At 39.8% G+C, this 72,089-nt stretch overlaps 1 protein-coding gene across 1 annotated transcript; it reads left to right on the top strand.

The window, feature by feature from the left end:
• Positions 1-35,343: 35,343 nt before the first annotated feature.
• Positions 35,344-35,984, top strand: LOC141590155 (uncharacterized). The gene is made up of 2 exons (XM_074410764.1): positions 35,344-35,538; positions 35,625-35,984. The coding sequence occupies exons 1-2, from the start codon at positions 35,344-35,346 to the stop codon at positions 35,982-35,984; spliced, it is 555 nt and encodes a 184-aa protein (XP_074266865.1).
• The last annotated feature ends 36,105 nt before the right edge of the window (positions 35,985-72,089 follow it).

The raw sequence follows: 72,089 nt of genomic DNA, 5'->3' as shown, positions 1-72,089 counted from the left end.
AACATGGGTTTATCGCTCGATGGAGATGAGCGGTGCTTAGGTGGGAACGGTTGCGGTCTCCCACTGGCGGCGAGGAGTACCTGTTGCGATGGGTACTCTGGCAGGGCTACACACTTTAGTGTGTAGTCAGTTATGTGGAGACTGGAGATGGAGACTCGGGATTGTCTGAGCTGTTTGTATGCTTGTTTCATTGTGGCTTCGTTTTATGTAATTAGTACTGAACCCGTTTAAATGTTTTAAAAACTGTGGTGATCCATTCGGAGGTGGTGAGCAGTTATTGAGCCGGTATGATATGACGCACATGGGATAGCTGGGATGAGTCATCACGTGGCTGCTAAAAGAGTCTTCCGCTGTGTCAGACGATGTCTTATAGTTGTGACAGTTTTGGCTAGTAGACATTTTTTGAGTACTTTGTATTTCAGTTTAACAGTTTTGGTTTGGACATGTAATCACTTAAACCGTATTTACTTTTAAAGTATGTTTCTTTAATGTCTTGTGATTATCATTGCCTCGGGTAACCGAGATGGTGACGTTTCCATACCTTAAGTGGTCCTGGTAAGACACTTGGAGTATGGGGGTGTCACAAAGTTGTATCAGAGCGACGATCTTGAAACCTGTAACCAATGAACCTAATGAATATAGGGAGTCAAATTAAAATGAACCCGGGTAGGAGTTGTAGGAGCTAATGCAAAGACTTGGGAGACGTCCTAAAGTCGCGAACTCGTCCTACAATTTTGAACCGGTCACCATGGGATATGAGTCGGGATCTCTATGTGTTTATTTTGTGAATTGTGTACCAATATAGTGATGTGTGGCATGAATCGGTGTGATTTTGTATGTTGTTGGTTGAAAGCATGTTGAATGATAATTGGTTTACCATGTTGGTTGGAATAGTTGGAAAAGTATGTGAGAATGATGAATGATGTGGTGGAAAAAGGAAGTAGTTCATATGTGATAATATGTGATGAATAATGATGTTGCATGTAGGATGAATGATTTATAATGTGTCTATACTAGTAACTTGTGATTAGGGGATGTGATATGATTTTACACAGTTTTGTTTGTGTAGACTTAAATAATAAGTTCATATGCTTGTTTACTGTTGTGTTATATGCACTTGTTAGATGAAGAATGTGGTTGAAATGGTAAGAATAGATTGGAAAAGATGGGATGTCAATTGCATGAGAATATGAATTTTGTGATTATGAATATGTTTCGGTGACGAAGTGGATTTGTAATATTGTTGCATTAGTAACATGGAAATAGGATTTGTAATGTATGAGTATGTTTTGTTGTACGTAAAGTTATAGAATAAAAGCATGTGGGTAAATCATGATTGACAGGTTAAATAATCTATGTGCATGATGAATGTTGTTGCTTGGTTTTTAAAGATAGTAACATGTGATTAAAAATACTGGTTTTATGAGTATTGAGTTGTTTTTGTTTACCTTGTTGTTGTTTAAGTTGTTTGGAAGTAAAAATCAAGTAGTTGTGTTTTTCGATTATGAAGAGGTTGTCTTTAAACTGTTATAACTTGAGATGTATAAATGATTTTAATGTGATTTCAATTGGAGGTGATATTTTATTCTTTTACGATTCTAACGATAGGTCACACGCCCAAAACGAACAAGAAATGAGTGAGATATGACCGTTTTACGAAAATTGGACAGTGTTGAGAAATGCGTAGGGTACTCGATCGAGTGGCCCTCACTCGATCGAGTGCACCTCTTGTTACTCGATCGAGTAGCCCTTACTCGATCGAGTAGTCCTGGTAATTTGTTTTACGTACTTCTGCCCTTCACCTACTCGATCGAGTAAGTCACTTACTCGATCGAGCGACCTGTACTCGATCTAGTGACTCATGTTTTGGGTCATATGCTTATCTTTTGACTTTGTTGCCTATTATGTTTAATTCAAAGGTGTCCTTTTGCTTCTTTATGCATTGTTTTACGTATGTGTCGGTCCTGATGCGTAAGTTACCCAATCTTATAATGTAAAGAGTGGCACCTATGGTGATTATGAGTTCGATGGGGAGGACATGAGTTGTATGTGGTTGTGATAGATAGTGGAAAAAGAAAAGGAAGATCAGTATGGCTTATTGAGGCATGGAGCATGTTTTGTGAGATAAGGTGAGTGATATGATTGTGTGTTGAGTAACGTAAAAGTAAGTGAATGTGGGCAAGGGATGATGTGAGTCTAAGGAACGTGAGAATGAAAAGCTTGGAAGGAAGGATGTGGATAGTAGCAACTTGAGATGTTAAGGATTATGAAGGGAGAGAGTTATAACCGGGTTGGTTAAGAATATATGTAATGGAAAGATCGTTGTAGATAGATGAAAAAGAATGATGTATTAAGAGCTTAGATTGAGTTATGCAGCGATGTGGATTTGTAGATTGAGATTCAGTTTGGGGAATTTGGTTTATCAAGAGGTGGAACTAATGTGTGATTTCCTTGGGCATTTAACAGTATGAAATGAGTTTTGGGATTCAAAAAAAAAAAAAAAAACGAGGTGGAGTGGACTGACCGTGTAGATTGATTGGTGATAAGTGTGAGTGATATCATGATAAGAGAAGATCCATAGTAAGAAAGAGTGAGATAATATCGATAAGAAATAATGGGATTTGAGTTTTGGAGCAATGAGAAAGTAACCGGAGCACTAAAGAGTTAGATAGAAGTAATAAGGATTCGAATTATTAATTGGTATTGTTGAGTTTAAAGAGAAAAGAAGGATAAAAGTAAGCTGAGAAAATGTTGACCGGAGTTATGTGATATAGAGGTAAGGAGTCGTCGAGATGCGTGTTGCTATCATGAATATGTTAGTTAATGGTTATATAGGAGTTTCAGGACAACATGATTAGTCATGAGTTTTGAGGAATTAAGGGAGTAAGAGGTTGATAGAGTATCTGCACGATGTGAGATTTTGGTGGAGAGTTAGATGACGATACAGTTAAGGATAGTATTGGGAAGAATGTTGAGGTAAATTTTTGTTGATAGGTTAATGTTCGTTATTTGGGAAATTAACCGAAGATAGGAAAGAAACCGTGATGTTTAAAGATGAGTGTAAGAGGCTTGATGTCCGAACGATGGTAGTGTTGAGGGGTTGTCACTAGTGGTTAAGAGTGATGATAGATAAGAAAGATAGAAATTCTAAAGAGGTTGATTTTGTAGAGGCCGGATTGAAATGTATGGTTGTAAGGAAGTATAAGATGTGGTTAGATGAGGCGGGTGCTAATAGTTGAATAGTAATGGTATGGTTATATTTGGCATGAGGTGATGGTTATGCGAATGGGGGAATATGTTATGAGGGGCATATGAGTTAAGCTCGGGCGACAGGTAACCTTTATCGAGTGGTAACTTACGTGATCAGGATTGACTAGTTGGATGTGATTATGGGTCTATGATGTGTATAAACGTTTGTGTGAGGTTTTGACCTCACGATAAGCGGTATGGTGTGATAGACATAAAGTTGTTATCTAAATGTTCTGTAATATATGTTGGATACGGTAACCTAATGGAATGATGTTTAAAAAGGTAATAATTTGAGTGATTTGGCATGGCTAGTTATGCTTGTATGTATTCATGATATATTTTATTCCGTAATATGGTAGGGGGGATGATATTCATGAGGTTCTTATCTGTTTAATTCATATAATATGTTGCGTTGTGATTTAGTAAAGTGGATTTGAGCAAGTTTTCTTGTCCGAGAAGTTATTTATGAGTCAGTGTTTATGGTATTGTGTAAGTTGCGATGTCTATCGATGTGGTTGTTGTGCCTCGAGTGGTAATCCGGGCACGGTACTTCGTGTTGTGATGCGGGTGTTTTCGCACTGCGGTGCGGCTGTTGGTAGCGGCGTTGCGATGCCGTCACCGGTTGTGGTGGAGTAGGCGGGATGATTACGATTCGAGTTTCGAAAGTGCATACCAGTTATACATAGTTGTTGTTTTGTCTATTGTTGTTTCCTGTGAGTTTCAGTTTGGACAGATAGATGGTTATTTTGTTTATTAATGTTTCTTACCAGTTTCAGCTTGGGTGTGAGGGTAGAGTATGATATGGAAGGGAGTTGTGTATGTTTTTGTTGCCGGCATGGTATATCGATATTTTGTTGATGGGACACAGTTGTGAGAGGTTGTTACAGTAATTTTGATCTTGTTTTAAGATGAGGCATTGGTAGACACAGTAATGGCAAGTGAATCGTGGAACATGTGTTGTACTGATCTGAGAGCTACAAGTGGTTTATTATCTTTTGTTGAGACAGTGAGCGTAGGGTGTTGGGAATTAGTGTCATGTTAAGTTATGTATGAGTTTTGTGGTAATAAAAGAAAAAGGAATTGAGGATCTAGTGTGAGTGTGCGTAGCAAGTGTGGACCATGAGTTATGTTTTTGGCGATAGGTGTTTCATCTAGAGAGGTATGTCATGTTGTGGTAATGTGGAAGAGTTGGAGTGTTAGTTATGCTAAGGATTTTGTGGTATTGGTTGGATGAAGTGCAGAATGCGTTAAGGTATGAGAACTGTTTAAGTAAGAGAGCCTTGGAAATAGGAATGGTTATAGGTATGAGGTTATAGGCGGTTATCTTTGACATGTGGTGGTGATGAGGATAATGAGAAGATATAGCTAAGGATTTAGTATTAGTGAGTTACGAGGATGTAACATTTGTCTTAAGAGGAGTAGGATGCGATAAAAGAGAGTTTCATGGTTGTGCATGTTGTAGTATAATTGGAAGTAGAGTGTTGGTGTAGCATAAAGGATGGATATTTGTTGTGATTGATTTTATTAAAGGGCATGGCCGTGCTTGTAGTAGTGTGATGTTTAAGAGTGTGGGAATACTTCGATAGCGTTGACAGTTGGATGATGATGTTTATGAGTTCGATAGTGTTGATAGTTAGATGTTGATGTTATGAGTGTGAGTAAACTTCGAGGACGAAGTTCTTTTTAAGGGTGGTAGAATGTAACATTCCGTTTGATGCTTATGAGTGTCTTGATATTGGATTTTCTAGTGGAAAATATGTTAGTGAAACGGAGCTAGCGGCGTTTGTGGATGGTAGTTGGTAGTGTGCGGAGTTAGTGTCGAGAGACGCTATAATGTGGTGGATACGATATCGTGAGTCATGTTGTGGAGGTATACATAGTTGGTGGAATTAGTGTTAAGAGTTAGTGTTTTATAGGTTGGGGTTTCGTTTTGAGTTCTTAGTTGCGTTGTTGTGTCTTGGTCGAGTTTGTATGTTTGTTTTGAGTATGGGTTGAACTTCGGGGACGAAGTTCTTTTTAAGGAGGGAAGACTGTAATACTACGGTTTTAAGAGTCTTTGGGTACTTTATCAAGTGGGGCTTACTCTGTCGAGTAAGTATAGTTTTATGCGAAGCAGTAGTCTGCCTGTAGGCTACACGATCGAGTAAGATTGGCACTCGATTGAGTAAGTGGCACTCGATCGAGTAAGTGCCTTACTCGATCGAGTAAGTGGATTTACGGGTGATATTTGACGGGTTTTGTTAATAATGCGGGAATGATATAAAAGGCTTTCGTCACTTTTCTCAAAACACTTTTACAATCTAAAAACCTTCAAGAGAAGATTTGGAGTTACGTTGAATCATCCTCGCCGCATTATTAGCAAATCCCGGAGCTAGAAGTGTCGGATTTCGTCATTCTTTTTACCTTTGTGATCCTTGCGTCGAGGGTAAGCTTTACATATAACTTTTATATTGTTTTGTTAATATTAGTTAAACCCTAATTGGGTGATTTGGGGGTTTTGGGTGATTTATGTGAATATGGTTGTGATGATATGTATGTATCTGATAGGAGGAGGTTTCGTAAAGGAAAGATTCTGATTAGCTGCTAAGACCGTCTGTGGTGTTGCATTTCAGGTAGGGTTTCCCTACTCGGTATTAATTACATAATGTGTGGTGATTGTGCTGTAGTTAGTGATTGTTGGTTGATTCAGACAGTTGTGATTTCGTAATATTGATTGATTCAGACGGTTGTTGATTTTGTGTTGTGATTACTGTTTATCTATATGTGATCTTCGGGGTGCGTCCCTGACTGAGTGGAGTCACTTGCGGGAGTGGCTTCACGCCCTTGAATCGCCTTCTGTGGAACCCGCCACAGGAGGGATGTGCACATTAATGAACATGGGTTTATCGCTCGATAGAGATGAGCGGGGCTTAGGTGGGAACGGCTGCGGTCCTCCACTGGCGGCGAGGAGTACCTGTTGCGATGGGTACTCTGGCAGGGCTACACACTTTAGTGTGTAGTCAGTTATGTGGAGACTGGAGATGGAGACTCGGGATTGTCTGAGCTATTTGTATGCTTGTTTCATTGTGGCTTCGTTTTATGTAATTAGTACTGACCCCGTTTAAACGTTTTAAAAACTGTGGTGATCCATTCGAGGATGGTGAGCAGTTATTGAGCAGGTATGATATGACGCACATGGGGTAGCTGGGATGAGTCATCACGTGGCTATTAGAAGAGTCTTCCGTTGTGTCAGACGATGTCTTATAGTTGTGACAGTTTTGGCTAGTAGACATTTTTTGAGTATTTTGTATTTCAGTTTAACAGTTTTGGTTTGGACATGTAATCACTTAAACCGTATTTACTTTTAAAGTTTGTTTCTTTATTGTCTTATGATTATCATTGCCTCGGGTAACCGAGATGGTGATGTTTCCATGCCTTAAGTGGTCCTGGTAAGGCACTTGGAGTATGGGTGTGTCACAGGCTGTGACCATCTCGGTTGCCCGAGGTTAGTATATCAAAAGCAACAACTCAAACACATTTATTAAATTACGGAAGGTTTAAAGTTACATGGTCTCAAATCCGACATAAAGAACTATCTAAAAACTAACAACTATAAGATGACAACTAGAACTCTTGACAGTGGAAGTTAAGCTTGCGTGGTGACTCCCCATGACTGCCCCAATGCTAAACGACTGCATCACCTGTCACAATCTGCTCACCATCCCCGGATGGATCACCACAGATTTTATAAAACAACAACAGGGTCAGTTCTGCATAATTAAAATAAGACACGTGCATAAAGTAACCAGCTGATCATCCTCCGTCCCCGGTCTCCCGATCTCATACAGTAACCGACTACACACCGAGGTGTGTAGCCCTGCCAGACTACCCATCAAAACAGGTAGCCCACGCCGCCAGTGGCGGATCGCAGCCAATCCCCACCAAAATCCCACTCATCAACGAGCGATAACCCTGTCCCTTAATGTGCACATCCCCTCCCGTGGCAGGTTCCACGGAGAGCGAACTAGGGCATGAAGCCACTCCCGCAAGTGACTCCACCACAACCTCACAACACCATCACAACCATCACAACACCACCACACCACACTCCAGCGATGATCAGCGAACCACAATCACACATTCAAACAAAGCATCTCAAATCAATTAAGTATAACTGAGTAGGGAAACCCTACCTTAGAACAATCAGCAAGGAAAGCGAGCAAGCAAACTAGAACGGCTCCTCTACGAAGTATCCGCCTATGCAACAATCACATAACACAATCACTAAAATATGAACCATTGAATATGAAGATAAGGACTTATCGACGATGAACAAAGGAATGAATGCAATTGCTATGATCACCCACACACAAAGGATAGATTTAGAGATGATTAGAGCGTCGTAGAAGTGTTTAGGTTTTGTAAATTGTAATTAGAAACTGTTTAGCGTATTATATATCGCCCTAATCATTTCCACATCAAACCGCGGAAATAACACTCGACGGACCGGATACTCGGTCGAGTATAAAGTATACTCGGCCGAGTATCCTCTACTCGGTCGAGTATTCTGCATACTCAGCCGAGTGTTCCTGGGCAAAAGCCAAACAGGATACACGACACACTTTACTCGACCGAGTAGGCCATACTCGGTCGAGTACCAGCCTATGAAAACCATAGTATTACAATATTCCCCCCTTAAAAAGAACTTCATCCCCGAAGTTCCAACCCAACCTATAGCACATGGACACCTAACACTACCTCCACCAACCACGCTTCCTTCCACAACATGACTCGCGATATCGTCTCAACTACAGCATAGACTCCAAATACTAACTTCATAATACTATCAGATACCCACATATAAGTGTTGCCGACTCTGTCTTACTTCCATAACGCTCACTAGAACCCCCAATTACCAAGACAATCCACCGGACAAGATCAACCATCAAGACGGAATGTTACATTCTACCACCCTTAAAACGAACTTCGTCCTCGAAGTTTACTCACATACATAAACATCCTCACACAATCTGTTAACACTATCGAAGTTTACTCACACTCCTAAACATCATACTACTACGAGCACTGCCATTACCTGTAATAAAATCGAGAACGATCCATCTTTATTCTACACCAACACTCAAACTTCCAATTGCAACTGTATGACCATCAACTCTCTTGTACTGTTACGTCCTCGTAACTCACTAATACTAGGTCCTTTGCTATACCTCCCATAAACCTCATTACCATCGCATGTCAAAGATAACCCACTATAACCTCAACACCTACAACCATTTCTATATCCAAGGCTCTTTTTATCTAACAGTTCTCGTGCCTCCAATTATTCTGTACTCCCATAACATATATTATAAAATCCTCAGTATAACCACCACTCCATCTCTTCCACAGTACCGCAAAACAACATACTTCTATATACTTATACACTCATCTCCATGATCTTAGCTCACAATCCACAAAATATTACACATACTCACATTAGCTTCTCAAGTTCATCTCTTTTATTACCACAAAACTCACCCTTAACCTGACATGATACTAAGTCTCAAACTCCGTACTCACTGTCCCAAGAAAAGGTGCTAAACCACATGTAGTTTAAAATTCATACCACACATGTTCCACAATTCTCTTGCCACAACTATGTCCACCAACGCCTTATCTAAAACAAGATTAAAAGTAGGCTAACAGCCTCTCACAACTATGTCCCATTAACAGAATATTACTATACTATGACAACAACAGAACCATACCCAACTCTCTTTCATATCATACTCTATTCTCACTCCCAAGCCGACACTGGTAAGAAACATCAGGAAACAAAACAACGGTCTATATGCCCCGACCGAAACTGACAGGAAATAGCCGTAAACAAACAACAATCTATGACAACACGAAAATACTCGTATCACAACACGAATTACCGTGCCCAGATCGCCACTCGAGGCATAACAACCATATCGATAGCCATCACAAATTTTACAATCTCATAACACTGACTGAGTACAACTTCCTTGACCAGAAGACTTTCTTAAAACCGCTCTACTAGATCACGACGCAGCATATTACACGTAATCACAGATACCAACCTTATGAATATTATCCATACCATGACTCGTGAGGTCAGAACCTCACACAACATTTACACATATCAAGGACCCATAATCAAATGTAACTAGCCAATCCTGATTACGTAAGTTACCACTTGATAATGAATATCTCTCATTCGGACTTAACTCAGGTGTCCTTCATAACATGTCCTCTCATACACACAATTATCACCACCCGGCGAACGTAGCCATATCATCAGTACCCAACTACCAGCGAATAACTCATATATCCACATCTTATACTCCCTCACAACCATACATACTAATCAGTCTCCACAAAATCAACCCCATTAGAACAACTAACTTCCCTAAAGTAACATCATCCTTAACCACTAGTGTCAACAATACAACACCACTATCCTTCATGTGACCGCTCTCTTAATATCACGTCTTTATATAACGAACATCAATTCCACCAACAAAGTTTACCTATACATTATTTCCAATTCAATCCTTTACTGTATCGTCACCTAACTCTCCATCAAAATCTCATATCGTGCAAACACTCTGCCAGCTTCTTACTCCCTTAATACCTCGAAGCTCACGGCTACCCTGTCTTCCGGAACTCCTATATAACTATTAACTCCCAGCCTCCCATGATGCTATCGTGCCTTTCCACGATTCCTTATTTTCGTGTCTCCATAACTTTGATCAACGTTCTCCCAACTTACTTTCCATCCAATAACACCAATTAATAATTCATCTCCTTCCTTCTTCTATCTAACTCGTTAGTACCCCGTTTATCTTCTTGTTGCTCTACAACTCAATTCCCATTAATTCATATAAGTATCTTCCTATTCTTCTTTATCACTAATCCCCTCTCATCATAGTACTCACTCACACTTGTCACCATCAAGTCCCCACAACTACCGGTTACTTTTCAATTAGTCGTATCTCTAGAAAACCAAAAATTCACCTCATATCGTTAATTGCTCAAAGAATTACACACTAGGTGTGGGATTTATCTGTATGCACCCCTTTAATTTCAAGGATTATAACGAATAATAATGATGAATGCTAGTCATAAAATGAATTACATAAACAAAAGTAAAGAATGAAGAAACAACCTTCGGTCCTAGCAAAATTGGCCTAAGAACAATATCGCAATGATATTCACCTATCAGTTGCACCCAAGATGATATGAGATATGCCCTTAACTTGTTTCTAGAATCGATCCCTCAATTTCTGTAAAATTGCTTAGGTTTTTTCTCGTTTTTGTGTTTTTAGATGAGAGGTAAGAATGAGTTAGAAAATAGGTTAGAAAATTCTTCCCTTCACTCCCTTTAAACCGTGTACCAGGAGGGATGAGGGTCGATTTTTCTTTTTATTTTTCCGGCCCATATTACCGAAATTAAGAGTGATTAAATTCTCTTTTTTTTTTTTCGGTTTTACTACTTACCCAAAATAAGGAGATTAAATCTTCTTATTTTGGTAGTATGCAAAATGTATAAAATGTATTAAATATAAATTGTCATTTATATTATACCGCATTAATTAATACGGATCAATAATAATTTATTATGACAATATCGTATAATTTATCATTTGCTGATTAAATATAACCGATTACATTTAATTACGAATTAACATATTAATTCGTCCAAGCTAACATTATATACATTAATTAAATATAACTTATTATATTCAATTTACGAATTGACAGTTAATTCGTCTCAGCTTATATTATTTAATCAACATTAAATAATCGTCTCATCAACACAGTGACTAACTGTTTAGTCATATAAGGCATCAATGTGATTACATTTCCATAACCACATCTCTCAAACACATCCTTTAGGTGTGACCTTTAGGGACCAGTTGATCACCGTCATCAGTATGATAATAACGTCAAACTTTCTAGCAAGCCAACCGTTATTAGGTAATCGTTAATCAACTGATAAAATACAAAGTATACCCTTGTGAACCTGTAAGAGATTTACAAATGTTATCACACTAATTTGTGGAGGACACAAGCTCCAACAAACTCCCACTTGTCCTCACAAGTGTATGTGCGATAACCGATTCTCATATCCTAAAATTTCTCCCACTCAATGTAAAACAATTTGCAAAATCCGTATTCACAAAGGTCGTATTTTACAAGTGATCTGTATCAAGAGTGGTTTCCCCGACTAGAGAGTAACTTAACTGATAAACGAATCATCATTCGAGCATGGCCATGCATTTTAGTTACTACTCCTCGAGTGGCCCTGAGAAATAAATATACCTGATAAGGGTTGGATATTTTCCTCAAGTCGAATCCTGCAGATGTAATCACAGTATGAAATGATCCATAAAAAATCTACTTAGCCTCCAGTTACGGCAGACCGTGAGAAAGAAACCAAAGTCACCCAAAAACTGCCTTAATCTCAAGAGACAGTCGATAGTCAAAAGAATCGACTTTAGGAACACAATAGATGTCCTATCCACGACCTGGCACCGAATGTTTTTAAACATTTAGGACTCCATTATGTTGTCACCAAAAATTTGTCCTACGAGATATCGTTATAATCTCGCATCTGTGATCGATCAGTCAACCGTTTGACTTATGGCTCGTTGAACCCACCATCAATCGACTGCACAATATAATAGCCAGAGTTATCAGCTCATTAAGGCGATTACAGACCAAAACAAATATAATGTAATTCAGTTCACTTTGTGGCGTTCAATGTTGTCAGTACAATCCACATGAAAAACAAAATATAATAAAAACGATGAAGTTATAAATAGTATATGAAAAAAGATAATGTATCAAATCCATAATCAACTACTACAACTCAGGAACACGTTTAACTCCCATGGAAATAACGTGCCCTACATGCTTATCATAATTCAACGGTTTAGTGAGAGGATCCGCGATGTTATCATCCGTCGCAATCTTGTCAATCACTATCTCCTCTTGCTCCACGTAATCACGGATCAGATGAGCTTTCCGATGTACATGTCTAGATTTGTTGCTAGACTTTGGCTCCTTAGCCTGGAAGATGGCACCTCTATTGTCACAATAGATGGTGATCGGGTCATTCGAACTAGGAACTATCGTAAGTCCTTGTAAGAATTGACGCATCCATATCGCTTCCTTTGCTGCCTCCGAAGCGGCATAGTACTCAGATTCAGTAGTAGAATCTGCTACAACACTCTGTTTGGAACTCTTCCAGCTGACCGCAGAACCATTGAGAGTAAAGACGAACCCGGACTGAGATTTTGAGTCATCTCGATCCGTTTGGAAGCTAGCATCTGGGTAACCGATTGCGCATAGCTTAGTATCTCCTCCATAAGTCAATACCCAATCCTTAGTCCTCCGTAGGTTCTTGAGGATGTTTTTAACAGCTATCCAGTGTGTTTCACCTGGAGTCTTTCGGTACCGACTCGTCATACTCAATGCATATGCCACGTCTGGACGTGTGCATATCATGGCATACATGATCGATCCTATTGCAGATGCATAAGGAACACGACTCATGCGCTCAATCCCTTCAGGCGTCGTGGGTGACTAAGACTTGTGATGAGTCATAATTATATACATATTTATGCCTCCCCTTAATTACTTTTGATACGGTTTTCGTGCTAGTTTATATCAGTTACATGCCTTTTATGTTAGAATGTCGATACTTCCGCCTTTTGATGTTTAATGCAGGAATGATGCATTTGAGGAGCAAAGGAATGAAATGGGCATCACGGAGTGAGCATGAAGGGATACACGAAGCATGACACGGGAATCCATAAGAATGAAGGAAGAGAAGTTAAGAAGAAAACACGAAGAAAAGAGCTTCTTATTACAAGTGCCTACTTTGAAGAGCCATATCTCGAGTTCTACAACAGATTTTCAAATAATTCCAAGTGTGGGTGAAAGCCTATCTTCTTAGCTTTCCAACGCCGCGAAAATCGCTTGTTTCTGACAAGTAACGAAGAAATGGCATCCGTTTGAAGTTCAGTGCGCGAAGCAGGAAATTGGTGCCTCGATCGAGTCAACCTTGGCTCGATCGAGGCGACTCGATCGAGGAACCAACCTAATCAATAAACTTTGCAATGTCGAGAGTTGGGGTATCTAGGAATTGGTGCCTCGATCGAGTCAACCTTGGCTCGATCGAGGAACCACTAGTTTCCGCAATATTCCGCAACTTTCCTTAAGTCGGTTATGTATTGCTATAAATACCAAACCTCGTACCATAGGTTAGAGATGCCTTATTTTTCAGTAGGTTTAATATAGCTACCTTATAAAACTCTCTCAAATACTTAGCTTAGTTTAATTATTGTTCGGATCTATTAACTTTAATTACGGTATTGTTCTTAATCTTTCTTTTATTATTAATCATTTATTTCATTGTTCATCTTTTATGCTTGCAATCATGTTTCTTATTATTGTTATTGTTGTTTGTACCTTTAATATGAGTAGCTAAATTCTTAATCTAGGGTGAAGGGGATCTAGGTTAATTAAAAGGGAAAATTAATTAATTGCTAGTGATATCGCATAAGTTGTTGTTTGATTATTGTTTTTCTTCTAGTTAATTAACTTAAGGCCTGAGTTATTAATTAGTGTAGCGAATTAATCCTTTCGCCGACCGGGTTAGAATTAATATAGGCTACGATAATCAAATAGATTGTATCTAATTATAGCGACCGCATGTTAGAATCGATCTAAAGGGCATAATTGAGTCGACCGATCTTATGACCTTAAACAGCTTGGTAGATCTAGCAATTGATTAATAGTCCCCAAATAATTGACCTAGTGAACCGAAAATCCTAGACCTTTAATATTATTGTTATTTGCCCTTTAAATTACTTGCAATTAGTTGGTTAGCATACAAACAAAACAAACCCCCACAATTGGTTACTTTAAGACAGATTTAAATATAAACAAACTAGATAATCACCGCCTCCCTGTGGATTCGACCCTGACTTACCGCTAGCTATTTTGTTAGTAGTAGTTTAGGTTTACTTTGATTAAGGTGATACGACTTTAGCCTTATCAACTTGCTCAACTGCATACCAGACGTCATTGGAAGGTTCCCCTTCTTCGAGTTGGTCATGCTGAACCTCTCAAGAATCTTATCCAAATAAGACTCCTGACTAAGTGATAACATCCGTCGTGATCTATCTCGGTAGATACGGATTCCTAAAATGCGTTGTGCCTCACCCAGATCTTTCATCTGGAAATGGTTCTTCAACCATTCTTTAACCGAAGATAGGAGAGGAATGTCATTCCCAATCAAGAGTATGTCATCGACATACAATATTAAGAATACAATCTTGCTCCCACTCGACTTGATATATAAGCATGGTTCCTCGACCGATCGAGTGAAACCATACTCTTTTATCACCTGGTCGAAATGATGATTCCAACTCCGAGAAGCTTGCTTAAGTCCATAAATGGAACGCTTAAGCTTGCATACTTTATTAGGATGTTCAGGATCTATGAAACCTTCGGGTTGCACCATGTACAACTCTTCCTCCAAATAACCGTTTAAGAAGGCGGTTTTCACATCCATTTGCCAAATTTCATAGTCATGAAATGCGGCAATCGCTAAGATTATCCGAATGGAACGTAGCATGACTACAGGTGCAAAAATCTCATCATAATGCAATCCGTGCACTTGAGTGAAACCTTTTGCCACTAGTCGTGCCTTATAGGTATATCGTTGTTGGGTCTCTGTAACGCTTTATTTTGTAAAGCCATTTGCACTGTAGAGGTTTTACCTTATTAGGTAAATCAACAAGATCCCATACGTCATTCTCATACATGGAGTCCATCTCGGATTGTATGGCTTCGAGCCATAGCTTTGAGTCGGAACATGCCATAGCACCTTTATAGGTAGCGGGTTCATTACTCTCTAGGAGTAAAACGTCATTCTCCTCGACCATACCAATGTATCTGTCCGGAGGATGAGAGACTCTACCCGACCTCCTAGGTTCCTCAGGAATATTAACCGTATCATCAGTTGGAGGAACAACTTCCTCCATCCGTTCCTCGGTTGTTGGTTCTGGAATCTCCGACAGCTCGAAGGTTCTATTACTTGTCTTGTTCTCGAGAAATTCTTTCTCTAAGAACGTCGCACTAGCCGCAACAAAAACTCGATGTTCGGTAGGCGAATAGAAGTAATGACCAAATGTTCCTTTTGGATAACCTATAAAGTATGTCTTGACCGATCGCGGGCCGAGCTTATCCTCGTGTCTCCACTTGACGTAAGCCTCGCAGCCCCAAACCCGAATAAAGGACAAGTTAGGGACCGTTCCCTTCCATATTTCATATGGAGTCTTGTCGACTTGACTTTAGTCGGACTTGGTTAAGTATAAGAGCGGTGACAAAAGAGCAAAACCTCATAATGAATCAGGCACTACCGTGTGACTCATCATGGATCGAACCATATCAAGTAAGGTTCGATTTCTCCGTTCGGACACACCATTTAATTGAGGTGTTCCAGGTGGAGTTAACTGCAAAACGATTCCACAGTCTTTAAGGTGTTGATCAAACTCATTTGAAAGATATTCGCCACCCCGATCTGAACGGTGTGCTTTAACCTTTCTACCCAGTTGGTTTTCAACCCTGTTCTGGTATTCCTTGAATTTCTTAAGGGACTCACTTTTATGCTTCATTAAGTAGACATATCCGTATCTACTCAAATCATCCGTGAAAGTGATAAAATATCTATAGCCATCTCTAGCGGTAATTGACATAGGTCCACAAACATCTTTATGTATGAGTCCTAATAGGTCACTAGCGCGCATTCCAACAACTTTGAAGGAAATTCGAGTCATTTTGCCAATGAGACATGATTCACACGTGCCATATGTAGAAAATTCGAATGTGGGAATAGTCCCATTATCGACGAGTTTCTTTACGCGTTTCTCATTTATGTGTCCCATTCGACAATGCCATAGATAGGTTTGATCTTTGTCACCAACCTTTAATTTCTTATTGTTCACGTGTAATACTTCCGTGGTTTGATCTAAGATGTAAATTCAATTCATGGAAACCGCTTTGCCATAAATCATTTCATTGAAAGAGAAAATACAGCTATTATCCTTTATTAAAAATGAAAATCCGTCTTTATCAAGCACGAAAACTGAAATAATGTTCTTAGATAAACTGGGTACATAGTAACAGTTATTTAAAAATAACTCAAAACCACTAGGGAGTTAGATTACATATGTTCCCTTCGAGACAATGAGCAACTCGGCTCCATTCCCGACTCGCAGGTCCACATCACCCTTTCCGAGAGGTGTGATGTTTCTTAGGCCCTGCAAATGATTACACAGATGAGAACCACAACCAATATCTAGTACCCAAGTTCCGAAACTTGCATGGTTAATCTCAATCATATGAATATAAGATGACATACCAACATGAACGACGCGGCCTGCTTTGATGTCCTCACGGTACACGGGACAGTTCCTCCTCCAATATCCAGTCTTGTGACAATGGTGGCACTCAATGTCACCGCCCTTGCTCTTTGCCTTGCCCTGTGAGCCACTAGTCTCACCAGGCCCACTCTTACCGTTTCCTGGCTTCTTAAACTTTGGCTTACCTACAGTTAGGTCGCCTAGAGCTTTGCCCTTACCTTTACCCTTGTTGGAAATCGTGAAAACATCCTGCTTCATGCTCCCACTCAATTTCATATCTTTCTCGGTCTGTACGAGAAGGGAGTGTAGATCATGAGGACTCTTTTTCAAGTCATTCATGTAGTAGTTCGCCCTGAAAAGGGTAAAACCATCGTGAAGAGAATGAAGCATTCAGTCAATGACAATGCTCTCACTGATTTTGCAATCAAGTGCCTCCAATTTCTCGACATTCTCAATCATGTTGAGAATGTGTGGGCTAACCGGTTGGCCCTTCTGGAGTTTCGCATCAAAGAAGCGACAGGTATGCTCATAAGTAACGATCCTCGGTGCTTTTGAGAACTCGTTAGTGAGCGTGGTGAAAATCTTTTTCGCACCTTGAGCAATGAAGCGTCTCTGCAAATTGGTTTCCATTGCAAAGATGAGTACGTTCTTTTTCGCACCCGCTTCCATAACGAAGTCACTATAAGAAACTGTCTCGTTAGCTCTCGCATTTGCGCCTGGGTTTACCGGTATTGGCTCAGTTAGGTACCTGAGCTTACCGTCAGCAACGGCAGCATTCCGTAGTGCTGCCTCCCAGTCCGCAAAGTTGGACTCATCATTTTTCAGTCGCGTGTACTGATTCATGTTGTCCATAAAGATTTTAAGCCAGGACTCGCGTCCAAGTTTGGCACTCGGCATTGGGATTTCGTTATTTCCAGCCATTTGTTGTAACAGTAATATGAACGTGTTCTACACTGCGAAAAGAAGAATAAATAATAAGCACGTGCATCGATTTTAATTTAAGTCTAATGATCTAATGTCATAACGCGAAGACTCAAGCATTTATACAATTGACCTTCCTCAAGAATTATATAAATGATCCCAAGACTCAATTATCTGTAAATTGATAAGCCAACCTTTTGGCTAATTCTACTGTTAGAATTCTTGGTCGATAAATTTCTGTAAATTCTATCTTTAGTCCATCATAATCACGAGAAACTCTTCGGACTATAATGTTGAGATAAACTAAGTCAACACAAACTACTTACCCAACGTAGAAGGGGTCATATTATGCCTACCGACGAAGAAGGGATTCATAGTTGTTTGCCCTTATAAAGACTAATCTCAATTTCTGTTTTAGAGGAAGATCCCATCAACTTTATTTTAATTCATTTTAAGTGAACTAATATCTAGCATGCGTGAATGAATAAACTAAGGTGATGGCTTAATAAACATGTGACATCTGTATGTCTATGAAAACTAACATACAACCTATATGTGTCAATTTTCATGCATTTTAGTAGGTGGTTTGGTTTTAGGCGGAATATGATGCATTAACTAGCATGTGAATGAAAAGCAATAAGAACGGTAAAACGTAAAACAAAATAAAGTCCTAGTGTGGCCTATCCTATCAAAATGAACATAAGTACAAATTTGGAATCCGTCCTTGGACCCGAGAAGCTTGTCTTGATGTTCCATCTTGATCCATGTAGCGGGAGTGAGCTCCAATCTCCATCTTTAGTCTTCTCAAAAATTACAATTTAAAATTACATAATAAACCTATTTACATTCTAATTTCAAAACCGTAATAAATAAAGAAAACCAAAACGGAGATACGAGATCTCAAATTACATTAAAAATTATGTTCCCATCATTACGAAAACATAATTTGACTAAGGCCACACTAGGTATTACAAATTACAACCGATTGCAAAAATACGTAAATAAAACCATTCAACGATTCATTCAACAAAAATAAAATGCATCAACTAAAATAAATTAAACATACAAGACATAATTCTTGAATTATGTAGATTAGTTTTATCCAAACCACCTATTTAATTGATCAAATTAAGTGACAATTCCTCAATTAATCACATTAATTTTAATCTTAATTCACATTAAACTTGTAATATGAATTTAATCCAATCATTATTTTAAACCTCTTTAAAATAATTAGGTATCTATGAATTATGAACCGCTTCACAATAATCAATTGACCAAAACCAAAAAAAAAAAACAGAAATCTTTTTTGTTTTCTTGGTCACGACAAACCCAAAAAAATACAGAAAATCCCCCCTTTTTTTTTTTTCTCTTTTCGGCTGAAAACCCTAAAAACACAAAAAAAACTCAATTTTTTTTCTTTTGGAAAAACAGCCGCAGCCTTCAATCGAAAAAACGAACAATTGTTTAAAGTTGCTATTAACAAGATTGACATATTCAACTTTTAATTTAAATACATATTCAAACTAGAATATTCAAATTTAACCTGTTAAAAGAATATCTGAATTATGATAGAACCGATTATCATAATTGATTTGAACTTTTGTTAAATTAAGTTATATGCCAAAAACAGCAAAAACAATTCATTAATCCGACAAAACCAATTTCCATTTACATCTCGATTTATTAAATCCAAACATCTACAAATTATCATATTATTATCTTAACTGATTAAAACAACAATATGAAAGAATCAAATGGAAATAAAACAACAAAAAAAACGCAACAATTCGGCTAAATTTTTTTTTTCTCTCGGCATTAAAAAACATTTCAGCCGAATAATTTTTTTTTTTCGAAACCCTAATTATAGTTTACATCCAATTTTATGAAAATCATCAAAATAAAATTCGTGGCCTTAGCTCTGATACCACTTGTGGGATTTATCTGTATGCACCCCTTTAATTTCAAGGATTATAACGAATAATAATGATGAATGCTAGTCATAAAATGAATTACATAAACAAAAGTAGAGAATGAAGAAACAACCTTCGATCCTAGCAAAATTGGCCTAAGAACAATATCGCAATGATATTCACCTATCAGTTGCACCCAAAATGATATGAGATATGCCCTTAATTTGTTGCTAGAATCGATCCCTCAATTTCTGTAAAATTGCTTAGGTTTTTTCTCGTTTTTGTGTTTTTAGATGAGAGGCAAGAATGAGTTAGAAAATTAGGTTAGAAAATTCTCCCCTTCACTCCCTTTAAACCGTGTACCAGGAGGGATGAGGGTCGATTTTTCTTTTTATTTTTCCGGCCCATATTACCGAAATTAAGAGTGATTAAATTCTCTTTTTTTTCGGTTTTACTACTTACCCTAAATAAGGAGATTAAATCTTCTTATTTTGGTAGTATGCAAAATGTATAGAATGTATTAAATATAAATTGTCATTTATATTATACCGCATTAATTAATACGGGTCAAAAATAATTTATTATGACAATATCGTATAATTTATCATTTGCTGATTAAATATAACCAATTACATTTAATTATGAATTAACTATTAATTCGTCCAAGCTAACATTATATACATTAATTAAATATAACTTATTATATTCAATTTACAAATTGACAGTTAATTCGTCTCAGCTTATATTATTTAATCAGCATTAAATAATCGTCTCATCAACACAGTGACTAACTGTTTAGTCATATAAGGCATCAATGTGATTTCATTTCCATAACCACATCTCTCAAACACATCCTTTAGGTGTGACCTTTACGGACCAGTTGATCACCGCCATCAGTATGATAATAACGTCAAGCTTTCTAGCAAGCCAACCTTTATTAGGTAATCGTTAATCAACTGATAAAATACGAAGTATACCCTTGTGAACCTGTAAGAGATTTACAAATGTTATCACACTAATTTGTGGAGGACACAAGCTCCAACACTAGGCTCACCTCTTGATATTCCAAATTCCCAAACTTGACCACTACCTATCCATCACGACATAACTCGACTCACTATACACCATTCGTTTCCATCCCTCTTTAACGACCTTTCATCACATATATCCTTAACCAGTATAATACTAACCGTTTCTCTCCATAAACCCTTACACATCCCAATTTAACATTATCCGCATCCCTCATCTCAACCTTTGCATTCTCACATTTCATTACACTTATATCACTCTTGCCCATAAACACTTACTTTTATATTACTCAACACACGACTATATCACTCATCATATCTCACAAAACATGCTCCTTATCTCGATTAGCTCATCAATCTACCCTTTTCTTTTTCCACTATCCCTCACAACCACATATAACTCATGTCCTTCTTATCCAACACCTATCCCTCATAAGCCGGCATTCTCCCTATCATAGCATTTGGTAACTTACATATCAAGACCGTCACATATATAAAATAATGCTTTAAGACCCATAATAAACATGTGCACATTGTTGGAGCTTGTGTCCTCCACAAATTAGTGTGATAACATTTGTAAATCTCTTACAGGTTCACAAGGGTATACTTCGTATATTTAATCAGTTGATTAACGTTTACCTAATAACGGTTGACTTGCTAGAAAGTTTGACGTTATTATCATACAGATGGCGGTGATCAACTGGTCCCTAAAGGTCACACCTATAGGATGTGTTTGAGAAATGTGGTTATAGAAATATAATCACATTGATGCCCAAAATGACTAAAAAGTTAGTCAATGTGTTGATGAGATAATTATTTAATAAAATTAAATAATATTAAGTTGAGACGAATTAACTGTCAATTCGTAAATTAAATATAATAAGTTATATTTAATTAAATATATATATAATGTTAGCTTGGACGAATTAATCTGTTAATTCGTAATTAAATATAATCAGTTGTATTTAATATCAACAAGCTGAATGTGTCATAGTGGTAATAGTGAGGGTACACATACCAAGAGGTCATGGGTTCAATCCTCACTAGATGACAATTCAACACATATTATATATTTTTGGAAAGACCAAAAATAAGGAAGAAATACTCCTTGTCACGGTTTGATGGCCGAAATTAGGAAAGGTTTTTCTTTCCTAATTGACTCCAAATTTCGGTCTGTATAAAAAGAAAGGGAGAGAATTATTTCTACCCTAATGCTTTTTCTTGACCTTGCCTCCTCTCTCTCATCACAAGAACACAAAAACAACTAAATTTTACAGAAAATTTGAGATCGATTCTAGCATAATCAAAGGGCATATCTCATATCGTCTTGGGTGCAACTAATAGGTGAATATCAATTTTGATATTGTTCTTAGGCCATATTTGCTATGACCGAAGGTTAATTCTAAATCCTTATACTTTGTTTATGTATTTCGTTTATGACCTTTAATCATCATTGTTAAATTCGTTATAATCCTTCTAGTTTAAGGGAAGTATACAGATTATTTCCCACAAGTGGTATCAGAGCCTTAGGCCACGATTTTATTTTTGATGATTTTCATAAAATATGTATGTAAACAATGGGGATTTCGAAAAAAAAAAAAATTTAGGGTTTTTGGCTGAAATTTTTTTTGTGCCGAGAGAATTTTTTTTTTGGCCTGTTTTTCCTTTGTTGATGATTTATTTCCATTTGATTCATATGAATTATTGTTTTAATATGTTAAGATGATAATAAAATGAATTTGTAGATACCTTGATTTAATTCGGATTAAATTAAATTGTTAATGGGATAATCATGTCGATGAGACAAGAACTTGTTTTTGCTATATAGTTTTAGCATATAAGATTAATCATGTTCACAAGGGTATATTTCGTATATTTAATCAGTTGATTAACGTTTACCTAATAACGGTTGGCTTGCTAGAAAGTTTGACGTTATTATCATACAGATGGCGGTGATCAACTGGTCCCTAAAGGTCACACCTATAGGATGTGTTTGAGAGATGTGATTATAGAAATATGATCACATTGATGCCTAATATGACTAAACAGTTAGTCAATGTGTTGATGAGACAATTATTTAATGAAGATTAAATAATATTAGTTGAGACGAATTAACTGTCAATTCGTAAATTGAATATAATAAGTTATATTTAATTAAATGTATGTAATGTTAGCTTGGACGAATTAATCTGTTAATTCGTAATTAAATGTAATCGGTTATATTTAATATCAACAAGATGAATGTGTCATAGTGGTAATAGTGAGGGTACACAAACCAAGAGGTCATGGGTTCGATCCTCACTAGATGACAATTTAACACATTTTATAAATTTTTGGAATAACCAAAATAAGGAAATAATACTCCTTATTTCGGTTATATGGGTCGAAAATAAGGAAGAAAAGATCTACCCTATTACTAACCTAATTCACGGTTTAAGTAGGTTAGAGGGAGATTATTTTTAGACCTAATTTTTCTACTCATTCTCTTGCCTCCCTCTCATCAGAAAAAACACAAAAAAACCTAAATTTTACAGAAAATTTTGGATCGATTCTAGCATAATCAAAAGGGTATATTTCATATCGTCTTGGGTGCAACCGATAGGCGAATATCTATTTTGATATTGTTCTTAGGCCGTATTTTCTAGGACCGAAGGTTATTTCTTAATCCTTTACGATCTTGTTTATGCATTTAGTTTTATGACTCGTATCATCTCATAAATTCGTTATAGTCCTTATTTTTAAAGGGATGTATACAGACAAATCCCACAAGTGGTATCAGAGCCAAGGCCACGATTTTTATTTTGATGATTTTCATAAAATTGAATTTAAACAATAAAATTTGAAGGATCGAAAAATTTTTCCAGCCGTGAAAATTTTTTTTTGCCGTCTGAATTTTTTTGCCGAGATGAAAATTTTGGCAGCCGTGTTTTTGTTCTTCTTTTGATGCGATATTTCCATTTTGATTTTTCATATTGTTGTTTTAATCAGTTAGAATGATTATATGAAGAATTGGTAGATGCTTTGATTTAATTCGAATTAAATTAAACTGTAAATGGAATCGTCTTGTTGATGATATAAAAAATTTGTTTTTGCTATATAGTTTTGGCATATACAGTTAATCATGTTTCATTAATCCATATGCTAATCTCGTTCTAATAGCATCTATAAACGATTTTTGTTCATCTTAATGTTTTTGTTTAGGGCATGTTTGCCGCAAAAAGAAAAAAAAAGGGCATTAGGGTTCCTGTTTTTTTTAAACCGTGAATTTTTTTTTCGTTTTGTCTTTGTTCACGTATAAAGAGATATAAAAAAAAAAAATTGTTTTTTTTTTGTTTTTTTTTCATTCGGTTTTAGCTGTAAAACCGAGAAAAGTTTTTTTTTATTGGGTTTTTTGGTTTTTGGCCGAGAAAAAATTTTAAAGGAAAAATTTTAGTTGTTGTTTTTGGCCAATAATTATAATTATACATTTTAATGTATGATTATTTGTAGTAAAAAGGTTCACATATAAAGATACCTAATTATTTTAAAGCGGTTTAAAATAATGATTGGATTAAATTCATATTACAAGTTTAATATGAATTAAGATTGAAATTAATGTGATTAATTGAGGAATTGTCACTTAATTTGATAATTTAAATAAGTGGTTTGGAAAATTTATCTACATAATTAATGAATTATGTCATGTATGTTTGATTTATTTTAGTTGATGCATTTATTTTATTTTGTTGAATGAATCGATTGAATGAATTTTATTTACTATTTTTGTAATAAGTTGTAATTTGTAATACTTAGTGTGGCCTTAGTCAAATTATGTTTTCGTAATGAAGTAAACATGATTTTTTTATGTAATTATGAGATCTCGAATCTCCTTTTTTTCTTTAGTTTTGGGTTTTGAAATTAGAATGTAATAAATAGGTTTATTGTGTAAATTTATTTATTGTATTTTTCAAAAGAAGACTAAAGATGGAGATTAGAGCTCACTCCCGCTACATGGATCAAGATGGAACATCAAGACAAGCTTCTCGGGTCCAAGGATGGACTCCAAACTTGTATTTATTGTTCATTTTGATAGGATAGGCCACACTAGGACTTTTACTGTTTTTACGTTTTCATTCTTATTGCTTTTCATTCACATGTTAGTTTATGCATCATATTCCGCCTCAAACCAAACCACCTACTACTAAAATGCATGAAAATTGACTCATATAAATTGTATGTTAGTTTTCATGGACATACATATGTCACAGTATTTAAGCCATCACCTTAGTTATTCATTCTCGCATGCTAGATATTAGTTCACTTAAAATGAATTAAAATAAAGTTGATGGGATCTTCCTCTAAAACGGAAATTGAGATTAGTTTTTATAAGGGCAAACAACTATGAATCCCTTCTTCGTCGGTAGGCATAATATGACCCCTTCTACGTTGGGTAAGTAGTTGTGTTGACTTAGTTTACCTCAACATCATAGTCCGAAGAGTTTCTCGTGATTATGATGGACTAAAGATAGAATTTACAGAAATTTATCGACCAAGAATTCTAACGGTAGAATTAGCTAAAAGGTTAGCTTATCAATTTACAGAGAATTGAGTCTTGGGATCATTTATATAATTCTTGAGGGAGGTCAATTGTATAAATGTTTTGAGTCTTCGCGTTATGACAGTAGTTCATTAGACTTAAAAATATAAACGATGCATAGGCTTATTATTCAATTTTCTTTTCGCAGTGTAGAACACGTTAATTTTACTGTTACAACAAATGGCTGGAAATAACGAAATCCCAATGCCAAGTGCCACACTTGATCGCGCGTCCTGGCTGAAAGTTTTTATGGACAACATGAATCAGTTCACACGTCTGAAAAATGACGAGTCCAACTTTGCGGTCGGGAGGCAAAGACTACGGAATCTTGCCATTGCGACGGTAAGCTCAAGTACTTAACTGAGCCTTTACCGGTCAACCCATGCCCCAATGCAGGAGTCAACGAGTCACTCGCTTATAGTGACTTCGTTATGGAAGCGGGTGCGATAAAGAACGTACTCATCTTTGCAATGGAAACCAATTTGCAGAGACGTTTCATTGCCCAAGGTGCAAACAAGATTTTCACCACGCTCACTAACGAGTTCTCAAAAGCACCGAGAATCGTTAAATATGAGCATACCTGTCGCTTCTTTGATACGTAACTCCAGAAGGGCCAACCAGTTAGCTCACACATTCTTCACATGATTGAGAATGTCGAGAAGCTGGAGGCACTGAATTGTAAAATCAGTGAGAGCATTGTCATTGACCGAATGCTTCATTCTCTTCATGATGGTTTTGCCCTTTTCGGGGCGAACTACTACATGAATGACTTGAAAAAGAGTCCTCATGAGCTACACTCCCTTCTCGTACAGACCGAGAAGGATATGAAATTGAGTGGGAGCATAAAGCAGGATGTTCTCACGATTTCCAACAGGGGTAAAGGTAAGGGCAAGGCTCATGGCGACCTAGCTGTAGGTAAGCCAAAGTTCAAGAAGCCAGGAAACGGTAAGAGTTGGCCTGGTGAGACTAGTGGCTCACAGGGCAAGATAAAGAGCAAGGGCGGTGACATTGAGTGCCACCATTGTCACAAGACTGGACATTGGAGGAGGAACTGTCCCGTGTACCGTGAGGACATAAAAGCAGGCCGCGTCGTTCCTGTTGGTATGTCATCTTATATTCATATGATTGAGATAAACCATGCAAGTTTCGGAACTTGGGTACTAGATACTGGTTGTGGTTCTCATATGTGTAATCATTTGTAGGGCCTAAAGAACATCACACCTCTCGCAAAGGGTGATGTGGACCTGCGAGTCGGGAAAGGAGCATGAGTTGCTGCAGTCTCGAAGGGAACATACGTAATCCAACTCCCTAGTGGTTTTGAGTTATTTTTAAATAACTGTTACTATGTACCCAGTTTGTCTAAGAACATTATTTCAGTTTCCGTGCTTGATAAAGACGGATTTTCATTTTTAATAAAGGATAATAGCTGTATTTTCTCTTTCAATGAAATGATTTATGGCAAAGCGGTTTCCATGAATTGAATTTACATCTTAGATCAAACCACGGAAGTATTACACGTGAATAATAGGAAATTAAAGGTTGGTGACAAAGATCAAACCTATCTATGGCATTGTCGAATGGGACACATAAATGAGAAACGTGTGAAGAAACTCGTCGATAATGAGACTATTCCCGCATTCGAATTTTCTACATATGGCACGTGTGAATCATGTCTCATTGGCAAGATGACTCGAATTTCCTTCAAAGGTGTAAGAATGCACACTAGTGACCTATTAGGACTCATACATACTGATGTTTGTGGACCTATGTCAATTACCGCTAGAGATGGCTATAGATATTTTATCACTTTCACGGACGATTTGAGTAGATACGGATATGTCTACTTAATGAAGCATAAAAGTGAGTCCTTTGAGAAATTCAAAGAATACCAGAACAGGGCACAAAACCAACTGGGTAGAAATGTTAAAGCACTCCGCTCAGATCGGGGTGGCGAATATCTTTCAAATGAGTTTGATCAACACCTGAAAGACTGTGGAATCGTTTTGCAGTTAACTCCACCTGGAACACCTCAATTGAATGGTGTGTCCAAACAGAGAAATCGAACCTTACTTGATATGGTTCGATCCATGATGAGTCACACGGTAGTGCCTGATTCATTATGGGGTTTTGCTTGTTTGTCAGCTGCTCTTATACTTAACCGAAGTCCGTCTAAAGCTGTCGACAAGACTCCATATGAAATGTGGAAGGGAACGGTCCCTAACTTGTCCTTTATTCGGGTTTGGGGCTGCGAGGCTTACGTCAAGTGGAGACACGAGGATAAGCTCGGCCCGCGATCGGCCAAGACATACTTTATAGGTTATCCAAAAGGAACATTTGGTCATTACTTCTATTCGCCTACCGAACATCGATTTTTTGTTGCGGCTAGTGCGACGTTCTTAGAGAAAGAATTTCTCGAGAACAAGACGAGTAATAGAACCTTCGAGTTGCCGGAGATTCCAGAACCAACAACCGAGGAACAGATGGAGGAAGTTGTTCCTCCAACTGATGATACGGTTAATATTCCTGAGGAACCTAGGAGGTCGGGTAGATTCTCTCATCCTCCGGATAGATACATTGGTACGGTCGAGGAGAATGACGTTTTACTCTTAGAGAGTAATGAACCCGTTACCTATAAAGGTGCTATGACCTGTTCTGACTCAAAGCTATGGCTTAAAGCCATGCAATCCGAGATGGACTCCATGTATGAGAATGATGTATGGGATCTAGTTGATTTACCTAAGAAGGTAAAACCTCTACAGTGCAAATGGCTTTACAAAATAAAGCGTTCTGTAGACGCGCAACCAGATACCTATAAGGCACGACTTGTGGCAAAAGGTTTCACTCAATTGCACGGATTGCATTATGATGAGATTTTTGCACCTGTAGTCATGCTACGTTCCATTCGGATAATCTTAGCGATAACTGCATTTCATGATTATGAAATTTGGTAAATGGATGTGAAAATCGCCTTCTTAAACGGTTATTTGGAGGAAGAGTTGTACATGGTGCAACCCGAAGGTTTCATAGATCCTGAACATCCTAAGAAATTATGCAAGCTTAAGTGTTCCATTTATGGACTTAAGCAAGCTTCTCGGAGTTGGAATCATCGTTTCGACCAGGTGATAAAAGAGTATGGTTTCACTCGATCGGTAGAGGAACCATGCTTATATATCAAGTCGAGTGGGTGCAAGATTGTATTCTTGATATTGTATGTCGATGACATACTCTTGATTGGGAATGACATTGCTCTCCTATCTTCGGTTAAAGAATGGTTGAAGAACCATTTCCGGATGAAAGATCTGGGTGAGGCACAGCGCATTTTGGGAATCCATATCTACCGAGATAGATCACGACGGACGTTATCACTTAGTCCGGAGTCTTATTTGGATAAGATTCTTGAGAAGTTCAGCATGACCAACTCCAAGAAGGGGAACCTTCCAATGACGTCTGGGATGCAGTTGAGCAAGTCTCAGTCACCCACGACGCCTGAAGGGATTGAGCGCATGAGTCGTGTTCCTTATGCATCTGCAATAGGATCAATCATGTATGCCATGATATGCACACGTCCAGACGTGGCATATGCATTGAGTATGACGAGTCGGTACCAAAAGAATCCAGGTGAAACACATTAGATAGATGTTAAAAATATCCTCAAGTACCTACGGAGGACTAAGGATAGGGTATTGACTTATGGAGGAGATACTAAGCTATGCGCAATCGGTTACGCAGATGCTAGTTTCCAAACGGATCGAGATGATTAGAAATCTCAGTCTAGATTCGTTGTTACTCTTAATGGTGCTGTGATTGTCATTTGGAATAGTTCCAAACAGGAAGTTGTAGCAGATTCTACTACTGAGCCATTGAAATATGATAAGCATGGAGGGCACGTTATTTCCATGAGAATTAAACGTGTATCTGAGTTATAGTAGTTGATTATGAATTCGATACGCTATCTTTTTCATAAACTATTTATAACTTCATCGTTTTTATAATATTTTGTTTTTCATGTGGATTGTACTGACAATATTGAACGCCACAATGTGAACTGAATTACATTATATTTGTTTTGGTCCGTAATCGCCAATGTGAGCTGATAACTCCGGCTATTATATTGTGCAGTCGATTGATGGTGGGTTCAACGAGCCATAAGTCAAACGGTTGACTGATCGATCACAGATGCGAGATTATTATATTGTGCAGTCGATTGATGGTGGCTAAGTAGATTTTTTCTGGGTCATTTCATACTGTGCTTACATCTGCAGGATTCGAGTTGAGGAAAATATCCAACCCTTATCAGGTATAGCTATTTCTCAGGGCCACTCGAGGAGTTGTAACTGAAATGCATGGCCATGCTCGAATGTTGATTCGTTTATCAGTTAAGTTACTCTCTAGTCGGGAAAACCACTCTTGATACAGATCGCTTGTAAAATACGACCTTTGTGAATCCATATTTGCAAATTGTTTTACATTGAGTGGGAGAAATTTTAGGATATGAGAATCGGTTATCGCACATACACTTGTGAGGACAAGTGGGAGTTTGTTGGAGCTTGTGTCCTCCACAAATTAGTGTGATAACATTTGTAAATCACTTACAGGTTCACAAGGGTATACTTCGTATATTTAATCAGTTGATTAACGTTTACCTAATAACGGTTAGATTGCTAGAAAGTTTGACGTTATTATCATACAGATGGCGGTGATCAACTGGTCCCTAAAGGTCACACCTATAGGATGTGTTTGAGAGATGTGATTATAGAAATATGATCACATTGATGCCTAATATGACTAAACAGTTAGTCAATGTGTTGATGAGACAATTATTTAATGAAAATTAAATAATATTAGTTGAGACGAATTAACTGTCAATTCGTAAATCGAATATAATAAGTTATATTTAATTAAATGTATTTAATGTTAGCTTGGACGAATTAATCTGTTAATTCGTAATTAAATGTAATCGGTTATATTTAATATGAACAAGATGAATGTGTCATAGTGGTAATAGTGAGGGTACACAAACCAAGAGGTCATGGGTTCGATCCTCACTAGATGACAATTTAACACATTTTATACATTTTTGGAATAACCAAAATAAGGAAATAATACTCCTTATTTCGGTTATATGGGCCGAAAATAAGGAAGAAAAGATCTACCCTATTACTAACCTAATTCACGGTTTAAGTAGGTTAGAGGGAGATTATTTTTAGATCTAATTTTTCTACTCATTCTCTTGCCTCCCTCTCATCAGAAAAAACACAAAAAAAACCTAAATTTTACAGAAAATTTTGGATCGATTCTAGCATAATCAAAAGGGCATATCTCATATCGTCTTGGGTGCAACCGATAGGCGAATATCTATTTTGATATTGTTCTTAGGCCGTATTTGCTAGGACCGAAGGTTATTTCTTAATCCTTTACGATCTTGTTTATGCATTTAGTTTTATGACTCGTATCATCTCATAAATTCGTTATAGTCCTTATTTTTAAAGGGATGTATACAGACAAATCCCACACACGTACCCTACAACTCACAACAAATATAAAAACATAGCCACCGACTCAAAACGACCGTCCCAAGAGGTATTCGGTCGAGTACTTAGCATACTAGGTCGATTACAGGATACTCGGTCGAGTAACGAGACTACTCGGTCGAGTTCACGACTCCTGAAGCTGAATAGAATTATCACAGAAAGATTACTCGGCCGAATATGGAATACTCGGTCGAGTATGAAAGATACTCGGCCGAGTAGGGCCTACTCGGTCGAGTATCGGCACAGTTCTCAGCACCGTCCAGTTTTCGTAAAACAGTCATATCTCACACGTTACTTGGTTATTCTGGGCGTGTGACCTAACGTTAGAATCGTAAGAAGACAAGATATCACCTCAACTTGGAATCACATCAATATCATTTCTAGAACTCAACTTATGACAGTTTTAAGACAACCCTTCCGTAATCGATCTTCATACAAATCAATTTTTCTAAATAAAACAACTTGAACATGAATAAAGCAAACAATAACAATTCAATACATCTAAAAACCATTACATAGGTGAACTTTCATTATATCCACACGTACATTAAACACAACATAAACTTACGATAACATACTTAAACATGCAATTCTATATACTATGCCTCGCTACCCTTTTCGAAAACCACGTATTAAACAGGTAACATGCTCAACACATTCCATGCTCAAGATCTATCATATACGAATGCATAATTCACCTTTTATATACTACCATGTTCCATCACTTTCACTATTTCATCCAACCATTTCACAAAATTCAAGTTACAAGTACTACACATACATGATTCGACATACAACAGTTATCAAGACTCCCACCATGTGACTGGTTAGAGATCGTAAGGGCCTCAATGCGACTTCAGGACGTCTCCCAAGTCTTTGCGGTAGCTCCAGACAACTCCCCCCGAGTTCATTTTATTTAGACTCCCTAAGTTCATTGGGTTCATTAGTTTTAGGTGTCGGAATCGTCGGCTCTGATACCACTTTGTAACACCTCCTCATACCAAGGTACCTTACCAAAGACTACCCTAGCATGAAAGGCTGTTACCATCTCGGTTGCCCGAGGTTATTATATCAAAAGCAAAAACTCAAACACATTAATTAAATTACGAAAGGTTTAAAGTTACATGGTCTCAAATCCGACATAAAGAACTATCTAAAAACTAACAAGTATAAGATGACAACTAGAACTCTTGACAGTGGAAGCTAAGCTTGCATGGTGACTCCCCATGACTGCCCCAAAGCTAAACGACTGCATCACCTGTCACAATCTTCTCACCATCCCCGAATGGATCACCACATATTTTATAAAACAACAACGGGGTCAGTTCTGCATAATTAAAATAAGACACGTGCATAAAGTAACCAAGTGATCATCCTCCGTCCCCGGTCTCCCGATCTCACACAATAACCGACTACACACCGAGGTGTGTAGCCCTACCAGACTACCCATCGCAACAGGTAGCCCACACTGTCAGTGGGGGACCAAAGCCAATCCCCACCAAAAGCCCGCTCATCAACGAGCGATAACCCTGTCCCTTAATGTGCACATCCCCTCCCGTGGCGGGTTCCACGGAGGGCGAACTAGGGCGTGAAGCCACTCCCGCTAGTGACTCCACCACAACACCATCACAACCATCACAACACCACCACACCACACTCCAGTGATGATCAGCGAACCACAATCACACATTAAAATAAAGCATCTCAAATCAATTAAGCACAACTGAGTAGGAAAACCCTACCTTAGAACAATCAGCAAGGAATACGAGCAAGCAAACTAGAACGGCTCCTCTATAAAGTCTCCGCCTAAACAACAATCACATAACACAATCACTATATGAAAAACCCCAATTCATAATCAAAGACAAACCCTAAAATATGAACCATTGAATATGAAGATAAGGACTTACCGACGATGAACAAAGGAATGAATGCAATTGCAATGATCACCCACACACAAAGGATAGATTTAGAGATGATTAGAGCGTCGTAGAAGTGTGTAGGTTTTGTAAATTGTAATTAGAAACTGTTTAGCGTATTATATATCGCCCTAATCATTTCCACATCAAACCGCGGAAATAACACTCGACGGACTGGATACTTGGTCGAGTATAGAGTATACTCGGCCGAGTACCCTCTACTCGGTCGAGTATTCTGCATACTCGGCCGAGTGTTCCTGGGCAGAAGCCAAACAGGATAGACGACACACTTTACTCGATCGAGTAGGCCATGCTCGGTCTAATACCAGCCTATGAAAACCGTAGTATTACAGTTGTGACCCATTGAAGTAATTGGGTTGACATGACACGACACGACACGACACGAAACTTAAATGGGTCGGCTTATAGCGGTCTTTTAAACCCACGCCCGGCGGCATAAAAATGGTTTCAACCAGATCGTTTTAGATCGGTCGGTTTCATCTCGGCAAGGGTCTCGAAATGATGCAAGATATATTCGGAGTCGCCACTAAGAATTTGTGGGATGTTTGGAACCAGTTCGAATCCACTTTATACCTAGGTCAACCAAGGCAAAAAGCAGTGTTTGACATAGGTACTAAAGATAAGGAATTGTCCCTCTTTAGCATCCTATTTCTAGAATGACTCTCGTACGCCCTGGATAAGGTCGTCCACTATCCAAAGTTTCTGAGAAAGAGGTGAAGGTACGTATTAGGAAGCCCTTTAATCGGACACCCAATCTCGCCCGCGGTAGCGGCCTCTACTGATCGATCTTGGTTGGTTAAATGCAAAAGTTGGTAAAACGGGTAAATGCATGAATGCGCATCCACAAGTTTAAACCTAACATGTGAGCTTTCTATGTCGGTTTTTTAATCCAAGTATCAAGTATTTGATGTCGAGTTGGATTTAATGTTGATTTGCATGCAAGACGGAAATTAAACATCAATTTACCGAGTTAGGTTTATGGTGCATAATCCATTTGTCTTAGTAAGGCATTTTGCAAATACAATGTGAAATGGGCATATTTGTTGTCTGATCCGTCCTGTATTCGGGTTAACCGAAGTTGGGATCGTCCTAGACAAGTGCGAGAAGGAAAAAGACCCTGCATCAGGTAGCCAATATAGGCGCGAGCCATCAGGCGATGCAAACAGGCATGTTCCGGTTTGAAAATGGAAGAATGAGTGGCCTGTTTAGGCGCGGGTCAATAGACGATTGAAGAACGTCTTCTGACCATTGAAAAAGGTTTGTAATACGGATTGAAAAGAGGGTGTTTGAACCCGTCTTGGTTTGAAAAGGTTGTTTAGAGTGATTTTTTGTTGATGTGCAGAACGAGACTTGAATAATCATCATTATTTTGACGATATTCGTTGCCGGGTTCGGTTTTGCAAGCTTGACATGAATAATTTTGAAAATGATTATGAACTAATTGTTTCAAGTTCATTTATTTGTAATTAGTCAATATTTATCATCGTACTCGGGTTAAAATCCGACATGGTATGTAGAACCAAGGATGATTTTGTATTTATGATGAGTGCATTTGTCTTGAAAATGTAAAGAAAAGAGTAAAAGGTTTTAAAATACCTTTTAAAATGTAAAAAAATGAAATAAAAGGTTTTAAAATACATTTTGAAATGTAATTAACCAAATATTATCACCGAAACACGGATTAAACCGTCATGGTATTAGGAACCAAGGGTGAAAAATGTCTTATGGTTAAAAGTTCATCATAAAAATGATTTGAAATGTTTAAAATGGTAAAAACCGATTACAAATATGAAATGAAAAAAATAAAGGGAAGAAGAGACCAAACACGGGTTGATTAAGGCCTGAGAGGGGCTTTAGGCGTGAGCCTGTCTGCTATATAAGCAGCCCCTGTCTCGGCCAAAAATCCGGTTTTGGCTCATTTATCCCATAATTTGCCTTGATGGTAGCACTTCTATGCATGTTATAGATTTCAGAAGGTCCATGTTACTCCTCCTGTGACTGGACCTCAGACTAATCTCTTTACACCTGAAGTGTTCCCTCCTTTAGCTAGAACTGTCAAATCTACACCTGCAAGGCAAATTATGAGAATGAATAAGCAGGGTCGTCCTATTAGTGCTAGGGTTTCTGGCAGTGCAGGGCCATATACTTTCATTGAGGCATTAAATAGACTGGCTACACCTAAGGGGAGTGTAGTTCAGAGTGGTAAGGATCCCCCCAACCATTATAAATGCATAGCATTGGTTTTTGGAATGTTAGGGGCCTTAGTGATATTAATAAACAAAATCTAGTTAAGTGGTTTATGCAGAATAATGTTGTGGGTTTATTTGGATTACTTTAAACTAAAATAAAACCTATTAATTTATTAAAGAGGAATATTACTTTGTGTGATGGATGGAGTATATATACTAATTGTAGTTGGCATAAAGAGGGGAGAATTTGGGTTTTTTGGAAACCTGAATGTTTCTCTATTCAGTTTCTTTCTTATGGTGCTCAGTATATCCATATGAAAGTTAATTCCTGCAATGATGATAGGATGTTTCTTTTGTCCATGATTTATGGTCATAATGGAGTTCGGGACAGACAAGAATTATGGGATTTTCTTAAAGCCGAAGCTGCACATTGTACTGACCCTTGGCTTTGGCTAGAGGATTTCAACACTGTGTTATCCCCTGTTGAAAGATTGGGAGGGAATTCTACTGAAATGGAGATGGAACAATTCTAAGATTGTGTTTCCATTTGCTGTATGGAGGATATTCAGGCTACTGGGGCTCTTTTTACATGGTCAAACAAACAGGAACCAGTGGATAGGGTCTATAGTAGGCTTGATAGAGCAATGGGGAATATTGAGTGGATGGAAAGTTTTGGTGACTATCTGGCTCATTTCCACCCCCTAGACTGTTTGATCACTCTCCTTGTACAATATCTGACAGGAAGAGTGGTATGAGTGGTAAGAAATGCTTGAAGTACTTTAACATGTGGGGGCATTCTGCTCTGTTCAGAGAATGTGTGGGTAATGTGTGGCAGAGAAAGTATAGGGGTACAAAGATGTTTCATATTATTAAAAAATTGAAGGATCTCAAGCCAGTACTCAAAAGCTTGAACAAAACTTGTTTCTCAGACATTGAGACTAGTTATAATTTAACTGTTCTTCTGCTGGAGAAAATTCAAAAAGACTTGATTATTACTCCTGGTAATATAGATCTTATGCAGCAAGAATATGATGTGGCACAGGAATTGAAGGAATTACTTGCTGCCAGGGATAGTTTTCTTATTCAAAAGGCAAAGCTTCAATGGTCTTTGGAGGGGGACATCAATACTGCCTATTTTCATAACTCTATCAGAAAGAGAATGATGCAAAACAAAGTGCTGACTAATGAATATTAAAGACCATAATGGAATTGTGTGCATTGATGGAGATCATATTCAAAATGCATTCCGGGAGTACTACATGGATCTATTGGGTTCCCAAGCTGCAACTGAACTAGTTAATTTCCATGTGGTTAGAAGGGGTAAATGTTTTACTGAGGAGCATTGGGAGGTATTGAACAGAATTGTGACAGCAAAAGAGGTGAAACATGCTCTTTTTAGTATTCTTAAGGATAAGTCTCCTAGATCTGATGGCTATACAAGCCAATTCTTTAGAGATGCCTGCTGGGATGTCATTGGAGGTGAAGTGACTGCTGCAATCCTGAATATTTTTTAGACTGGGAAGATGTTGAACCAGATTAATGCTACACTCATCACTTTGATACCAAAAGTTGATAGGCCTGCTAGTGTGAAACATTTTAGGCCCATAGCATGTTGTAATGTGCTCTACAAAACTATCTCAAAAATTATTTTTTTAAGGTTGGCTGTGATCTTACCTGATATCATCAGCAGAAACCAAGGTGCTTTTGTTCAAGGCAGGAGCATTTTGGAGAATATTCTGGTTTGCCAAGATTTAATTAGACTTTATAATAGGGGTAATGTGTCCCCAAGATGTATGTTCAAGCTTGATCTTCAGAAAGCTTATGATACAATTGAGTGGGGGTTTCTTGATCAGATGTTGACTGCTCTGAAGTTTCCTGAGAAAACAAGGCAACTTATAATGACTTGTGTGTCCTCAACAAGTTTCTCTCTCGATCTTAATGGTGTTATGTTTGGGTATTTTAGAGGAAAAAAGGGGTTAAGGCAAGGAGATCCTATCTCACCCTTGTTTTTCACAATCTGTATGGAATACCTAACTAGAGCTTTGGATTATGCTACTCATAGATGGTTTTTTAGATACCACCCCTTGTGTGGGGCTTTGAAACTAAACCATCTCCTATTTGCAGATGATTTATTGTTGTTTTTCAAAGGAGATGTTAAGTCTATAATGCTGCTACTTAGAGCATTTCTTACCTTCTCTGCCACTTCTGGTTTGAAGGTGAATGCTTCTAAGCCTGTGGTTGTTTTTAGGGGTGTGAATGAGAGTTTGAAAGATGAGATTCTCCAAATATCAAGATTCAAGGAGGGGGGTACCTACCTTTTAGATATCTGGGAATACCAATCCAAGCTGGGAGATTAACAAGGATGGATTGTAATATTTTGGTGGAGAGAACTGTGTCCAGAATTAGAAGCATTGGGGCTAAGAAATTGAGTAATGCAGGCAGACTAATCCTAGTCAATTCTGTTTTGAATACCTTACACAACTATTGGGGATCAATATTTCTGATTCCAAAAGCCGTAGTAAGGAAAATTGAAGCTATCTGCAGGTGTTATTTTTGGGTAGGTGGGACTCAATATCAAAGGGCACCTCTGGTGGCTTGGGATAGGATTTGTTGCAGCAAAAAAGAAGGTGGATTGGGTGTCAAGAAGGCAGAGCTGTGGAACATTGCAAGTGTAGGGAAACTGGTTAACTGGTTATACACTAAAGCAGACAGATTGTGGGTACAATGGATTCATCCTATCTATTTAAAAGGTCAGGACTGTTATTCTTATGTTCCTTCTTCCGATTACAACTGGAACTGGAGAAACATTTGCAAGGTTAGGGGTCTGATGTCCACTGGGTATGTGAATAACCATTGGGTTCATGATCCTAAGGGTTACAGTATTAAGTCAGGGTATGGACTGTTGCAGGGAGGACACCCCTCTATTATTTGGTATAAAGATGTTTAAGATGCATGGTGTGTACCTAAACACTCTATCATCAGCTGGTTGATTCATCATGAGGCTTTGAATACGCCTGAAAAGTTGTTCAGATTGAAGATTTGTGACAAGAATGAATGTGTGGTTTATGAAAATGGGGTTGAAACTCATCAGCATCTATTTGATGGATACAGCTATAGAGCGCGAATTTAAGGCACAACTGGAGATTTGGCTACAAATTCAACTCAACACTAACTGTGTGGGGCATTCTGAGTTACAGCTGAAGGTATGCAGGATGGTCATTACAGCATTCTGGTATACTTTATGGCTAAAGAGGAACTCCTGCAGGATTGAGCATCAACTTACTAGGCCTGGGAGGATTGTGCAGGAGCTTAAGAGAATGATACATGCTCGCATTAAGCTGAAGGTTGCTAGGGCAATATCAACAAAAGATAAAATCTGGTTGCATAAGTTAGACATTTTAATGTATGGATGTTGGTAGTCTTGTTAAGTTGATCAAGAGGAATGTAATGAATCTATGTAAAAAGTGATCATTTCAAGTATAACAAAAGCTCACACTTTACCAAAAAAAAAAAAGCATGTTATAGTCATGAAACAAATGAAAAACATGATAGAAGAGGATTTTTAGACCCTCATACTTACATGCTAGGCTTGAGACGAGAAATCGACCAAAGTGTATCAACTTGTTTGGTCGGAAAACTCGGTTTGAAACCGTTTTAGCAATGTAAAAGGGTGTTTTAAGTTTAGTGATGGTGTAGTTGGTCGAGATAGTCGGTCAAGTGATTTAATGCACGACGACGGTACCAAAAAATGTGTAAGGCTTGTGTTTTCGATCGGTAGGTCAGAAACACGTGTCGGTTTGTGACTTGAGAAGTTGAGTCTAGAATTTTAAGGGAGAAATGAGGGGGCGGACACTCGCGTAACTCTCAAATGGTGGCATTTGAGGGGTATTTATAGAAAAATGGGTGGTTGTGTGCGTTTTGAGCGACGTGGCCGCATGGGCTGCTCGAAGAGGAGCGAGTCATTTCGCGGGTCTTCGAGGTGTCTTGTCACTATCATGCAATTGTAATCATGATTTGTTCTATCTTATGTTTTGGATGAACTTGATTTGTAATTGACCATGAAGCATTCCGGGAATTCTTAACATGGAAGTCTTGAAAAGTTTGTTTTTTTGTGTTTGACTCGGTTTGACTCGTTGTCAGAGTCGGGATTTGAATTTTGAGTCGGTTTTTGGTCCGTTGTCGATTTTGACTCTAATTAGTGTCATTGTGACCCCGTCGTCATGTATTAAACACTCCAGGTACTTTTGAAAAGTTTTGAAATATTTTGTTTTCGAAATCGTTTTATGTTTTCCGACGTATAGTTGCACAAAACTGTCGATCAAACGTTGTGATTCCTAAGCATGTTTTAGTCCGATAATCGTAGGGTGTTTGTTGGAGACTTGGCAGATACTGGATATCTATAGAGCCCTCACTTTGACTGAGGCTTGGACAGGGCAAAAGTTAAAGTATATCCCCCAGGTCAATCGAAGATTACAACCCGGAGACCGAAGCGACGTCGAGGCGACACGAAAGGATTCGGGCCAAGGACCTGCCGTCGGGAAGAGCGACGCCAAGGCGATTCGAGGATACGAGTTAAGGACTTGTCGTCGGGAATAGTTTAGAGTCTATCGACTGTCCGTGCGGGTCGTTTAAAGTCCGTTAGACTACGTACAAAGGCTCGCCAGCTATAGAAGAAGTCATACCTGAGGCATCTCCAGGATATGTCCTTGAGTTGTTTCTTGTTTGCGGACAAAGGCTCGCTAGCCATGTCGCGGATATGAAGGGGCTCGCCAACCGCGTTGCGGATATGAAGGGGCTCGCCAGCCGCGTTGCGGATATGAAGGGGCTCGCTAGCCACGTTGCGTAATGAAGGGGCTCGCCAGCCGCGGTTGAATGTGGTGCGTTTTGAGGCTCGCCAGCCATATCGAATGTGCATTGTGAGGCTCGCCAGCCATATCCATATCGAATGTGCGTTGTGAGGCTCGCCAGCCATATCGAATGTGGGAAATAGCCGCATTGGATGGGTCTATTTCGAGAAGTTGTTTGAATTAGTGGGCTCCTGTGAGGAAGCCTCCGATATCCTGTTGGGGAATTTCGGTGTTTATATTGAATGTTTGTGGTGCCGGAAACGGATAGGCTTGTGAGATCGACTCCCGTGGATGGCGGTGATCTTTTACCTCGAAGAGAGGTGACTGTTTTTATTGCCGTTTGTTTTGAATTTTGAAATTTGTGGAAATGGCAAATTTGAATTTTCACTATTTCGTTTTTTGTGATTTGAGAATGACGTTTTTTAATTCCGTCGTTGAAAATTTGTGAAAATAGAGAACTTGAGCTTTGTTATTTCATATTTTTGTTTGAAAATGATGGTTTTTAATGCCGTCGTTGAAATTTTCTGAAAATAGCGGATTTAAATTTCACTATTTCGTGTTTGTGACGGTTTTTAATTCCGTCGTTGAAATTTTGTGAAAATAGTGTATTTGAATTTCACTATTTTGTTTTTTTGGTTTGAAAATGACGGTTTTTTTATTCCGTCGTTGAACTTTTGTGAAAATAGTGTATTTGAATTTCACTATTTTGTTTTTTTGGTTTGAAAATGACGGTTTTTAATGCCGTCGCTGAAATTTTGTGAAAATAGCGAATTTGAATTTCACTATTTTGTTTGTGTTTGGAAAATGACGGTTTTAAATTCCGTCGTTGAAATTTTGTGAAAATAGTGAATTTGAATTTCACTATTTTGTTTTTTTTTATTTAAAAAATGACGGTTTTTATTGCCGTCGTTGAAATAATTGAAGTTTGTGTGAGAAATTGGGCCAAAGCCCAAAATTTCGCTGAAAAAAGTAGGGAGTGCCTCGTTGAGGCGCGAGCCGTTTTGCGAGGGAAGGAGGCTTCCCTGTTTTTTGTAAAAAGATGCGAGAATCAGAACGACCCCATTCTCACTTCGTCTTCTTCGACAAACATCTCAAAAACCCGATAAATCGCCCTTTTTGGTCTCGTTCCTTGCTTGTCTTTGTGCCATTGTTATGATGTCATTTCAAGGTATGTAAATCCTCTTGAATCCATTTGAATTTATTTGTCTTTTTGTTGATTGAATTAGGGCGAAACCCTAACCTTTCGAAAATTAATTAGGGCGTTTATGATTAGCCCATTTTCGAGTGAAATTGATGATTGCATTAGGTTAGAAACCTGTTTAGGAGTATATGGGCGCTTTTAGTTTGCATTTTGGTCCCCGTTCTCGCTCTCTATGCTCGAAAAACGTGAATGAGACGAGAAAACCGTCTTATTTCACAATGCCAAGTTTGTTTGCTTGAGTAGTGTGCCCCACTAGGTTGCATTGTAGTCGGGGAAGACCGTGTTTGTCATATTGAACCTTCATTGGGTGTTGTGGGCAAAGTTTTGAGTTTTTGCCTTTTGCAACGGTCTTATGTCTGACGAAATAAGCGTCTGTTTGAGCTCAAATTGAGTCAGTTTATCTTGAAATGGACCTTAATGGTAGTTTAGGTCGCTTTGAGACGTAATTAAATCATGTCGTTTTGTTGTGGTCGAATTTTGAAATTTTGACCTGTTTGTGTCCGAATTGGCGTAAAATTGCCTTTTTGAGCTGTGAAAAGTACCCAATTGCGCCGGGAATTTTCGCTGTTGTTTTGCGGGGCTTGTGTGGGACTTGAGGTATTGGGTGGTCTTTGAAAATTTTGTTGTTGTTTTGACTCGTCTTTTGCTTGAAAAGAAGGGCGAGTTGTTTTTTGTGTGTTTTTTTTTAAGTGTTTTTTGTTGTGTTGTTTTTTTGGTTGGGCTTGGCGAGTTTTCCCTTGTTTTGCAGGTGTGTATTTTTTGGATTTCTCCATTTCGTGCCGTCGTAATGCCGAAATTTCGATTGACGTTTTTGTTTTGTCTTGATTGCAGGGGAGTGTTCTGGGCCCACTGGGTCCGTTGCTGAGACCTTAGAGGAGGAGAATGATCCAGGAGGAGGAGAGACGGTTGTTGCCTTGTCCCTGTCGAGTTGTGTTTCTCCTTTGTAGTCTTAGTCCAGCCTTTGATCGAGTATCGATCACTGGCTGTTGTCTGCAGAGGTTCGGACGTCTGATGATTGGGGGTCAAGACGGGTGCATTGTTCTACGTTGCCGTCTTCGATCTTTGTTGAGTTCTGATGATTGGGGTTCAACATCGGGGTAGCGCCCTGTGTCATGGCTCCTTTTCATCGCCGAATTCCAATAATTGGGGGTCAACGTCGGGATGATGCACTGAGTCGCAATTCCTGATTGCCGTGTCGCCATAAGTCTGCCAGGCATTGTTTTCCTTTTTGTCATGGAGTAGGAATGAGGTATTACCGCCATGGTAACCACCTCTGCTTCCGCGGTTACTCCTTTGTTTTCATGTTGCTCCTTTTCTTTTCCGATCGAAAGCATAGGGAGTGTTTAGTTCGGTAGGTGGCGGATAGCCCCCAGTTCGTTATTTTAGGCCTGTGTAAATGTGTGATAAATACTTGTACCAGATCCTGTTTGTATGGCCAATCGTTTGTATCGAACATTTGTCGATGTATTTTGCGTGAGGCAGTTTGTATATATGTGTTTTTGGATTGTGGTTTATTTGTGTTTTTGGCCTTTTTGTGTTGTGTTTCGGAGAAGCATTGTCAGCTGCTAGTTCTCCTTTGCTTTGCATTTGTTTCTGCATTGTTAGCGTAGAACATAGGCAACAGGTAGCACGTACGCATAAACATAAACAAGCAAAAGCATTTGATTGAAAACAAAAATAACCACGATGACTCAAAGTTAAAATTTGAAAATTTTGAAAATTCCGCGACAAGTCGTCACGTTTGGATTCTTCAAATGAAATTCATTTGAAATTTGAGCAATTAACTCGTGCTTGAATTAAATTGCATCGAATTTTGCTGAAATTGAATTGTAACTCGAAAAAACTAAAACTCAAACCGTCACGGGTGAATTTTAAAACACATTTTTGCGAGTATATTTGATTTTTGTGAGATCAAGGCTCGGATTTGCGAGAGCTTGAATTTTGAAGAAAACTGACGTCGTGTTATCAATTTTCGAATTTTGTGGAAAATGCAAAAAAGCGAATTTTTTTTGGAATTTTCAACTGACATGGAAACGATCAGTCGCGGATTGGGGCAACTAGCCCTTCCCCCCTTAAAAAAATAGAGAAAAAACCCGTATGTTTAAAGCTGCGTCATGGAAATCGTGTCGAGTTTTGTAAAACGCAAAAACAAGGAAATGTGAGTGTGAGAAAACACAAAAGAATCTGGATAGGCACGAGTCCTATGGCGGGAGGTTTTAGGTGTCAGGAAGAAACACAACATGAAAGGGACAAATCAAGTGCGGATCCTGAGAACCAACCCAAAGAGGCGCGAAACCACGGGCGATGGAAGGGAGCCTCCACTTTTTTTCGGAAAAAGGCGCTGATTGTTTTGTATAAATAGGGACGTTTGTGCTTCATTGTTTCATCATCCGAAACACGAAAAAACATCTCCACAAAAACCTTTCTTCTTCTTCCACAAAATAATTCATGTATGCTTCCGAAAATAGGTTGCGACATTGGTGTCGGGATTTGTCACCTCCCGAAAAGTATCAACTCGTTGTAATGGGAGTTGGTCAATTGTTGGTGCTTCGTCAAGTCAAGGTGCAATCCTCGTTTCATGAAGCATGCTCTCAGTTTTGGGATTCGAAACATCATGTTTTCGTTTTCCCGAAAGGTGAAATTTTTCCTCTTGCCGAAGAAGTGGGCGCCATTGTGGATGGACGGGTTGTACTCTGGTGCTTCCCCCGACCCGTTGCGTTACAAAGAGAAGTTTTGTTCAATGTTGGGCTTGTCAACGAGCCAAGTGAACTTTCTCCTCGCTCCCCATGGTGTGGATATGTTGGCTCTTATCAACATGTTCTCAAACCGGTTGGATGTCAATGTTTTGAAGGTGGCTAGGAGAAGGGCTCGTGCCTTTTGCCTAGTGCATGCATACCTCCTTGCCGATGCCTTGAAGAAGGAGGGGTCCAAATGCTATAGTAGTATGACCCTTGTGCATGTGGTTGAACAAATGGAGCATGGTAGGGATCCATCATGGTTGGTGCTTTGCGAGAAGCTCCCTCGTTCGGATCTCCAAGGATCCTCCAAGTGTGGCTATTGGAGAGGCTAAGGTATATAGAGCCTTCGGCTGATTCATCCCCTTACTCCTTCCGTCATCTTACCATGTGGAAGAAATTGTACTCGGATAGTTTTGCATCCACCGAGGCCTATTGGACCTCGAGATTGGTGGAGGAGGGTGGTCCTCATATCCGTTGGGTGGTGCCATGGTGGCACTTGAGGTCCTTCACAAGGTTGCCCAATTCGGTTGCAAGTTCTTGTTCTTTGATAGTGGTGGGTTTGAAGGTTGCTTCCTTCATTTATCCCGAAAGGCTCATGAGGCAAATGGGGCGTCAATAGAAGGTACCCGCTCAAGATACTCTCGTCCAAGAGAGTGTTTTCCGGAACTCTGAGTTTGTGGAGGTCTTTGAAAGGTGGTGGGTCACTCGGCCGATTTGGGAGGTACTAAACCCCGTTGCCACGACATGGTTGACCCCCGCTTATGTCAAGTGGTCAAGAGCTCAAACCTTGGAGGAAAAGTCCAAATCTTGTAAGGACGAGGTCGTTGACTTGAAGTATGGAGAGGCCATCAAAGCCAACCGTTCCTTCTTTGATGACTTTGTTGATGGAGCTAGCCCAGATGTAATGAGGCCACCAAAGAGGAGCAGCTCGGGTCCCAAAGAGGTAGTGGGCCATGCATGGGCTCGTCTTGGGCCGAGTATGGGGTCATGCAAGAGACCGGAGGCCGTCGCCGTTGTAGATCCGTTGAGGATCCGCTCCAAAGAGGAAGTTCATGCTAGGCGGGCCAACAAGAAGAACAAGGGGAAGATGTACCCCGAGGGAAAAGGCAAGGGTAGAATGGAAGAATGAAGATCTCCATTACCCGTTTATTATTATGTTGTATTAGTGTTGTGAGTTTTTATTATGTTGTACTAGCTATGTATTGTGTGTTTTGTGCTAGTTTTACTATGTGAGGTGTCTTAGTCGACATCCTAGCTTTGACAAGTTGCAGACTTGCTTAGCTTTATTTATTGTCAAATTTGTAATCCCTCTCATTATTAATTAAATAAGAGGATTGCTTGTGTTAAAAGAGACTGTGAACGCTGGTTTCTTCCATCCATTTTGTAAAGGCAATTCGGTTTGAATTATCCTGAACACCGCACTTGGGAATTGGGATTTTTGTGGGAAGAGAGAAAGGCTTCTTTTTGTATTTTTGTGGAACGGGGAATGTTGGTCCCTTTCTTATTTTTGATGTTGACATGGGGTTATTTTTTTTATTTGTGTGGATAGTTGTATCCTTCTTGCATAAGAGAGGACTGCCTACGTATCCACCTGAAAAGGCGAAATCAAACCATGATCATAGTTCGAAAAGTTTTGTTAATTTGTTTTGGGTTTTGTGGTTGTATCCTTCTTGTGTAAGAAAGGACTGCCTACGTATCCACCTGAAAAGGTGAAATCAAACCATGCTCGTAGTTCAGGTGTTTGGTTTAATTTGTTTGGGTGCGAATGGATGTTGTCTTTGACAGATCAAAGGACGTTTGAAACGGGGCAAGGTACCGCAACTTAGACTCGATAAAACATGCAATTTCAAATTTGAACGCATTGAGGAACTTGACTTGAAAGGGGTATGGTGGTCGCTAGTTGTAAAACTAGGGTGAGGTTTGTTGGCTGCTAGGGTTCAAGGGTAGTATTTCTTGAGTTGGTCTAGGTTGGTCGGGTTTGTGAAATCCTCCCCATCTAGGTCACTCAGTCTCACTGCCCCCTCCGAAAGTATTTTCTTGACCAGGTATGGCCCGGCCCAATTGGGTTTGAATTTCCCCCTCGGATCGACGGGTAGTGGTGCTCGAACCGACTTGAGGACCAAGTGGCCTTCTTTGATGTTCCTGGGTTTGACCTTTTTGTTGAATGCCCGTTGTATACGTCGTTGGTGTAGTTGGACGTTGTGCAAAGCGTTGAGTCGCCGTTCGTCTAGAAACGTGAGCTGTTCAAACCTTCGATGGGTCCATTCCGCCTCAGGAACTTGACTCTCCAGTAGGATGCGTAGAGATGGGACCTCCAACTCTACTGGTTGAACCGCCTCCATACCGTATGTTAGGTAGAAGGGAGTGGCTCTCGTTGGTGTTCGAATGGAGGTTCGGTATCCCCAGAGTGCGAATGGGAGTTTGCTTGGCCAATCGCGGTAATTATCTTGTATCTTCTTAATGATGGTGACAAGTGTTTTTTTTCCGCCTCTACCGCTCCGTTGGTTTGGGGACGATAGGGGGATGATCGATGTCGCTTGATTTTGTATTTGTCCAGCAAGGCTTGCATTTCCGCCCGGAAATGAGAGCCTTGGTCGCTGATGATTTCATAGGGTACCCCATATCTGCAGATGATGTTGTCCTAGATGAACTTGGCCACTTGTTTGGCGGTCAAGACTGAATAGGACTGTGCCTCTACCCATTTGGTGAAGTATTCGATGGCGACGAGGCCGAAGCAATGCCCTTTGGTGCCTATCGGGTTGACTTTCCCGATGATGTCGATGCCCCAGTTCGAGAAAGGCCAGGGTGATGTCATGGTGTATAAAAGGGATGGTGGTACGTGCTGTATGTTGGCGAAGATTTGGCAATTGTGACAATGTTTGACGTAGTTTCTGCAATCGGCTTCCATGGTGGTCTGGTAGTAGCCTAACCGCATGATTTTTCGGATCAACATCAATGCGTTCATATGAGGGCCGCATTCTCCATCGTGGACCTCTCCAATGACTTTTTTGGCTTTGTGATGGTCAATGCAAAGGAGAAGAATCCCTTGGGGTGTTCTTTTGTATAGTTGTTCTTGGTTTATCACAAATTGCGATGCAAGTAAACGGATGGCTCTTTGTCCTCTTGTATCAGAGTTGGGAAAGAATTCGTTTTTGGTTTTGTAGTTGAGGATGGCTTGGTACCAAGGTTCGACATGGTTTTCCTTGTCGTTGTGGATGGCGCAGATGTGAGCTGGCTCGCTCCTTCTCTCGACACATAGGGGCATCGATGTCATTGTCGTCAGGTATGTTGACGAGCGCGACAAGTTTTGCCAGGGTATCAACAAATTGATTTTCCTCTCGGGGCAAGTGGAAGTAGTCGACTTGGTCGAAGAATTCGGCCTCTTGATTGATTTTTGCTCGGTAGGGTTCTAAGCTGTCGCTACGGATTTTCCATGATCCAGACACCTGATTGATGATGAGTGAAGAATCGTCGTGGACCCTCAGTCTCTTTATGCCAAGTGTTATAGCTGCTTGTAGGCCGATAACGCATGCTTCGTATTCGGCGGCATTGTTGGTGACGGCGAAATCCAGTTTGACTGATATCGAAACATGTTCTCCCTCTGGCTGAGAAGGATTCCTATCCCGAAACCTCTTCGGTTTGAAGCACCATCGAAGTATAGGTCCCATGTTTCGGTGCCAGCATAAAGGATGTCATCGTCAGGAAGTGACCATGTGTCGATCGTTGGATCGTTGTTGACGGGATTTTCAGCTAGGAAATCGGCGACTGCTCTTCCCTTGATAACCTTGATGGGTACGAACTTGAGATGAAATTCAGATAGCATGAGTGTCCATCTAGACAGCCTTTCGTTTAGTACGGGTTTTTCGAAAATGTACTTGACAAGGTCCATCTTGGAGTAGATGTGAACCGTGTAGCTGAGCATGCAGTGCTGCAGCTTCTTTGTTGACCATACTAGGGCAAGGCATGTCTTTTCCAGTTAGGTGTACCTTGTCTCATACTCGATGAACGTTTTGCTGATTTAGTAGATGGCTCGTTCTTCGCCGTCGACTGTTTGCACTAGCATTGCTCCCATGGCTGTGTCGGTGACAGTCAGGTATAGGGATAAGGGAATTCCTTGTTGAGGTGGCATGAGGACAAGAGGTTTGGATAGGATTTACTTTATTATATCGAAGGCCTTTTGATAGTCGTCGTCCCAATCGGTGTGATCGGAGGCGCGAAGCTTCTTGAAGATTGGCTCATAAATCATACTGAGTTTGGCTATGAAGCGACTGATGTATAGAACTTGTCCGAGGAATCCCCGAATATCCTTCTCGTTCTTAGGCCGAGGCATTTGTTGAAGAGCTTTGATTTTGGTAGGATCAATTTCGATGCCTCTTTTGCTGACGACGTGTCCCAGGAGATTTCCCGAGGTGACTCCGAATGTGCATTTCTGAGTATTCAGTCTCATGTTGTATTTCCGCAGACGAGCTAAGAATTTCCGGAAGGCGTTGATGTGGCCGTTCCGCTCTTTGGATTTGACGATCATGTCATTGACATATACCTCCACCTCTTTGTCCATCCTATCATGTAGGAGAGTGGTAGCGGTTCTTTGATAAGTTGCTCCGGCATTGATTAGACCGAAAGGCATCACCGTGTAGCAGTATGTACCCCACTGTGTAGTGAATGCGGTTTTTTGCATGTCTTTCTCAGCCATTTTGATCTGATTGTACCCAGCATACTCGTCCATGAATGATAGTAGGGCATGTTTGGCAGTATTATCCACCAGGATGTCAACATGTGGCAGAGGGAAGTCGTCTTTTGGGCTTTCTTTGTTTAAATCCCTGAAGTCGACGCAAACCCGAATTCTCCCATCTTTCTTAGGTACAGGAACTATGTTGGCCACCCAGTCAGAGTATTCCGACACTTTGATGAACTCGGCTCTGAATTGCTTGTCTACTTCTTCTTCAATTTTTAGGGCGTATTCGGCGCGATTTTTGTTTTACCGGTTTAGCTTCGGGTTTAATGGGTATCCTGTGTTCTACAATCTCCATGTCGATCCCATGCATGTCCTTGTAGGGCAAGGCGAATACGTCCTTGTATTCGTGTAGGAGGTTGATGAACTGCTATCTTTCCGAGGGGTTAAGGGTGGTCCCTATCCTAAGTTCTTGAGGTGTGTTGTCGGTTCCTACGTTAATAGGTTCGGTCTCCTCAATGACTGGGGTCCTATTTTCTCGTTTGTCAAGTTATTTGGCTAGGTGAGGTGGGTAGTCACTCAAATCAAATTCCTCATATTCGTTCAGAATTGCATTGCAGTTAAATTGAGACGAGTCATAAGCAAACTTAGCGTTCATTAAGTCGACTTGAGCGAAAAGCTCGGATAGGACAGACATCTCATGGGCAGTCAGAGGCGACACAGCAGAGGAGACGGCCCCTGGAACAAGCTCCAGGTTGCTACCTTCCATTGGAGTAGGGATAACCTTGGTTGACTCGGCCTCTAAAGCAGCCACAAGTTTGTGATAAAATAGTGGAAAAGGGACCTTGACCAGGACATCGAGAGCATTAGGAGCTAGGACAGACTCTTCTTCACTTCCCTCTTTGAACATAGGGCCTTCCTCAGTCGTAATCTTGAGAATGCGGCCTTGATGATCGGTCCACTTGATAGTTTTCTTCCAGCCTTTGGTAGCTTTCTCTGAGTCAGTATCAGAGATTAAGGTGGTGGGATCAAAATGGTTGTCCTTCAGAGAAATGTTGATGATGTCCTCATAGCCGAGGTGCTTGATGTTGTTCTCTCCGAAGAGGAGGCTGACGGCTTATCCGTCAAGGCATGGGGTTGACTCAGATTTGTTGATGTAGCTTTGGTGTTGCCGGGGATGAAGTAGCAGTCTTGAAAGACTTCTACACCCGGGCGTTTGATCTTGGCTAAGGAATCATAAATCAGCTCAGGAAAGTCGTGGTAGGGCTCGGATTCTCCCTCGGGGACGAAGTATCCACTGAGAGTCAAATGATAGGGACGGAGGATGACTTTGTGCTTCTTGCTCTTCCGTATTAGGAGGTTCATCTCCTGGATGTCTTCATTGGTAGGGTCATAGCCTAGCCCGAAGGGGATGTTGGGGACCTTAGCCTGTTTCAAGGGAGGCAAGGTGCTCTTCAGCGGATTGAGGGGTAGGCTCGGGAAATAACCCTGGCTCATCAAAATGCGATTGATCGTGAGGTTGGAGAACGGGTTGCAATCAAAGGATGCTGATTCATCGGTTAGGGCATTCACAGCTTGGAATCCCCATATTTCGTTGTCATCCTCCTCAATGGCTTGGGATGTTATTCCCTTTTTCATGACAGCCTTGATCGGGGAAGCGGGAATCGTGATGGTCTTCCCGTTGAAAGGGACCCTGATTTTCTGATGAAGGGTTGAGATAAATACCTTAATGGCGTGAATTGTAATACTACGGTTTTCTATGTTTATGGGTACTCTATCAAGTGGGGCTTACTCTGTCAAGTAAATATGTTTTTACGCAAAACAATAGCTGACCTGATGGGTAATCGATCGAGTACGTGTGACACTCGATCGAGTAAGGGGCACTCGATTGAGTAAGTTACTTACTCGATCGAGTAAATGAGTCTTACGGTTTATTTTAGCCGGGTTTTGTTAATAATGCATGATTAGAATAAAAGGCTTCCGTCATTATTTTTAATTACTTTTGCTTTCTAAAACCTTTCAAGAGAAAATAAAACAAGTTACGTAGTTCGTATTCATCGCGTTATTAGCAAATCCTAAGGCTAGGATCGTCGGATTGTCTTGTTCTTTACGCCGTTGTGATCGTCGTGTCGAGGGTAGGCTTCTTGTATAATTTTTATAGTATTTCGTTGAGTTTGGTTAAAACCCTAACTGGGTAGTTTTGGGGGTTTTGGGTGTATTATGGGGATTGGGTGGTAATTGTATGTGTATGTGTTATAGGAGGAGGATTCGTAGAGGAACGTTATTGATTAGCTGCTGTGACGGTCTTGTGGTTGCTATTCCAGGTAGGGTTTCCATACTCAGTATTGTTTACATGGCATTGTGATAATTGATTGTTGTTGTTAATTTATATCTTATCAAAATTGGATTAGGTGATTGTTGATTGTATAATTGGGATGTATAACTATATGTGGTTTGCGAGGTGCGTCCTCGGCTGAGTGGAGTCACTTGCGGGAGTGGCTTCACGCCCTTGATTTGCCTTCATTGGAACCCGCCACAGATGGGATGTGCACATTTAGGAACTTGGGTTTATCGCTTGGATGAGATGAGCGGGGCTTAGGTGGGAACGGCTGCGGTCCCCCACTGGCGGTGTGGAATACTTGTTGCGATGAGTATTCTGGCAGGACTACACACTTTAGTGTGTAGTCAGGTGTGTGGTGATATGATAGAGATTGGTTTGGTTTGGTTGGATTGGATTGTTGTGTGGCTGTTGTTGTATCGTTTGTGTGATCAGTACTGACCCCGTTTAATTATTTTAAAAACTGTGGTGATCTATTTGGGGATGGTGAGCAGTTGTTGAGCAGGTATGAGTTGATTCACATAGGATAGCTGGGTTGAGTCGCCACGAGCTGTTTAGAGTCTTCCGCTGCGTCATAGATATTCTTTTATACTATTTCAGCTTGTTTGACAATTTTGAGAAACATTTGTATCTACTTTATCAGTTTTTGGTTTTGGACGTATATCGCTTTCAACATATTTAATAAAGTATGTTTATTTATTGTTTATTTGATATACATTGAATCAGGTAACCGAGATGGTAGCTCTTCCATGCTTTAAGTGGTCCTGATAAGGCACTTGGGGTATGGGGGTGTTACAAAGTGGTATCAGAGCGACGATTTTAGAACCTGTAACTAATGAACGCAATGAACTTAGGGAGTCAAAATCAAATGAACCCGGGTAGGAGTTGTTAGGAGCTAATGCAAATACTTGGGAGACGTCCTAAATTCGCGATCTCGCCCTACAACTTTGAACCGGTCACTATGGGGCGTGTCTTGGGATCATTATGTGTTTATTCATGTAAATTGCATATCTATATAGAAGTGTGTTGTGTGAATCGGTGGATGAATGCATGTGGTGGATAGGGGAATGTTGTAGTGAAAGATGATGAGTAGTATGAGCATATATGTTGATTGAATAACGGAATTGCATGATAGATGATTTCTAATGTGGCTTATTAGAAACATATGAAATGGAGTGTTGTTTGTTACGTATATACGTATGTTTGTCATTTTATATATATATATATATATATATATATATATATATATATATATATATATATATATATATATATATATATATATATATATATATATATTGGAAAGTGTTGAGATAAGCATGCGGGAGTATACGAGTCAGCATGACTCGATCGAGTGCGGGGCACTCGATCGAGTGGGTGTGACTCGATCGAGTGGGGTGTTTTTCGTTTCTGGACAGTATGCTGTTTTTGGGCACTCGATCGAGTAGGATAGGGGACTCGATCGAGCTGGGTCAACTCGATCGAGTAAGTAGTGGGCTCGATCGAGTGAGGTTTTGGTGCATTCTGGTCAGACTTTCGATTCGAGGCACTCGATCGAGTATGTGGGCAACTCGATCGAGTGGCCTCAACTCGATCGAGTAGGTTGTGTTGCTCGATTGAGTAAGTACGGTACAAGTCATATACGTGTTTGAGTTGTAAGATGTGTGTTTATGTTTACCTTTTTCTTATATAGTGCAAATATGCCGCCAAAGAGAAATGTGTTGTATGCCAGGTTTGAGAATGTGAGTATTGATGAGATAGTTAAGATGCTAGAGGACCAGGACGCTCTCACTGATGCTTAAAGAAGTTTAGGAAAGATAAAGATGCTGGAGTGGATTTTGCTAAGATGAGTATAAACATCGCACGGTTTAACCCAAAAGAGTACATGGGTACAGGTGCGCCAGTTTTGCTTGATAATTGGCATAGAGAGATGAAGAATATACTTAATGTGGTTCATTGCCCAAAGGACTTTAGAGTTGAACAAGCTGCGTTCTACTTGAGAGATGCAGCCGGAGAGTGGTGGGATAAGGTTACGGAGAGTGCCTTGGACCTATATGTGAAACAGGGGTTGTCAGCTATACCTTGGGGTGAGTTCAAGAAAGCTATGCGACGAGAGTTTGTGCCGGAACATGTGCGTAGTAAGTTGAGAGAGGAGTTTGATGATATCAAAATGACTTCGGATATGACAGTGGCGGAGTACTATCACAAGTTTAATGAGAACTCTAGGTATGCTGAGGACATGGGGCTGAATCAGGAGAACTTAGCGTTGAGGTTTGAGAAGGGTCTGACACCCAAGATCATGGAGAAACAGCCTGTAGGAGTCCTTACTGATGTTAAAGAGGTATAAGAGCATGTCGGAAGAGCTGAGAGATTGGTAGAGATGGCTAAGGAGAATAGGGAGAGAACTTTTGAGAAGAGGAAGGCTGAGATAATGGGTGGTGGTCAGTCTAGTTACAAGAGGGGCGGTCATAACCAGGTGAGAGCTTACTCTTCGGGGTCGGGGTTCAGTGGTGGAGCTTCTTTTGGGTGTGGTCGTGGTGGTAATAGTAGTAGCTGGGGTTTATCTTGCTTTAACTGTGGCGGTAAGGGCCACAAGAGACATGAGTGTACCAGTATGGTGGGCAGGAGCTTCTAGAGACCATCACAGAGGAGTTTCTCTCAGGGTCCGTCTCAGAGTTATGCTAGTAACAGGCCGGCTGGGTCATGGAATAATCAGGGTGGCCAGAACAACAACAGTGTGGTTAACCACAGTGGCGGTAATTCATATCAGATACCAGCGACGAACAACAACCAGGGGTCGGCTACTAAGTCGTCTACTTCTGCTAGTACTGTCCAGGGAAATGGACAGAAGACCAGTGGCAAGCATTTCATGATGGAGAAGAAAGCAGCTGAGTATGATGCTCACGTAATCACGGGTACTTTTCTTGTTTATGGAGTCTTTACCTTTATTTTGTTTGATTCGAGGGCGTCACAGTCTTTTGTATCATCGAGTCATGCTAAGCTTTTGGGTTTGAGAGAGTTTGAGTCTGTAAAAGAGGAATTTTTTATATCGTCGGGTGAGTCTGTATCTTGTGGGAGGTTGTATAAGGGTGTGTCTATGATAGTTGGGCAGGTTGACCTACCACTGGACTTGTTAGAGTTTCCTTTGGACGGTTTTGAGATGATAGTTGATATGGACTGGTTGGGTAAGTATAAGGCTAGGATAGACTGTCATCAAAATAAAGTCTCTTTAAGAGGTCCTAAGGGAGTTAGTGTGTCTTATCGTGGGTTTGTTGTCAAACCCAAAGTCAAGTTGATTGCAGCAGTGACGTTGAAGTCTTATTTGAGGAAGGGGTTTCCTTTGATCTTGTGCCATGTGAGGGACCATAGTATGGTGAGTTCGACAGTTGATCAGATACTAGTGGTGGGAGAATTTCCAGATGTCTTTCCGGAGGAGATACCAGGTTTACCACCAAAGAGGAAGATAGATTTCAGTGTGGAGTTGAAACCAGAGACGGGACCAATCTCTAAGGCTCCGTACTGCATGGGTCCAAAGGAGTTGGAGGAACTGAAGAAACAGCTAGATGATTTGATTGATAAGGGATGCATTAGACCTAGTGTATCACCGTAGGGAGCACCAGTTTTGTTTGTGAAAAAGAAAGAAGGAAGTTTGAGGTTGTGCATCGATTATAGAGAGTTGAACAGGGTAACAGTGAAGAATAAGTACCCTTTGCCAATGATAGACGATTTGTTTGACCAGTTGAACGGGTCAGCCGTCTTTTCTAAGATTGATTTGAGGTCAGGTTACCACATGGTGAAGATTCGGGATGAGGACATACCGAAGACAGTTTTTACATTGAGGTATGGTCACTATGAGTATGTTGTGATGCCGTTTTGGTTATCTAATGCACTGGCAGTGTTTATGGATTTGATGAACCGGGTTTTCAGTCAGTTTTTGGATCGGTTTGTTGTGGTCTTGATCGATGGTATCTTAGTCTTTTCTAAGACTAAGGAGGAGCATGAGGAGTACTTGAGGTTGGTGTTGCAGACTTTGCGTGACAATCAGCTATATGCAAAGTTGTCTAAGTGTGAGTTTTGGCTCGAGGAGGTTGCCTTTCTGGGGCATGTGATTTCAAAGAAGGGTGTTGCTATGGATCCGGCCAAGATAGAGGCAGCCATTCGGTGGGAAGCACCAAAGAATATGGCAGAGATCAAGAGTTTCTTGGGTTTGGTAGGGTACTACCGTCGGTTTGTGAAATATTTTTCTAAGATAGCCATACCTATGACAGCATTGATGAGGAAAGAGAACAGGTTTCGTTGGGATGAAAGTTGTGAGACAGCATTCCAAACATTAAAGGAGCGTTTGACCACAACTCCAGTCTTGGCATTACCGGAAAGGTGTGAGAACTTTGAAGTGTATACAGATGCTTCAAAGAATGGTTTGGGATGTGTGTTGATGCAGAATGGGAAAGTAATTGCCTATGCTTCTAGGCAATTGAAGCCTTATGAGGAGAACTATCCGACATATGATCTGGAGTTGGGTGCAGTTGTGTTTGCTCTCAAGATTTGGAGGCAATATCTTTATGGGGCGGCCTTTAAGTTGTTTTCAGATCACAAGAGTCTCAAGTACATCTTCACTCAAAAGGAGCTGAACATGAGGCAGAGGAGGTGGACGGCGCTGATTGGGGATTATGACATGGATATTGTCTACCATGAAGGGAAGGTGAACGTGGTTGTCGATGCGCTGAGCAGGAAGAGTGTGCATTATATATGCACAGCTATGTCTTGGATGAGATTGAGAGATGAGGTGGGGAAGTTGGGAATACATATGATATAGAAAGGGGATGCTAGAGGGGATTTGACAGTGGAACCAGATCTTTATGATGATATTCGCAGGAAACAGGCTTTGGATCCTAAGACTGAGGAGTGGAGAGCTGGAGTAGAGAAAGGGACAATGTCTAGGTTCTCTATTCATACAGATGACAGTGTGAGATTTGATGGCAGGTGGTGTGTACCTAATGATGAGGAATTGAGGAAGATGATCATGACAGAGGGTCATTGCACACCATATTCGGTACATCCAGGCGGTGACAAGTTATATAAAGATTTGAAGAAAACTTTCTGGTGGCCTGGGATGAAGAAAGAAACAGCTGAGTTTGTGGCTCGATGATTGACGTGTCAGAGGGTTAAGGGAGAGCAGCGACGACCACAAGGTAAGATTCAGTCTCTTGAGGTACCTGAGTGGAAATGGGAGTCCATCTCTATGGATTTTATTATGGGTTTGCCGAGGAGTCAACAGGGTAATAACATGATATGGGTAATAGTTGATCGTTTGACCAAGTCAACTCACTTTGTTCCGATGAAAGATACTTGGACCAAGATACAGTTAGCTTTCGCTTATAGGAAGCATGTGGTTCGTTTGCATGGGGTTCCTAAGGATATTGTGTCAGATAGAGATGCGAGGTTCATATCACGATTTTGGAAAGAGTTGCAGGAGTTGATGGGAACTACTTTGAAGATGAGTACTGCATTTCATCCTACGACATATGGACAGACAGAGAGGACCATCAAGACTTTGGAGGATATGCTCCGAGCTTATGTGATGGATTTTGGTGGTAGCTGGGAGGAGAGATTGGATCTGATTGAGTTTTCTTATAACAACAGCTATCACACGAGTATGGGGATGGCACCGTTTGAGGCTTTGTATGGGAGGAGGTGTAGGAGTCCGATTTTCTGGGATGATAGAGCTGAGGCAGTTGTTTTAGAACCACATATGGTACAGGAGATGATAGAACAGGTTAAGCTGATCACGCAAAAGATGAAAGCGGCCCAGGATCGACAAAAGAGTTATGCAGATTTACATCGTCTGACATAGAGTTTCAGGTTGGAGACAAGGTTCTTTTGAAAGTGTCTCCTATGCGTGTCTTAAGGTTTGGTAAGAAAGGGAAGCTGAGCCAGAAGTTTATCGGAGCGTATGATATTTTGGATCGTGTAGGTGGGGTTGCTTACAGGTTAGCGTTGGCAGCAACTTTGGATAGACTACATAATGCGTTTCATGTATCTCAATTACAAAAGTATGTGAGTGATTTTCCCATCTGTTAGAGGTAGAGAACATAGAGTTAGATTAGTCCTTGTCTTATCTTGAGGTGCCAAAACAGATTCTTGATCGCAAGGTTCGGAAAACTAGACATGGGGAAACGGTGTTGCTTAAGGTTCTTTGGTATAACCATGAGGTTTTAGGAGGCTACTTGGGAGTCGGAAGAGGCTATGAGGGAGCGGTATCCGTCTCTTTTTGACCAGGTATGTGTGGTTACAGGGATGTAACCATGTTTCTTTTAGGGGGGGGGGGGGGGTGGGAGATGGTTGCATAAGGTTTTTGTATGGTTTATCTTGGTTTTGGTAAAAGTTACTAGTTGTTTTGAGTTGGTTTGAGTTTTGGTTATGTTGTTGTGTCGGAGTTGAGGTAGTATGTTTTGTTTTTGTGTATGGGTTGAACTTCGGGGACGAAGTTCTTTTTAAGGAGGGAAGACTGTAGTATTACGGTTTTCTATGTCTATGGGTACTTAATCGAGTGAGGCTTACTCTGTCGAGTAAGTATGTTTTTACACAAAACAATAACTGACCTGATGGGTACTCGATCGAGTACGTGTGACACTCGATCGAGTAAGGGGCACGCGATCGAGTAAGTCACTTACTCGATTGAGTAAGTGAGTCTTACGGGTTATTTTAGCCGGGTTTTGTTAATAACGCGTGATTAGTATAAAAGGCTTCCGTCATTATTTTTAATCACTTTTACTTTCTAAAACCTTTCAAGAGAAAAGAAAATAAGTTACGTAGTTCGTATTCATCGCGTTATTAGCAAACCCCAAGGCTAGGATCGTCAGATTGTCTTGTTCTTTACGCCGTTGTGATCATCGTGTCGAGGGTAAGCTTCTTGTATAATTTTTATAACATTTCGTTGAGTTTCGTTAAAACCCTAATTGGGTAGTTTTGGGGGTTTTGGGTGTATTATGGGGATTGGGTGGTAATTATATATGTATGTGTTATAGGAGGAGGATTCCTAGAGGAACGTTAATGATTAGCTGCTGTGACAGTCTTGTGGTTGCTATTCCAGGTAGGGTTTCCCTACTCAGTATTGTTTACATGACATTGTGATAATTGATTGTTCTTGTTAATGTATATCTTATCGGAATTGGATTTGGTGATTGTTGATTGTATAGTTGGATGTATAACTGTATGTGGTTTGCGAGGTGCGTTCTCGGCTGAGTGGAGTCACGTGTGGGAGTGGCTTCATGCCCTTGATTCGCCTTCTGTGGAACCCGTCACAGATGGGATGTGCATATTTAGGAACTTGGGTTTATCGCTCGGATGAGATGAGTGGGGCTTAGATGGGAACTGCTGCGGTCCCCCACTGACGGTGTGGAATATTTGTTGCGATGAGTATTCTGGTAGGACTACACACTTTAGTGTGTAGTCAGGTGTGTGGTGATATGATAGAGATTGGTTTGGTTGGTATGGATTGTTGTGTGGCTTTTGTTGTATAGTTTGTGTGATCAGTACTGACCCCGTTTAATTGTTTTAAAAATTGTGGTGATCCATTCGGGGATGGTGAGCAGGTATGAGTTGATGCGCATGGGATAGCTGGGTTGAGTTGCCATGAGCTGTTTAGAGTCTTCCGTTGCGTCATAGATATTCTTTTATACTATTTCAGCTGGTTTGACAGTTTTGAGGAACGGTTGTATCTACTTTATCGGTTTTTGGTTTTGGACGTATATCGCTTTAAACATATTTATTAAAGTATGTTTCTTTATTGTCTATTTGATATACATTGCCTCGGGTAACCGAGATGGTAGCTCTTCCATGCTTTAAGTGATCCTGGTAAGGCACTTAGGGTATGGGGGGTGTTACATGAATCCAGGGGCGTCCTAGAAGCATGTTGAAAGAGGCGTCGATGTCGACCACCGAAAAACTAGCTTGTCTTTCCAAGGGCCCAGTTGCAATGGTCAAGGTGATAAGCTCCACAACCTTGCGACGAGTGTCGTCATAGGCGCATACTCCTTGATTGGTTGGGACCAAATCAGTTTCTTTGATACCCAGTTTATGAGCCGTCTTGAGGGGAATGACATTAACTGCAGATCCGTCATCCACTAGAACCATAGGGACCTTCTTTTTTAGGCATTGTATGGTGATGTATAGGGCTAGGTTATGGTTGGCTCCGAATGGAGGGATATCTTCGTCATAGAAGATGACTTGGTTGTTCAGGTCGGGGGCATCCCTTGTCATGTGTGCCACCACTTCTTCAGGAGAGGAGGTAGAGGAACTGTAATTTTCTCAAGGTTTGTAGTAAAGCTTGCCGATGTTCGAAGGATGTAGCAATCAGTTGCCAAATTGAAATTTCGGCCTTTGCTTTTTGTATTTGTTTGAGGATCGCGTTTTCAGGAACCTTAGGTTCGGTGTCCGTGTCCGGGGCAATCTGGTCATTCGTTGTTGGAACGACCGTTGAATTGTTTGGGTTTTGGTAGGGGCGTTCGGACCGGGTAAGATGACTGATCTCTTTTACTTGTTTGCCCTTTCCCAGAACCAGATAGACATCCTTCGCGTCGTCTCTCCAGATACCATTGATTTCAGGATCTCGAGGGTACCTTGGAGGGGTATTCCTTGGTGGATAGTTTTTGTGAGGGAAGTTTTTGTGGAGGTAATTTTTGTGTGGTTGATTATTGTGGGGTTGATTATTTTGGGGTTGATTATTGTGGGGTGCATTGATTATTTTGGGGTTGATTATTGTGGGGTGCATGCTAGAATGGTCGCGGGAGCAATCCTTCCTGGTGAGGGTAGTTTCGGGTGCTTGGAGGACCCTCCCTCGGGTGCGGTGTTGGCGTTGGCGGATTGAAAATCAGCCGGTGGTAAGCGTCCTCAACTCGGTTAATCCTTTTTGAGAGACTGGCTATAGCCTCCTCAACCTGTTGGAACATGGCGAGCATGGTTGCGGTGCTGAATATGAATATCCCGTCCAGCCTTCTCCAAGGCATTCACCTCGTCATCAATTGGCAGGATGAGGTGCAAGCAATCCAAGGTGGGCTCGTCGTCAGAGATAACATGGATTCCCAAGGGGTTCGTTTTGTTGTTTGGTTTTGTTGGTGGAGGTAAACGTAATTTTCCTTTTTCGATCATGTCTTGAATGATGTGTTTGAGCTTAAAGCAGGCCTCCGTGTCATGACCTTTTCCCTGGTGATACTAGAAATACGCATTGGGATTCCAGAAACGGGTTTTCTTAGCCTCAGACGGATCCAGAGTGGGTCCAATTGGTTGTAGTTTCCCTTGGTCCATAAGCCTTTTCAGGGCACTATCATAGGTTGACCCCAAGTTGGTGAATACTCTTTGAGAACGCTCGGTTCTCTTTGTGGTTGGCTCGAGGAGGTTGGCCTCATCAATTTTGTTTGTTTGACCATAGGGGCGAGATCCGGTTGATTAAGATCCCTGATAGCCTCTACCGGTGATTTTGGCTAGGACACCCTTGCGGAGGTCGTCTTCAATGCGGGTCCCAAGGATTTATAAGTCCTGGAACGTTTTGATGTTTTGGTACCTTAGCAGGTTGGCGTAAACCGGGCGGAGGTTGTTGACAAATTTCTCCATCAGGGTTGATTCACTCGGCTTACTGACCAATTGAGTGCTTACCCTCCTCCAACGAGTTAGGAATTACGTGAACCCTTCCTTGTCATTCTGAGTCAGGACCTCAAAAGTGCGGGTGTTAGCTTGGATTTCGACATTGTCAGCATACGGCTTAGCAAATTCAACAGCGACTTCGTCCCAGGTAGTAAGGTTCTTCGAGTCGAGGGAATAGTACCACTGGTGAGGGATCGGTTTCAGAGATGATGGAAAGATCCGGGTGAAGAGTTCTTGTTTGACCCCCTTGATGGCCATGTAAACTTTGAAGGCCCGAATGTGATTGAGTGGGTCTTCCACTCCCTTGAATTTGGGTACATCAGTCAAGGTAAAGTTATCGGGTACTTGATTCCCAACGGGTTCGAATCTTCTATTTTTCTCAAGGTGGATGTTGTTACCATGGGCTAGGAGTTGTGCCTCCAAAAGTTTGAGCCTTTTCTCAGTTTCAGTCAAAGGCGGAGTGTTGTGTTCTCCGGGTTCCTTGTTTTCCAGAGTGTCGATACGGGTCTCAACATGGGTCTCGACACGGTCGAGGGTGACCTTAAGAACAATGAGTAGGCTGGCTAGTTGAGCAGTTGTGATATCTCTGTTGTCATTGTTGTTGTTGGACGAAGTTGAAGACGGAGCCATGGTTCTGAGGCAGAAAAACGGCTCGTATTACATCTCAATCCGACACGGTTTAATGACTAAATGCAGACAACACAAAGGATGTAAAACGATAAGACTCAACAAGACGAGGGTGACCGTGTGTGGTGCCTCGGTGCTGACTCGATTTATAACGTGAATGTGTTGACCGGACTTTGACTCGCGTCCAACGTAGCGGCGTGACGCCGTTGGACGAGTCTCGAGGTGAGACGACTCATAAGTAAAGACCCATAAGTATGCTTTCTTTGACTCAATATACACGAGGCGGAATTGGAAAGGTGGGCCGAAGTTTTCAAAAATAGAAATTTTCAAAAGATTCGTTTGTCGTTTCGTGGACGACTTCCGAAGAATAGGGATCTCCGAAGGTCGATCAGTTGAAGAGTTGTCTTAAGTTTGTTTTCAAAAGATGGTTTGAGTTTGAGTCGGCTCTGAAAACAATGTACTGCTTCCAAAGGCGGTTTTTGAAATTCAAAATTGTATGTTTTGAAAATCGAGTTTTGAAATGTTTGAAAAGGTCTCGGGGACGGTGTCTGGTTATCGGGATTTGAAAATGTTTTGAAAAAGGGGTATGTGCCTTTCTTGGGTTTTGAAAGAGCCATAGTGTCGCCGCGAGACGGGTTAAAATCTGTGTCTTGACGCGGCGATTATAACGACGTAAAAGGTGTTTTTTGAAATGGTTGTAGAAAACCGGGTTTAAAAATCGTCATTACGATGGCCTAGAAAGGCGTGTTTGAAATGGTTGTAGAAAATCGGGTTTGCAAATCATCATTACGACGGTCTAGAAAGGCGTGTTGAAATGGTTGTAGAAAACCGGGTTTGAAAATCGTCATTACGACGGCCTAGAAAGGCGTTTTATTTGAAATGCAACGGTCGGCGAAAGACCAAGGTTTGAAACGGCCATTATAACGGCGCAAAAAGGTGTTTTTTGAAAGTTTGAAATGACACGGAAGGACTTATGATCACATAGCACATAAGCACTCGCAGTTTCATTATATTATGCACAATGCTGACACGGGTTTTGGCTTAAAAGGGTGGGTTACACACCAAGCAATCAAACCCCGATTTTCGAGAGGGATACCAATCCAAACAAAATGTGTAAGGAGGGTGCCCTAGCCTCGTGCTCGAAGGTGATGAAAGCTCTTTGACCAAACAGAAATGTGTAACGTCAACGGTATGCTTAACTCAACCGGGATTCGAAACGCGGGGATGAGAAAACTCACGCCGACGAAACGAGCCAATTGGTCGAAAAGGGTTAGGTTGTGGGCCCGGACAAGGAACCCGACTATGACCGTAATATCAATTAATGCATTTAAACCAAGACCTCGTTCGAGTCTCACCATCTAGGGATAACAAAGACACAAGTGTCCTAGTTATCCCTAGCGGAGTCGTCAATCTGTGGACATAGCGGTCTTTTGAAAACCACGCTCGGCGGCGTAAAAATGCTTTCGACCAGATCGTTTTAGATCGGTCGGTTTTGTCTCGGAAAGAGTCTCGAAACGATGCAAGAGATGTTCGGAGTCGCTACCAAGCATTTGTGGGATTCTTGAAACCCTTTCGAATCCACTTTATACCTAGGTCAACCAAGGCAAAAAGCGGTGTTTGACATAGGTACTAAAGATAAGGAATCGTCCCTCTTTAGCATCCTATTTCTAGAATGACTCTCGTACGCCCTGGATAAGGTCGTCCACTATCCAAACTTTCTGAGTAAGAAGTGAAGGTAGGTATTGGGAAGCCCTTTAATCGGACAGCCAATCCCGCCCGCGGTAGCAGCCTCTACTGATCGATCTTGGTAGGTTAAAGGCAAAAGTTGATAAAACGGGTAAATGCATGAATGCGCATCCAGAAGTTTAAACCTAACATGTGAGCTTTCTATGTCGGTTGTTTAATCCAAGTATCAAGTATTTGATGTCGAGTTTGATTTAATGTTGATTTGCATGTAAGACGGAAATTAAACATCCATTTACCGAGTTAGGTTTATGGTGCATAACGTGATCCATTTGTCTTAGTAAGGCGTTTTGCAAATACAATTTTATGGGCAGATTTTTCGTCTGATCCGTCCTGTATTCGAGTTAACCGAAGTCGGGATCGTCCTAGACAAGTGCTGGAAGGAAACAGACCCTGCATCAGGCAGCCAATATAGGCGCGAGCCATCAGGCGATGCAAGCAGGCCTGTCCTGGTTTGAAAATGGAAAAATGAGTGGCTTGTTTAGGCGCGGGTCAACAGACGATTGAAGAACCTCTTCTGACCATTGAAAAAGGTTTGTAAAACGGATTGAAAAGAGGGGTTTGTGTGGAAATATGAATTTCAATCTTAATTCATATTAAACTTGTAATATGAATTTAATCCATCAATATTTTAAACTTCTTTAAAATAATTAGGTATCTAAAAATTTGTGAACCGTTTCACAACAATTAATCATACATTGTAAAAGTAATGTATAATTAATATTGGCCAAAACAAACAAAACAAAAAACCCTTTTTCTTTGTTCTCGGCAAAACGGAAAAAAACAAGGAAATTTTTTTTTTTTTTTATATCAGCTCACGGCTGAAAGAAAAAACAGCCTTTTTTTTCTGTCTTTCGGTAATTCTACAAAAAAAAAAAACGAAACAACATAGCCTTCTTTTTTTTATTATTCACTCGGCTGAAACAGCCCAAAAACAAAAAAAACATTCGGCACAAAAAAAAAAGAAATTTTTATTTGTGATTCGGCATTACAACAATTCAAAAAAAACAGAAACTTTTTTTTTCTTTGCGGCAAAATGCCCTAAAAACAAAACATATTGACGAACAAAATCGTTTATAGTTGTTATTAGAACAAGATTAGCATATTAATTAATGAAACATGATTAACCGTATATGCCAAAAACTATATAGCAAAAACAATTTTAATATCATCAACAAGACGATTTCCATTTACATTTTAACTTAATCTTCATTAAATCAAACATCTATCAATTCTTCATATAATCATTCTAACTGATTAAAACAACAATATAAAAAATCAAAATGGAAATCAAAGCAACAAAAACCGAAAACATCTCGGCTGGAAAAAAAAATTTCAAATCGGCAAAAAAAAAAATTTTTTTTAACCGAAACCCTAAATTTTTTTTCGAAACCCCTTTTTGTTAGTTTACATTATTTATGAAAATCATCAAAATAAAATTCGTGGCCTTGGCTCTGATACCACTTGTGGGAAATAATCTGTATACTTCCCTTATTATTAAGGATTATAACGATTTTATAATTATGAATGCTAGTCATAAAATAAATTACATAAACAAAAGAGAGAATATGAAATCAACCTTCGATCCTAGCAAAATCGGCCTAAGAACAATATCGCAATGATATTCACCTATCAGTTGCACCCAAGATGATATGAGATATGCCCTTTGCTTCTTGATCGATCCCCAATTTTCTGTAAATTATTTAGGGTTTTGTGTTTTTCTTTGATGATAGGAGGCTAGGTTAGAATTAGGGTGGAAGAATGATCTCTACACTCCTCTTATGTAACCGAAATAAGAGTGAATGAAGGAGATATTTTACTCCTAATTTCGGCCCATGCTAACCGAAATAAGGGTGATTAATTTCTCTTTTTTTCGTTTTTTCTACTTACCAAAAATAAGGAGATTAAATCTTCTTATTTTGGTAGTATACAAAATGTATAAAATGTGTTATTTATAAATTGTCATTTATATTATTCCGTATTAAGAAGTCTACAGACAACAGCTTGCAATAGATTTATTAATACGGGTCAATAATAATTTATTATGAAAATATCGTATAATATATACTTTAACTATAAATATCGCATATTTATAATTTGATGATTAAATATAACCGATTACATTTAATTACGAATTAACATATTAATTCGTCCAAGCTAACATTATATACATTAATTAAATATAACTTATTATATTCAATTTACGAATTGACAGTTAATTCGTCTCAGCTAATATTATTTAATCGGCATTAAATAATCGTCTCATCAACACGTTGACTAACTGTTTAGTCATATAAGGCATCAATGTGATTACATTTCCATAACCACATCTCTCAAACACATCCTTTAGGTGTGACTTTTAGGGACCAGTTGATCACCGCCATCTGTATGATAATAACGACAAACTTTCTAGCAAGCCAACCGTTATTAGGTAATCTTTAATCAACTGATAAAATACGAAGTATACCCTTGTGAACCTTTAAGAGATTTATAAATGTTATCACACTAATTTGTGGAGGACACAAGCTCCAACAAACTCCCACTTGTCCTCACAAGTGTATGTGCGATAACCGATTCTCATATCCTAAAATTTCTCCCACTCAATGTAAAACAATTTGCAAATTCAGTATTCACAAAGATCGTATTTTACGAGTGATCAATATCAAGAGTGGTTTCCCCGACTAGAGAGTAACTTAACTGATAAACGAATCATCATTCGAGCATGGCCATGCATTTTAGTTACAACTCCTCGAGTGGCCCTGAGAAATAACTATACCTGATAAAGGTTGGATATTTTCCTCAACTCGAATCCTGCAGATGTAAGCACAATATGAAATGACCCAGAAAAAATCTACTTAGCCTCCAGTTACGGCAGACCGTGAGAAAGAGACCAAAGTCACCCAAAAACTGCCTTAATCTCAAAAGACAGCAGTCGATAGTCAAAAGAATCGACTCTAGGAACACAATGGACGTCCAATCCACGACCTGGCACCGAATGTTTTTAAACATTTAGGACTCCATTACGTTGTCACAAAAATTTTGTCCTACGAGGTATCGTTATAATCTCGCATCTGTGATCGATCAGTCAACCGTTTGATTTATGGCTCGTTGAACCCATCATCAATCGACTGCACAATATAATAGCCAGAGTTATCAGCTCATTAAGGCGATTACGGGCCAAAACAAATATAATGTAATTCAGTTCACTTTGTGGCGTTCAATGTTGTCAGTACAATCCACATGAAAAACAAAATATAATAATAAAACGATGAAGTTATAAATAGTATATGAAAAAGATAATGAATCAAATCCATAATCAACTACTACAACTCAGGAACACGTTTAATTCCCATGGAAATAACGTGCCCTACATGCTTATCATAATTCAACGGTTTAGTGAGAGGGTCCGCGATGTTATCATCCGAAGCTATCTTGTCAATCACTATCTCTTCTTGCTCCACGTAATCACGGATCAGGTGAGCTTTGCGATGTACATGTCCAGATTTGTTGCTAGACTTAGGCTCCTTAGCCTGGAAGATGGCACCTCTATTGTCACAATAGATGGTGATCGGGTCATTCGAACTAGAAACTACCGAAAGTGCTTGTAAGAATTGACGCATCCATATAGCTTCCTTTGCTGCTTCCGAAGTGGCATAGTACTCGGATTCAGTGGTAGAATCTGCTACAACACTCTGTGTGGAACTCTTCCAGCTGACCGCAGCACCATTAAGAGTAAAGACGAACCCGGACTGAGATTTTGAGTCATCTCGATCCGTTTGGAAGCTAGCATCTGCGTAACCGATTGCGCATAGCTTAGAATCTCCTCCATAAGTCAATACCCAATCCTTAGTCCTCCATAGGTACTTGAGGATGTTTTTAACAGCTATCCAGTGTGTTTCACCTGAAGTCTTTTGGTACCGACTCGTCATACTCAATGCATATGCCACGTCTGGACGTGTGCATATCATGGCATACATGATTGATCCTATAGCTGATGCATAAGGAACACGACTCATGCGCTCAATCCCTTCAGGCGTCGTGGGTGACTGAGACTTGCTCAACGGCATCCCATACGTCATTGGAAGGTTCCCCTTCTTAGAGTTGGTCATGCTGAACCTTTCAAAAATCTTATCCAAATAAGACTCCTGACATAACGATAACGTCCGTCGTGATCTATCTCGGTAGATACGGATTCCCAATATGCATTGTGCCGCACCCAGATCTTTCATCTGGAAATGGTTCTTCAACCATCCTTTAACCGAAGATAAGAGAGGAATGTCATTCCCAATCAAGAGTATGTCACCGACATACAATATCAAGAAAACAATCTTGCTCCCACTCGACTTGATATATAAGCACGGTTCCTCGACCGATCGAGTGAAACCATACTCTTTTATCACCTGGTCGAAACGATGATTCCAACTCCGAGAAGCTTGCTTAAGTCCATAAATGGAACGCTTAAGCTTGCATACTTTCTTAGGATGTTCAGGATCTATGAAACCTTCGGGTTGCGCCATGTACAACTCTTCCTCCAAATAACCGTTTAAGAAGGCGGTTTTCACATCCATTTGCCAAATTTCATAGTCATGAAATGCGGCAATCGTTAAGATTATCCGAATGGAACGTAGCATGACTACAGGTGCAAAAATTTCATCATAATGCAATCCGTGCACTTGAGTGAAACCTTTTGCCACTAGTCGTGCCTTATAGGTATTTGGTTGCGCGTCTACAGAATGCTTTATTTTGTAAAGCCATTTGCACTGTAGAGGTTTTACCTTATTAGGTAAATCAACTAGATCCCATACGTTATTCTCATACATAGAGTCCATCTCGGATTGCATGGCTTCGAGCCATAGCTTTGAGTCGGAACAGGTCATGGCACCTTTATAGGTAGCGGGTTCATTACTCTCTAGGATTAAAACTTCATTCTCCTTGACCATACCAATGTATCTGTCCGGAGGATTAGAGACTCTACCCGACCTCCTAGGTTCCTCAGGAATATTAACCGTGTCATCAGTTGGAGGAACAACTTCCTCCATCTGTTCCTCGGTTGTTGGTTCTGTAATCTCCGACAGCTCGAAGGTTCTATTACTTGTCTTGTTCTCGAGAAATTCTTTCTCTAAGAACGTCGCACTAGCCGCAACAAAAACTCGATGTTCGGTAGGCGAATAGAAGTAATGACCAAACGTTCCTTTTGGATAACCAATAAAGTATGTCTTGACCAATCGCGGGCCGAGCTTATCCTCGTGTCTCCACTTGACATAAGCCTCGCAGCCCCAAACCCGAATAAAGGACAAGTTAGGGACTGTTCCCTTCCACATTTCATATGGAGTCTTGTGGACAGCTTTAGTCGGACTTCGGTTAAGTATAAGAGCAGCTGACAAAAGAGCAAAACCCCATAATGAATCAGGCACTACCGTGTGACTCATCATGGATCGAACCATATCAAGTAAGGTTCAATTTCTCCGTTCGGACACACCATTTAATTGAGGTGTTCGGTTGGAGTTAATGTAAAAACGATTCCACGAGTCTTTAAGGTGTTGATCAAACTCATTTGAAAGATATTCGCCACCCCGATCTGAACGGAGTGCTTTAACCTTTCTACCCAGTTGGTTCTCAACCCTGTTCTGGTATTCCTTGAATTTCTCAAAGGACTCACTTTTATGCTTCATTAAGTAGACATATCCGTATCTACTCAAATCGTCCGTGAAAATGATAAAATATCTATAGTCATCTCTAGCGGTAATTGACATAGGTCCATAAACATCAGTATGTATGAGTCCTAATAGGTCACTAGCACGCATTCCAACACCTTTGAAGGAAATTCGAGTCATTTTGCTAATGAGACATGATTCACACGTGCCATATGTAGAAAAATCGAATGCGGGAATAGTCCCATTATCGACGAGTTTCTTCACGCGTTTCTCATTTATGTGTTCCATTCGACAATGCCATAGATAGGTTTGATCTTTGTCACCAACCTTTAATTTCTTATTATTCACGTGTAATACTTCCGTGGTTTGATCTAAGATGTAAATTCCATTCATGGAAACTGCTTTGCCATAAATCATTTCATTGAAAGAGAAAATACAGCTATTATCCTTTATTGAAAATGCAAAACCGTCTTTAGCAAGTACGGAAACAGAAATAATGTTTTTAGACAAACTGGGTACATAGTAACAGTTATATAAAAATAACTCAAAACCACTAGGGAGTTGGATTACGTATATTCCCTTCGAGACTGCAGCAACTCGTGCTCCATTCCCGACTCGCAGGACCACATCACCTTTTTTGAGAGGTATGATGTTATTTAGGCCCTGCAAATGATTACACAGATGAGAACCACAACCAGTATCAAGTACCCAAGTTCCGAAACGTGTATGGTTAATCTCAATCATATGAATATAAGATGACATACCAACAGAAACGACGCGGCCTGCTTTTATGTCCTCACGGTACACGGGACAGTTCCACCTCCAATGTCCAGTCTTGTGACAATGGTGGCACTCAATGTCACTGCCCTTGCTCTTTGCCTTGCCTTGTGAGCCACTAGTCTCACCAGGCCCACTCTTACCGTTTCCTGGCTTTTTAAACTTTGGCTTACCTACAACTAGGTCGCCATGAGCCTTGCCCTTACCCTTACTTTTATTGGAAATCATGAGAACATCTTGCTTCATGTTCCCACTCAATTTCATATCCTTCTCGGTCTGCACGAGAAGAGAGTGGAGCTCATGAGGACTTTTCTTCATGTCATTCATATAGTAATTTGCCCTAAAAAGGACAAAACCATCATGAAGTGAATGAAGCATACGGTCAATGACTATGCTCTCACTGATTTTGCAATTAAGTGCCTCCAGCTTCTCGACATTCTCAATCATGTGAAGAATGTGTGGGCTAACCGGTTGGCCCTTCTGGAGTTTCGCATCAAAGGAGCGACAGGTATGCTTATAAGTAACGATTCTCGGTACTTTTGAGAACTCGTTAGTGAGCGTGGTGAAAATCTTGTTTGCACCTTGGGCAATGAAGCGTCTCTGCAAATTGGTTTCCATTGTAAAGATGAGTACGTTCTTTATCGCACCTGCTTCCATAACGAAGTCATTATAAGCAACTGTCTCGTTAGCTCTCGCATTTGGGCCTGGGTTTACCGATATTGGCTCAGTTAAGTACTTGAGCTTACCGTCAGCAATGGCAAAGATTCGTCGTAGGGCGCCTCCCGATCCGCAAAGTTGGACCCATCATTTTTCAGTCGTGTGAACTGATTCATGTTGTCCATAAAGATTTTAAGCCAGGACTCGCGTCCAAGTGTGGCACTCGGCATTGGGATTTCGTTATTTCCAGCCATTTGTTGTAACAGTATTATCAAAAATAATCGTGTTCTACACTGCGAAAAGAAGAATAAAAATAATAAGCATGTGCATCGTTATGATTTTAAGTCTAATGAACTACTGTCATAACGCGAAGACTCAAGCATTTATACAATTGACCTCCCTCAAGAATTATATAAATTATCCCAAGACTCAATTATCTGCAAATTGATAAGCCAACCTTTTGGCTAATTCTACTGTTATAATTCTTGGTCGATAAATTTCTGTAAATTCTATATTTAGTCCATCATAATCACGAGAAACTCTTCGGACTATAATGTTGAGATAAACTAAGTCAACACAAACTACTTACCTAACGTAGAAGGGGTCATATTATGCCTACCGACGAAGAAGGGATTCATAGTTGTTTGCCCGTATAAAGACTAATCTCAATTTTCGTTTTAGAGGAAGATCCCATCAACTTTATTTTAATTCATTTTAAGTGAACTAATATCTAGCATGCGTGAATGAATAAACTAAGGTTATGGCTTAAACTGTGTGACATCTGTATGTGTCTATGAAAACTAACATACAATCTATATGAGTCAATTTTCATGCATTTTAGTAGTAGGTGGTTTGGTTTAGGCGGAATATGATGCATTAACTAACATGTGAATGAAAAGCAATAGGAATGAAAACGTAAAAGCAATAATAAAGTCCTAGTGTGGCCTATCTACCAAAATGAACATTAAATACAAATTTGGAATCCATCCTTGGACCCGAGAAGCTTGTCTTGATGTTCCATCTTGGTCCATGTAGCGGGAGTGAGCTCCAATCTCCATCTTTTGTCTTCTTTAAAATTACAATTAAAATTACATAATAAACCTATTTACATGCTAATTTCAAAACCGTAATAAAAGAAAACCAAAACGGAGATACGAGATCTCAAATTACATTAAAAATTATGTTTCCATCATTACGAAAACATAATTTGACTAAGGCCACACTAGGTATTACAAATTACAACCGATTGCAAAAATACGTAAATAAAACCATTCAACGATTCATTCAACTAAAATAAAATGCATCAACTAAATAAATTAAACATTCATGACACAATTCCTTAATTATGTTGATTAATTTCCCAAACCACCTATTTAACTGATCAAATTAAGTGACAATTCCTCAATTAATCACATTAATTTCAATCTTAATTCATATTAAACTTGTAATATGAATTTAATCCATCAATATTTTAAACTTCTTTAAAATAATTAGGTATCTAAAAATTTGTGAACCGTTTCACAACAATTAATCATACATTGTAAAAGTAATGTATAATTAATATTGGCCAAAACAAACAAAACAAAAAACCCTTTTTCTTTGTTCTCGGCAAAACGAATAAAAACAAGGATTTTTTTTTTTTTATATCAGCTCACGGCTGGAAAAAAAAAACAGCCTTTTTTTTCTTTCTTTCTGTAATTCTACAAAAAAAAAACGAAACAACATAGCCTTCTTTTTTTTTTATTCACTCGGCTGAAATAGCCCAAAAACAAAAAAAAACTTTCGGCACAAAAAAACAGAAATTTTTATTTGTGATTCGGCATTACAACAATACAAAAAAACAGAAACTTTTTTTTTTTCTTTGCGGCAAAATGCCCTAAAATCAAAACATATTGATGAACAAAATCGTTTATAGTTGTTATTAGAACAAGATTAGCATATTAATTAATGAAACATGATTAACTATATAGCAAAAACAATTTTGATATCATCAACAAGACGATTTCCATTTACATTTTAACTTAATCTTCATTAAATCAAACATCTACCAATTCTTCATATAATCATTCTAACTGATTAAAATATCAATATGAAAAATCAAAATGGAAATCAAAGCAACAAAAACCGAAAACATCTCGGCTGGAAAAAAAAAATTCAAATCGGCAAAAAAAAATTTTTTTTTTAACCGAAACCCTAAATTTTTTTTTTTCGAAACCCCTTTTTGTTAGTTTACATTATTTATGAAAATCATCAAAATAAAATTCGTGGCCTTGGCTCTGATACCACTTGTGGGAAATAATCTGTATACTTCCCTTATTATTAAGGATTATAACGAATTTATAATGATGAATGCTAGTCATAAAACAAATTACATAAACAAAAGAGAGAATATGAAATCAACCTT

Source organism: Silene latifolia, chromosome 7 (assembly GCF_048544455.1).
Source record: "Silene latifolia isolate original U9 population chromosome 7, ASM4854445v1, whole genome shotgun sequence".
In the NCBI taxonomy this organism is placed as follows: domain Eukaryota; kingdom Viridiplantae; phylum Streptophyta; class Magnoliopsida; order Caryophyllales; family Caryophyllaceae; genus Silene; species Silene latifolia.
The sequence above is the reverse complement of the archived record's forward strand: the minus strand, read 5'-3'. Positions and strand labels throughout refer to the sequence as shown.

Bases quoted from the DNA above. Each gene is read 5' to 3' on its own strand.
- LOC141590155 (XM_074410764.1), top strand. From the start codon at position 35,344: ATGGAGGATATTCAGGCTACTGGGGCTCTTTTTACATGGTCAAACAAA. The intron at 35,539-35,624 runs GTATGAGTGGTA...AATGTGTGGCAG, and splicing joins AATATCTGACAGGAAGAGTG to AGAAAGTATAGGGGTACAAA.